This window comes from Gymnogyps californianus, chromosome 7 (genome assembly GCF_018139145.2).
Source record: "Gymnogyps californianus isolate 813 chromosome 7, ASM1813914v2, whole genome shotgun sequence".
NCBI lineage: Eukaryota > Metazoa > Chordata > Aves > Accipitriformes > Cathartidae > Gymnogyps > Gymnogyps californianus.
Genome location: NC_059477.1, coordinates 20208883 through 20280971, shown reverse-complemented (window position 1 = coordinate 20280971; position 72089 = coordinate 20208883). Strand labels below are relative to the sequence as shown.

Below are 72089 nucleotides of genomic sequence, written 5' to 3'. Positions count from 1 at the left end.
GCTGAAAAACAAAAAACAAATGATATTTTCTATTTCTCCCGGGAGACTTCTTTAAATTATCAAGGTAGAGGCACAGTAGGAAGCTCTTTAACATATGAGTTTTATCGGTCATACCTGCCTTTGGAGTGAAATTGTTGTCCTCAGCTGCCTTGATTTCAGCCACTCCTGGTGCTCCTTTTGCCACTTACCAACCATTCTTTCAGTGTATCAGCACAGGTCAGAAGATGAACACAGGCTTACATGCACTACTCCGGCCATTCCAGTTCAGAACCGGCTAAGCAAATGCAACATTTGTACTGCCAGGGCACTGGAAAAGGGTCTTTGTGTAAATGAAATGCAAGTCTTCAAGTTATGGCCTAGGGAAGACTTAAATAGTGCTGACACCTTTGAGTTACCCTCCATGTGTATCCTCAAACCATTGACTGAACTCCCAATGTCTTGTCCCAGCACGCACAGGATTGAGAGTTAACCCTGGAGCTGGCTGCCTGAGAAGACAGCTGTTTCAAGCTCCTAGTCAAGAGTTTGGAAGTGACTCTGACACAGCGATAGATCCTGAAAGCCAAAGGTTCACTCTTTCAGTTGAATGGATGAAAATCGCTTCTTGAAACCAGGACTACAGGTAACCTAAAACATTCATCTCTGTTAAAGAAAAAAAAGAGTAGTGTTCGCCCTTAAATGTGAGAGTGCATACAACAGCAACAAAAAAAGAGAAGGATTGTGTGTGAGATATTCTGGGATACACAGAGTTAATTGTTCAACAAGAAATTCTATCACTGTTCAGAGATGATCTACATAGTTCAGAGTATAATGTAATATGCTCCTCTTAAAGGAAGTTGTCAGTGTCTGATGGGTTTTTATTACAATTGCTCACTATAAAACGCACTATTTAATTACTAGCATGAAAGTGATTCTAGCATAAAGGAAGAAGGCGAAATGAGACCTCTCCACCTTTTCAACAGTTAATGCACTTGTGCACGTAAAAATACAATGCTTTTTCATATGTATTTTTAATGATGCATTGCATTTTCTTAGATCTATGGGATGTAATTTCTCTGTTGATGTCCTTAGATATGATGCAATGCCTAAAGCAATATATGACCACAATATATAATTTAAATAAATCTGAAATTCTTAAGATATTGGTCAAGAAGAGATTAGTGATTTTGTGCCCAACTTGACAGTCCATTAAATGGCACATGGCTAAGTGCTCAGCTTCTAAAAAAAACTATCTTTCCTAAGACATTTCATGTTGAACTTCTAAGATAAGACAACTATTTCCAAAATGTTGAATTAACACTTCTGCAATGCTGTGTATAATCTGGAACTTGACTTTTTTCTTAACCAGCCAACCAAATTGCAAAACATCCATTCTTGAAGATTATACAGATACTGTAATAAAGTAATTGTCAAAATAAACAAGCTAACATCAGAACATAATGACAGAAAACACAAATATTTTTAAGTGAGCCTCAGGTTTTCAACAAAGCAGAGCACAAGTCAGAGTTTCTGACAAACAGAGGTTTTTTGGTGTGCATCTTAGAAAATACAAACTGTAAGTGTACATGGCCATTCAATATTTATATGCACTATCAAAGAAACAACAGAACATAATGTGAATTTTCCTTACCCTGACTGAAAACTCTTGTACCAGGACAACCATATCCATTGGGAAAGCAGTATTATTTGGAAACAGGCCAGATCAGACAGATGGCAGAGAAAAGGGGATCAGTGAAATGTTCAGTGTTGGAAAGTTTCAGTAGCAATGTAACATTTTAAAGGACAAAGAAATTGGTTGGTCTCTTCGGCTTCTGATATTACTAAAAACAAAGAAAGATATGGCATAAACAAAACACATTTTTCTAAATTAAACCCAATAAATATAATCACCTGTGTTTCTGAGAAAAAGATCTGAAATATTAGTGAAACAAGGTATCAAAATGTATACATTCTCTTCATATATAATCCAAAATATTTTCCTGTGTTTTCCAAATGAGTATACACGTTATAAAAAAAAATTATGCCTCTTTTAGCTTCCTTAATTTTTAAGATAAGTTTTTGAAACTAGGGTAACTTGATTCTTATTATTTTTATGATCTGTATGACCATCTGTAACTTTCAACTTTTTAAATATGATAAAAACATGACAGATTCAGTTCAGGTATGTGGTCAATGGGCTACGCACTTCAAGTCACTGCTCTTTATTTGATGTAGTGCTGCTCACAAAAACCTGAGATAAACAGACACCATCTGTTTTCATGTCTCATGCACTGAGTTTATGGATACCCAGTGAAACCCTAAAGTAAAGATTTAACCAGATCTAATCAAGCTATCAAACAATGATTCAAGCAGAGCTGTTTCTGTTGCCAACAACACACAAAATGTTGATGTGGCTCCATCATCCAGCCACTTTGACTCCCCACCCGAGTGACTCCAGGAGATTGATAAATTTGGGAATGAAGCTCTGACTCATACAACTGCATCCATAGTGCTCAGGGAGGTAGGTGGCAGTTAATAATGCAACAATCATCTGCTGAGACATTGGGGGGAATCCTGGCGAACTACAGTGAAACCAGTTATCTTTTGCAGACCCTCTGAACTGTTCAGGGAAAATACTTTAGATAGCCACACTATCAGGGCTCCTGCAAACATTTTCATATTAAACCCAAGTCATGTATATGTATATATTCTCTGTATTGGCTCTTATCCAGCTCAAATACATGGGCAATATGGATCCCACTGTGCCAGTCATTATGCTATACAATTATTTTCATTTGTGCTGCCACAAATAAAGAATTAAACATAAAAGTGGTACCTCTGGTATGAAATCTAGCTTTTGTTGTTAAGATTATTTCCTTGCCCAGTGACATAAAAGTGATCAGTATGCCATTATGTGGATAAAACAATTAAAAAGTTTCTCAGAACTAACTCTGTCATCTTGGACAGCAAAATTACTGCCACAAGGAGCCACCAGCACATTTGTTTTCATTATAACCAAATGCACCATCCTCATCAAAATGATAATTTGACAGGGTTTTTTTTGTTCAACTCATGACAATTTATCCACGTCAGTGTTTATTATCTTACTGTCATGAAAGCTCCTATGCAGACTGCCAGTTCATTATCTATACATGAGTTTAAAGCAGTATTTTGCCTGATCAGAAAGGCCAAGCAACTTATCATTTTGCATTTGCCAAAATTATTTTGTAATAGGTCACTGGGGTTTTTTCTTAGAAAGCAATCTGTACTGAATCTTTTCTTAAAATATTAGATAGCCAATGCACCTACTGGATTAGTATAGTTTCACTGGAGTACAGTGCCATAGTTTCAATGGAATGTATCTTGGAACAAAAATTTTGGCTAGTTGTAATGAAAATAAGTATCAATTCTTAACCGTATTTTCTATTACACACTTTTATAAATTCTCAGATGTCGGTTCTTTTGTCCACTTACAGGAATATAAAGCTGGGAAAAAAGTGGGTTTATTATTAGCAAAACACCAAGATTCATAAATGCTGAGTCTCAGCACAAATCTGAACATTTTACATACTACTCTGGGAAAGTAAAACAGACACAGCAAAATATAACAAGGATATAGCCATGCAGAGAAATACAGACTATATTAGTGACCAGTGTTTCAGTTAAGAGAGAATTGGATTTCTGGCTGCAGCTTGTTCCTTCAAATTTTAAGATCTCCTGTCTTTAAAAAACCCTCTCATAATCTCTGTTGAACATTTTCCTAACTACCACCAACCCTCAGTATGTTCACCTTCATATGATGTTGGTATGTACTTTCCAAAGTTGTTTTCATCTTTTCTGCCTGAATTTTTTCTGAGGTACACCAGCCCCTGACTCAGTCAGTCAGCCTCAACAGTCAGCAACACTCTTCTCGATGCCCTGTTCTTTCTTGACTTGAGGTTTAACATTTTCTTTTGCTTCTAATATCTGCTTGCCTTTGCAGGGGCTCTATGGAGAAATCCCTGTGATTGTGCCCTCCAGCTTGCCAGCTCTCTGTCAAGTATTTTGTTTCCTTGTGCTCCCCTGTCTGCATCTGAAGTCTCTAATCTTACACCTACACTGCAACTTCTTTGGGCCTCTGTCCTTGGTTAATCTTCCCCCCGCCATCCCCAAACATTACTTCTTTTGACTTCAAACACAAATGCCTCTAGTGCGCACACACCAACACAAACTACCTCAGTTCCCCAACACCGGCATCTTTCCATACATACATTCTCATCCACTCTCTGACAGCTCCCTCTGGATCACTAGCTGATGATCAGTGTGTCTGAGAGCTGTTACTCTCTCCACCCTTCTCTCTCTCTAAGCTAACCTTGCACGAAGTCTTCTGTTATAGCCACGGTGGATAATACTGCCATCCTACCATCACTCAAACACATAATCCAGACATCAACTTCAACTTAAACTTCTCTATAGGTCCTCTCCTAATAGCTATGTACAACTGTTACAGAGCCTTGCTGCTTAGTGCATGAGGTAAAGCTTTCCCACCCATCCATATAGATAAAAGTCTTCTCCAAGCTCTCATTATCTCACATCTTGGTTATTCCAGTATTGTTTCTTCCAATCCTGCCAAATGCCACCTTGTTAGATTGTCAAATAAGAACCCATACACTTTCTCCTACACTGTCCTTCACACTTGGGAGGAGCTTTTCAGAAATACAGTGCAGGATCCTGTTATCCTCAAATCCTTCCTTCAAACTCTCTTCTACCGCCGTGCCAATTAAATGCTGAGAAAACTGCTGTGCTATGCTCCCAGCTCCGCACTGTCATTGGGTCCTTCTGCTTCCCTGTCTCCATGTCCACCTGCTGTCGTCTCTCATTTTACACCTACACTGCAAGGTCTTTGGGCCAGGGACAGCCTCTTGTGTTTGTACAGTGCCACCCAGAGCAAAGCCCACTTTATGACTAGGACTTCTGGAGAACATAGACCAGTACTGCAAACCATAGCAAAGCATCTCTGTGGTAAGAGCAGCTGTCTCTGTCAGCATAGCTTTCCTTACTGCAGAAGGGAGAGAAACCCCAGTAGACCTTCCTTCCCACACTTTGCTTGCAGCTTCTCTTAACAAAAGTGTCTGCTTGACTTGGAGGCAGTCTCTCCAAGGGACACATCAGTGTCTCGCACTTTGAAGCCTGTCTAGCCGTCAACCAGCCCTCTTTCCCTCATCAGAGAAAGAATAAGGTAAAGCTTTAAGAGATACAGCAAACAAAAACAGCATCAAAACAAGCAGGGGGCCAGATCCAGAACCTATTATATTTAAAGGAAATGCTAAATTTACTTTAACGGGCTTTGACAAAGGTCCACTGTTAAAGAAAAACAGGCTTTTACTGAAATTGGTCGAGTCATCACAGTAAGAGGCAGAGCTCTCTTCCAGTCCCACCACCGAGTTATTTAGCCATTCCCAGCCACCTGCTGGCAGTTCACACTCCCTCTCCGGGCTGCCTTCCTGTAAAACTAACATATTCCAGCTGTTCTGTGGTCCCAGGCCTTAACCCTTGCCTCCCCTTACTAAGTACTTATGGTCTTCCTCTGCGTCTTCCCTTTTCCCAGGCAACTTCGTGTCACGTTCTTTATGCAACTCTGTGATGAGGACCAAGAGAAAGGTGAACCGTTTAGATTGCAGAGTAAAACAAACAAACAAGACCCAAATTGGGATCTTCTTCCTTTGAATTCAAGCATGAGAATTCTGGAGGGGTGAAGAAGATAAAAATAATCTGTTCTGGATTTGAATATTTTGCAACCACTTGGTATTTTAATTCTACTGAGAACATAAAAATAAATGATAAACAGGTCTTTAGCATTGCCCTTTCAAATTTATATCTTAGGAAACAAAATTGGTCCTTGCCTGCAAGTTTTTTATATATATATACACTCTATATATACTTTTCATATATATATGGATTTACAATTCCTTATTCTAGTTCTATAGGAAAATTTCTGCCTTGGTATATTTATAACATTATATTATAGCAGATACAGCCTTAGTACTGTTGCCATGTGTTACTGGTCATCATGAGAACAAAGTCAAGGAAAAAACCCTGCAGTTTCTTTATGAAAAGACAAAAAAGTCTTGTTTTGATTTCACTAAACTAAACAAAAAAGTATTATGAGAATTTCATATGTGTCTTCTTGCCATCCACTTCTGTTCCCAGACACTGTGGTTTATACTGATAATCAGATACAGCACACAGAATGAGTACTTATTCCTCAGCTCCATCTGTGGTTCCCACCTATTAGGGGAAGGGTAAAAAGTTCTTGCTGACATTAATTCTTCAGGAAGATTGCTTTACTTTGCTGCTTTTCAAAATACATTTTCACATTCTCAGGCACTGCATGTGGCCAGCCATCATAACTATTTCATTTGGAAGGAACATCAAGTAGAATCTGTCAATAAGTCAAACGCAGGGAAATAACCGAGGTTCTAAAACGTGAATCTGGGAGATGGGGGGGAGAACACTTACACTTCTGAAAGAAACCTCTCAGCAATAAGAAGTCTACAATGACTGTACAGAGACCAAGATAACATGGTAGCATACATTTAAAACCCCCCCTCGCATTCCAGCTGTTCACATATGTTCACAATTTATATTCTGTATGTTCTGTCTGTTTTGTGACAGGACATACACAGTTCATATTACAAAGTCATTAGCTGATATACCTTATTGCAGGACTAACGTACTCTGTCAAATTCCTACACACGGAAGCACTTGGGGCTGAAAGTAAAATATCCATGAGTGATAACACTGACTTGCACCCTGTTGGAGGCATTTACCTATGGCAAGCCAACTGTTAAAAGGAGAAAGCTGATTCAGTGTTCTCTATAAAGACTTAAGACAATTTGAGAAACAGCCTCAGTTATTAGGAACAACAAGGTTTTGGTGATCATCAAACATACTAACAGGAGGCTAAAGCGCACCTGGGCCTACATCTGAACTTTCATGTAGTTGAGAGTCCTTATCAATAAAGAAAAAAGGATTGTAACAACATTTTTTACTATAGAGAAATAGAGCAACAAATAAAATTCATTCCAATTTTGAATTTTTTACTTGTATACAGTGATATATATCTACATTCTCAATCTTTAAAAATAGTTTTAAAATTATATATTACTTCTAAGGGCATCAGGAACCGCACAGCATGGGAAGCAATTAAAGCATTGTATATCCATAGGAAGTACTTCAACAGATAGATGTAGAAAAACAGGGATAAAATGGATTACCCTAAAGCATGCAGGAATTGGTTCAGAGATGTTTCAAAATTTTGCAATGGAATTCTGAAAGAAACAATGAGCAAATATGGGAAATCCAATGGAAACCACAAAAAAATCCTGTGGATGAGGACTCATCATCTTTACTGAGCCCATACCCAGAGGCTTTTCCCTGCCCCTAAGGAAACTAATCAATAAGATATGGAATCTAATTTGGATATTTATTTCTAGATCAAGTATAAATTCTTGTTCCTTTTACCTTTTGTAATTTGAGGTTTTTAGATCCTGCCTCTTAAGCTTTCTAAACTCAGAGTCCATTTGAAACTTTTCACTATGATATGAGTACCTTGTGAAAGAAGAGAGCTGGTAGTGTCTACCAACCTAGACTACAACTGACTTTCAAGAGAGCTAAGATGGCAGTCACATGGGTTTTAGTATATGCTTCATTTGAAGATGCTAAAATTATATGTCTGAAAAGTGGGAATTTGAGAAGTATTGATTTTAACCCTGAATAACAAATCTCTCCACTTTATTTTTCTATTTGACTCCTTATGGAGATATATAGGGAAACTGAAAACATGAATTTCCTACTCAAATGTCTTCTTTTTATGGAAATTGGTATGCTAGTAAAATAGCCTTCAATTGCCACACTCTTAAAATGGCTGCAGGAAGTCCAAGGTATGGGGACATAGGGCAAGAAGCATAACATTGTCTATCTTCTCTTTACTATTTTGAGTAACTGGTGCCCTTACTGTAAGCTAGGTTTATGGTGATGATTATATCCTTCTAACATACTGTACAACAATGAAGTTTAACAGAGATGCTTTAGCAAGCTCTTGCAAAGCAATGTATCAACTTCCAAAAGCAAAAGCTGACCAGTCTTTAAAAGCATAGTGATTGCTATTACAAGTTGCTAAGTAAGATGTTTAGAAGTATTTAAAAGACCTGATCTCCAAGCTAGCTGGCATTTTTCTGAAGATATTTTCTAATTTTTTTCTTACTGAGGTGGCTTCAAATGGTGATTTGGGCAGCTGGAACCTGGGGGCATATTTGCTTCATTACATACATTATTTTGTCAGCTGGAGCTGATTTTTTGTTAATATACAGATGGACACAGAAAACCTTCAAAGACCTTACAAATATATTTTATTTTAAATGTAAATACCACCTTGGTATCATTAATAGCCAAGCTAGATTGTTTCTCTTAGCATTCTACACTTTATATGCCAATAATCTCAGGGCTTTATTTTGCCCAATATAAATTTTCATTAAGCCTGAGGAGGGCTCTTTCTGTCTTTCCTGACTGATTCAGGTTTAATTGGCCTCTAAGGATAGTAAGCTGCTTGAGGGTTCTTTCAGAATCTGTGTTCCTCTGCTTCTTTGCCAAATATTTTTTTTATTTCATCTAGCAATTTGTTTCTATCAGCTTCTTTTCCCCATCTTCCCTGCCAGAGACAAAGCTGCTACATTTTTTCTCTCATTATATTTTAGAAGCATTCCCCCCCATCAGTGTTCTCAGAAGAAACACTGTTTTTCAGGTAGCTCCACCTTTTCTTTCAAAGTCTAGTCTGATATGGCCTAAAAAAAGGTTTAGTCAGAAGATTTTTGCTATTATTTGTCTCTACCCCAGTCTAACTGAATCTCCATAATAGATGTGTGGGCTGACCATGCCATTTAACCTCTTTCCAGCAAGGCCAAACTGAGTGCAAGGAAGTCAGAACATAACTGAATCTAAGATAGAGACAGCATGGAAAACAAAAAACAACCAACCAAAAACCCTCTTATATAAGGAATTCAAAATTATACAGAAAAGTACTTTCCTTTCAACTTTCTTTCTGTTTCTTAATAATCATATAGAATTCTTGGAGCTTTTTTTCCTTCTTCCTATCAGGGAAGACTAGGATTCTTATATGGCTTCCTTTAAACTGAATTAAGAGTTTTGCTATCATTGTGCATTTACCTGATTTTTCATTCTCTTCTGTGTGGGTACAGAAGCCTCCATCTCAGCAATATATTATTTCCATAAACAGTACTGAATCTATTATTTGCTTGCCATACCTCTAATTGTGCTTTCACAGTTTCAGAAATAGTCCCATTCTGCAACAGTAATTAGCAGATTTCTAAGCTGGTAGCTCACAGTTTGCTTTTTCGGGCTGCCTTTGTAGCCAGTACTCCTCTGTTCCTCTATGCAGCTTTATTTATTTGACAAATTTCCAGCCATAAAGTTTGTGGCAGTCAAAGCCATCTCTCTTTTCATAGATGATCACAACATTCAAATTAATGGCCATTTCATATGGCTGAGTACTCGGAGAGCCAAGCTAGCCAGAGATGGATTCTGATCTCTCACAGATGATACTTGGGTTTTCAGTAGTGTAAACTACAAATTTTGAACCATGACGTTCTCAAATATGCTCTCATGTTCATGCCATATTCTGATGTTCAAGAGCCTTTAAAAATGGGAGAGACAACTATTCCAGAATTTGGTGAAGTTCTGGATAGTAACAGCAGAAATTGTATCAAGAAGAATCTAGCAAAAGTCAATAATTTACTGTACAACATTTTTTATGTCTAAAAATTGCACAGAAAGGCTAAAAATGCATACTTTGTACTTTCTATAACAGGGAGAGGGGACAGAGGAAAGACTCCAGACAGATAAAAAGAATGGGCAAGAACTAATAGGGAGGGGATAGAGAAATAAAATGTTAAGACAGAGAGAAAACTGACAGCAGCAGTCTGCTTCTGACCCAAATGTGGCGGATGCTTCCCATTAAAGCAGCTGTCTCAAATTAACATCTTGAATTAAATTCTGTATCCACTGAACATCAAGGGGGACAAGATTCCATCACAATCTTTGAGATGAAACCAAATAACTGGATAGATGCTTAAGACTGCTGTTAGAATGCTTTCTGTAGTCTTTCTTGAAATGAAAAGAATGAGAGAGAAGAGCATGGAAGTAAATAGTTAAACAGTTTCATGCAAGTATTTATGCTTACCTGGCTGAAGAGAAGCAGGAAAGCATGTTCTCCTAGCTCAGATGCTTGCTTGTAACTAGTCTTGGACCCTTTCATTACCTTTGTCCTCCTCAGAACACGCAAAATTTTCATGCTCCAAGAAACAGGAATCTAAGATAACAAGCAATAATATTCCTTTGCCTTAATAAGTTTACATGTACAAAGGATATATATCGAAGGATACAAGATCTCTTTTATAAACAGTGAAGCCCCACATTACCCGATAAGCATCAAATACTGTACCTGTATCTCAGCCTGTTTTTGAAGTCTTTGGATTGCAGGACCACATTTCACTTGTCTGGTATGCACAAATCTTCTGCACACACTAAATTGACAGATCACAAACTGTACTGCCAAACAGAGAAACTAAACAAGAAAAGAATAGAAAACTTTTGGCCTCTGTGGTTTTTTCCAGTTACTGCTACTTCAACTGTTCCTTAGATTAAGCACAGGTTAAAATATACTCAAAGAGAAATGTAATTTTAAATTGCAGGGATCACTAATATGTACTGAACAGTGCACCTGAAAAACAAATCACATTTTGCGTGCACACACCAGTCTTTAATCTTTCAGTTCATAAACTGTTTATACTTGACATGTCAAATGTGGGGGGGGGTTGGTGTTGTTTTTTTTTTAACTTACATAACTTTATTAATGTTTTTAAAAATTTTGTTATAATCTTTTACAGCTGTTTACATGCTCTGGTCCTGAAATCTGCAATCTTCTTACAGTATCTGGTGCTGAACTTCAAAGCTAGCCTGTTTCTAAAGTATGAAAAAAGTCATGAACATTGGGAGAAAATTTATAGCCCTTACTCAAAATAGCAAAAGTGTTTCACTTGACTCATTTTTTGTAGCGTAACACTGAACCGAGCTTTACTGTGGCAATCCCTCACTTTTGTCATAAGAGTAGATGTGAGCCTTACCAAAACAAAAGCATAAAACTTGTTTGTAAGCAATAAATTATTTATGAATTTATATATTTAATTATATTTTTTATAAAAGTGAGAATGAGGGGGGGTTCCAATTGTATAGGCTTTATTGTATGAAATTATATAGATGGGATAATACAATCTTGCACGGATTTTAAAACCTATGTGATGACTGGACAAGAGACATTCACAAATAGATCTTTTACCTTACTTAACATTCACAGATGTAAAGGTCCCTCGCAGTGACATCAGGCCACAGTTAACTCTTTGCCCCCTTTTTACACGTTCAACATTCAAGAGCAGGGTCCTCAGTTTGTTTTTTCACACTGCCTCTCTCATAAGCAGGACAGAACAAAGTTTTGACCATTTCTACCCCAAAGCTTTCTGCCTCCCACAAATAAACAGACAGGAAACATCTGTTGCTCTTGCTTGAAGAGGCAGGAGGAGCAAAGGGGCTTCTAAGAAATTGGAGAGCTGCGGAAGAGGTGTGTGTTAAGTGAGGCTGAAAATGAAGGCAGTGAGAGGATTAACGCTGGGGAGTGACAGTTCACCTCCCTTACTCTGCTCCCGAAGTCAGAGCTCCTCCACGATTGCTCTGTATTCCCATTCACTGGTGTTTGGTATCATACACGTACCGAGAGGGAAAACTGTGAAATACGCCAGATCCTCCAATCCTCCCGCATTTGAAATATTTCTTGTAGCTATTCCTTCCTCTGAAGACTGTTAAGATTTCCAGGGAAGCTAGAAAACACCTCCTGCTCCAAATCTCAGATGAGCAAATACATAATTGGACATATAAAAAACTAATTAGCACAACTGAAAATGGTACTATTTTAATTCTTCAGGTAAATACTGATGGGGGGGGTGTCTTTTGTTTTTTAAGGAAATGTAAGAGAAGTCCCAAAATGACATAATTTTAAAAGGTGTGTTATTTACAGAAAAGACTTGAATAGCTCCTTTGGAAGCATTTCAAGCTGTTAAATAATTATGTATTTAGGACATACTACACTTAGTAAAAACATCTACAAATGTACATGGGACAATTACGACTAAACCCCGTTATCTCAGACGGCAGCTTTGGCACAAATAACCCCAGACAGAATTACGGATTTAAGCCAAGAACATAAGGCACTGGCCTGCGTATGATACCCCCTCACAGCCACAGTGACCCTCCTCACTTCTCACTGGCATGGCAGCAGGCTGATCAAAGGTCACTTAAAAACGAAGCCCAATGCCACATGCTCACACCCTTGGCCCACAGCCCTGCCAGACGCATGCCACCCTCAGCACCTGCTCGCCCTTTCCCTCGTCAGCCCCACATGCTGCTTGTGCCACCTGATAATGGTGAAGGGACAGGGGGGAGCTTGGGCCGTAGTGCCCGCCCTACTGCTAGGCCGTGGATCCCCCACTGCAAGCAGGACCTGGGCCAGCCCTTTGGACTGGTCTTCAAAATAAATAATGTTACTCAAATTGTGCTCTGTGTGTGTGTGTGCGCGCGTACCTGTGGAGGTGGAAGCAGTGGAGCCGTGGCTGGTGAGCCGCAGGGCTGTGGAGGTGCATGGAGGTCTGTGGGTCCTCTGCCTGGCATGAGCATCCCTGTGGGGCCTGGGCCTACGCCACCGTCACAGGCTGGCTACGGCCTTCTTATATGGCAAGAGAGCTGTGGAGACCGGCTCTAACCACAGCAAGCAAACAAAGCTTATGTGGCTGGGGAACTGAGGAATAACCTTTTTCTCAGACAATAAATAAAGCCAACATGCAAAAGAGCTGTGAAAGCGAAGAGGTAAACAAGCTTGATTTTGCCACAGGACCAAGCCCTTCTCTCATACTTAGTTTCCAATCCAGTTCCTAAACCCTGGTATTGCTGTATTTAGAATGAAAGGATGGGATTCAGCAAAGACACTGCTCAAGCAGCAGTCCACAGCTCAATCTTTAATGCATATCTATTTTTCTCCATCGTAAATCGCCTTCAATAATGCATATTACCAGATAGAAGATTTATTAGTCCTCAAGCAATAATGCATATCTATGGCAAACCTCAGTCTAGCATGTGCTCTCTTGCTGGGTTTATGGTATCTGGTGACCTGGCAGGAGAATTATGACAGGAAAGAGAGGTGCACAAAGCGGTAAGGAACCAGAAGGCAGTAACGACTGCTATGAAAGCATCATGAATGCCAGTAAGTTTTATGCAGCACTCAAATGTTGCCTCCTGGCCCCCTTTCCTCGCTTTATCGCATCTCGTCTGATCCATCTACAGCCCCTCTGAGCAGCTGTATTCACACCCATCTGGAACCTGGACCCCAGAAGGTTTCAGTGGGGAGACCAGGGATTAGGACCCATAAATTATATCAACTCTTACTGTTGTGTGTCTGCACAGCCTTCTGCAGCCCTGCTCCAGGTCACTTGTCTAATCCATCTGTTCCTACCCCTTTCCTGCCATCCTCACTTCGTTCTCATGTTCACAAGTCTTCCTACCAGCCCATAAGCTGTGCCACAAGAGCACTCTTTTATTAACTGCTTGTTCAGTGTCTGGTACTAACAAGCTCCTTGTTACCAGCTCACTACGTCAGCTCTTCTTACCCACTCCCCAGTGCTGCTCTTGAAAAATATGGCAGAGTGCTGCCCTGTATCTGCTCCAACCACACTTGAACATTAGATGTTTCTTTATGAAAGGCTGTAGCAGAGGTCCCAACAGGGATCCAAGGCTTACATAGTACGGGATACAGCCGTGCCAGATTAGCTTGTGCTCAACACCTCTGAAACAGGCAGAGTGTGACCAGAAATAGCAGGAGCTCAGAGAAGTGGAAGAGCTGGTGGAAGGTCCCAGAGCAGGTCGCAGCCAAGCTAACAATACAGGACAAGGCTTCATCCCTTTCAGAAGCCATCATTTTCACCACTAAACCTTCCAGCAGTACCATTTGTAGTACTAGAACCAGACTCTAATACCAGGGAAAAGAATGGTTCACAGAATACAAAAAAAAAAGTCTCCAAAATCCACAGCGAGCAGAAGCAATAGGATTTCTTTCCATTCAACTACCTTCCCTATGTACTGATAATGACTCATGCAGTGGCCTAGACAGAGAGGATAGAAATCAGGAATCAATTTAACCAGTAAGTGTAGATCAGTCCCATCAGAAACATCATCATGATGTCTCCACCATGGGGTGAACACATGCACAGAATCCCAGTGATTTTCCCTGCAAACCTCTACTATGGTGTCATTTCTTAATGCAGCAGCAATAGTTGCTTGCAACATAGTGGAGTAGACTGTTATTCTCCTAAGTGTTTGTGTGTCAAATCAAAACACAACGTGATGGTGGAAAAAAATCCAGTTAGGAAGCATCTGTGATGAAGTAGCCATTTGTGGGTTTTGTGCATAAATTATGAATAAAATTCTGTGAATACCTTGCATAGGGGAGTGAGTTCTATAGAAGGAGAAGGGAGAACTTCAGAATGTGGGTGGGTGGGTGGCCCAGCATATGTGAAGCCAGGGACTCCTTTGGATAACATAAGATTTCAGTGATATTTTGTCCATGCCTGGAAGCCAGCTCAACCATCTCTCTGATGGTTCTTTTCTTGTCAGGGGCCAAGAGGTCCTTAATTGAAAGGCCTTTCTGGAGAAAGGTGTGTTGGATTATATGATACCACTTATCAACTAATCATTGGTACTTGAAAATTACTTGCTACGGTGATCTAGCAGCCTATAATCCTTGCAAAGGTATTGTTCTTCAACTAGTTTTGTGAAAAATGCAAATATGTTTTAAGATACATAGAGAAGTAAATGTTGTTCTATCTGTAGACATGCCACTAGCACGCCCAAGATTTGAGCTTTCAGAGGGAACAGAAAAGCTGTGCACAAACAATAAATAGTTCCGAGTCTTGCTTTGGAACCTTTTCCTGGTGGTGTCCATCTCCTGTTGAGTTCAAAATCTGTGCAATTGGGCTTTTTGACTAAAGAGAAAGCATAGTAGGTGAGGGAAGGTTATTTCCTTGCAGATAATTTTCAAAGCATTCTTCTGCCAACTCAGCAATATAGGGCTTGAGAATGTGTACCAAGTTGTCTGGACAGGGGCTTGGTCAGTGTCAAGATGCAAAAGTGAGCTCTGGACTTACATAGAGACTCTGGTTTGAGTCAGAAATGGCTTTTCTTTTCTTACTTTCAAGATTACAGAAGGAAACATATGTAAAAACCCTTGTATAAAATGTTTCCTTTTGATATGATCTTTCAGAAACTAGAGCACAGAACAACCTGATGCAAATCACCAGTACCCCACTGGTGTGGAAAATGGATACGATTCCTGTCTACTAGAAACACTAAGGGTAGCGCAGGGTCTTTCTCTGCCGGGTGATCAGAGAAGAAGAGCTGTGTATTATTACTTTGCAGACTTTGTTTTATGTTTTCCTTAATTTCAAAATATGCAAACCTTAAACTTTCTTTGTATGGGCAATTTTAGGTCCCAATGACCACCAAACTATGGGACTTACTATACATAGTTTGTAGCTAGCTATGACTGTCAGAGATAGTGGAGACTTACCACTGAAGTGAAGGATAGGTTTTCACTGCCAGGAACATTTCTGGCTTCTGGGTGAAAATGAAGAATCTTCAAATAATGTACTACCTCTCCACACACACATATACAGAAAATCATATGTAAATCTTATATACAACACAGTACATCACGTATTGTGTACCTAAAAATTAAATTATGTACATATTTTATAAATAGTTATTTTCTAAGCACAAAGGCTGAGACACTGTGCAAAAAAGGCATGCAGCACAATTCTAAGCAAAGGGACAACTTGAATCTTTGGACTGCTGCAAAACCCCAAAATCACACTCAAGAGCTTTTTACTCTTACCTTTTTTTTTTTTTTTTTTCTTTTTTGCCTGTGGCCTTTTGGACATCTCGGGAATTGGGAAGGACCGACATACCCGGACAAGAGAGGTGGAAGGCTCCCACAGACCACTGTTTCACTGCCAGGAAGAGGTGTGGTCACAGGTTCTTCTGCTAAATTACTGATCCCATTTGGAGCAATACTTGAGACTGCATAAAGCACCTACACATCTGACTAAGATTCTAGCAGACGTCCTACAGATATGGATTAAAGGAAAGATGTACCAGAATACACTGAAGTAGCAATGAACAGCAATTCTGGAGCATCAACTGGAGGTGGCCTTTTTATAGAAAATATCATCTGCCAGATAAGATCTGAGTCAGCCACGTCAGCTTCTTCTGCCCTGTTCTACAATGCATGCTCCACACCTGTGGTGGTAATGGTGGTGGTAAAAAGCTGGAGGAAAGACAGCCACCTGCTCATTAGTTCTTTACTTAAAGGAACTAAGAAACACTTGACAGGTGACTTAGCTCTGTTCCCTCATTCCCTGACACCCAGAACAACTTGTTAGAGAACATATCAGAGCTTTCCTGAAGCCATTGGGAAGGCTTATCTTACTGATTCCAGCATCTCAAAATGCCTCAAACCAAAGCCTGATATTTCTTGTTCAGACAAGCCGAAAGAAGAGCTCTGTGGAGTCCCTTCCCAGAGGAAAATGTGAATCTTCAAACCAGAAATCCTGCTCCTCACAAGTGTTTCAGTGATTGTATCATTCTCCTCAGTCATATTGCCCCTTGGCCTAGTAAGTAGCAATGATTAAAACCTCTTGTTCTCTGCAAGAATCGGTAGTAGTTTGTAACTTGCAAGGATCAAACCATTAGTTCACTCAGGAAGGAGCCCAAGAATACTTAGATTATAGCAAGTGTATGTACATGCCTTGTACTTACTGAAAATAAGTACCCTGACTGCTGAAATTGATAACATGGGCTGCTCTCAAGCTCATGCTCTCTTGCAGAACCAGTTTTAAGGTCGTCTTAATTAGCGATTACATCAGACTGCAAGAGATACAAACCATCCAAGGATCTAAAGGCTACTGTACCAAGAAACTATACAAGCAAGGAAGCCTGACGTGAAGATAAATATGTAAAATCCTACAGATTGTACCAATAAGAAGCAAGAAGCCCACCAAGCAACCATCGTCAGGAACCCATGAAGAACTGATTCACAGATAAACACAGAAAGCCTTCTACAGAATGCACAATTTTGTCTTGGTATCATATGAGTTGCTAGAGTGACCACGAAAGCAAGCCATGAGGTAGCAACAATCCTAGATATACCAAAGATCTTATACTTGGGCTCGTGAGCCTTTGTCCTGGAGGTGAGCAGAGATCTTTCAAAAATCACTGTCACGCAACATGCGAACACACGCAGCAGCGCTCTCAAATAACACAAACGCTATGGCTGTGAGCCATTAGGGAGACAGCCGTTAGATTGCAGGCTTTCCATCAGACTTTTTCCTACACATTTCCAGAGTTATTTTCTTCCAAAACTTCTACCTTCTGAAGCTTAACAAAAAAATATCCTTTTAAAAAATGTGCCACCTAAACATTAATTAAAGTAACCACTTGATGTACTGAACATTAAAGTTCTGAGAAGTAAAGCAATCTCATCTTCAGCAATGAGGCATCAAAACACCTTCATCCACAGATGCACATCAGTGAAAGTGTCGTTCCATAAAACTTTTGAAAAGCAGTTTCATTAAGAAAGTAGCCCTCTTCTCTCTCAAAATAATGCACTAATATAGCTACCAATGGCTAGAGAGAGGAGAAACAGAACCTAAGTATTAGAAATGGAAGTGATTTATACTAACATGCTCTGTGAACTAAAACAGCTTTTGGAAACCAAGTCCATTCACCTGTCTACAGGAAGTAGATTCAGAGTATGTTAAAATATTGACAACATCCATGGAACGTTGCAAGTCTAAGCAGAACTGTCTTCTCTCCCAAGCTGCTGCTCTTGTGACTTCCCAACCAATTTCACTCTCTTATTAAACAGAAGATTAAGCTGATCGTGAATCAACTCCCTTTTCTCTGTACTTGTCAATTCCTGTTGCTCTGAATCTCAAAAGATTTGCATTAAATTTTTTTTCCATTAAACTGCAAATGCAGAAAATCTTCCCTTCATGACTTTTTCCAGTTCTCTCTTTTCTAGGCTGAACTCTACCTGGTTTATCCTAAATTATCCTGGTCTGTCCTCTGGCCATTTGATACTTCAAGACTTTAGATTCCACAAACATGTGCTTTTCACTTTCATTATAGCATCGTATACAACCATCACTCTCTTTAATCTCACAATTCCCACTGGTCTTTCTTACTCCATCTAAAGCATCCCTTTTAGCCACAATTCCCTATCAAGACTGTCTGTATTGTGGCATGTAAGTGTCAGGGGACTTAAATGCAACTTTATCTTCATATTCTGTAGGATAGGGCCTATGCTTCCTTCATGCCCTGCTCAGCATAAGGTCAAAAAAGTTACCACTACACCAACATAGTATATAGCACATGCATGTCCATGCACATACAGATGGGGGTTTTTTTGAGAGCGAGGATGTGGTGTATTACATCTCCTTGCCCATAAAGAAAGGAAACACCATTTCTACTTCCCACCATCTAGTGCAAAATAATAAAACATCTCAGGCTATGTGCTGGTTTTGGCTAGGACAGAGTTCATTTTCTTCAGAGTAGCTGGTATGGGGCTATGTTTTGGATTTGTGCTGAAAACAGCGTTGATAATACAGAGATGTTTTTGTTATTGCTGAGTAGCGCTTACACAGAGTCTCAAGGCCTTTTCTGCGTCTCACCCCACCCCACCAGCGAGTGGGCTGGGGGTGCACAAGAAGCTGGGAGGGGACACAGCCGGGACAGCTGACCCCAACTGACCAAAGGGATGTTCCATACCATATAACATCATGCTCAGTATATAAAGCTGGAGGAAGAAGAAGGAAGAGGGAGACGTTCAGAGTGATGGCGTTTGTCTTCCCAAGTAACCGTTACGCGTGATGGAGCCCTGCTTTCCTGGAGATGGCTGAACACCTGCCTGCCGATGGGAAGTGGTGAATGAATTCCTTGTTTTGCTTTGCTTGCGTGCATGGCTTTTGCTTTCCCTATTAAACTGTCTTGATCTCAACCCACGAGTTTTCTCACTTTTACTCTTCTGATTCTCACCCTCATCCCACCGGCGGGGGGGACTGAGCGAGCAGCTGTGTGGTGCTTAGTTCCTGGCTGGGGTTAAACCACGACAGGCTATCAAGATGTATTATGAAATTACACCTTGTTAGTTAACAAGAAGTACAGTAAACTCAAGTCAAAAGAAAAAAAAAAATAGTGTTTTATTAACTACCACACTGTTATAATACACTTTAAACGTACAATAAGGTAGCCTTTAAGTTTGAGGTGGTTTTAAGAATAACAAATGAACAGATTTCCAAATGTTTGTAAATAGGTGAACTGCAGTAATTATTGTTGTACATTTTTTGAAAATGGTATAGCACTTACAGACTGGCTATATAACTTCATTTTGTACATTTTTCTATAATTGAAAATATAAACAGTAATTAAAAAATAAAAAGAAAATTCAGCATAATAAAAAACATAAATGTTTATCAGTTAAATGTACTGGATACATACAATTTTTAAGGGAAGAAGCAAAAAAAGGAAAGATGGCTGATATTTAAATGCAGATTGACTAACCAAAAACTAAACAACAAACAAATAAAAACCTCATAAAACCCCTAGTTCACTATGACTATATCCATATGTTTGGGAGTACTGTCAATATGGAAGTGATTTTTCTGTTGTATTTGCATATGTTATATTTTACTGGTAATTTACATGATGGCTTTTAAGGCCCTGGCAGACAGATGATTTTTGGAAAAAGATTTGATAAAAATGCTGAGACGCAATACACCTTATTTTTGGTCCTCCAATGTTCAAAAGAAGGGATATACCTCACTATAACATTTGCCTTACCACCCAAATGCCTCAACCTATACATATTTTATTTTTTTTTTAACATTTTAAGCTTTTTAAACATTGGTTATATTGCCCACCTTGGTTATTGAAAGAATATTAACAAGACATCATTTTGGCAAATTAAATCTTAAACATGGCTTTTCAATAGGATTTAAAAGGTGACTATCCCTAGAGTTCCATGTTAAAATGTAGTTTTCAAAATCTTACAAGAGTAATGCTTAAAATATTGTACATAGTTAACCTAATTAAAATAATTAGCTTCAAAATGACAAGTTGATGAGCTAAGTAAAGCCTACACTATGTAACATTTGCTTGGAAACTTGATTTGTCAGTTATGCATAATAAAAATTCCAGTCATCAAGAAAATTACAAAATTTCTTTTATCATAACATGATTTCTTTTCACCCATCAACTTCTTTTATCTTACAATAGATAAATACCAACATGTTCTCATTTTTTTACACTAAACCACACAGGATTGATGCATTTGGTTAGACTACCATTTCCATTGTTAAATTCTTTTTTTTTTTTTAATATAACTTGGTAAAATTTCATCTCTTCTAGATTCCAAAAGTACCTACAAAACCCATGCAATTTTACCATTTTAATATACTATGGAATATCATACAAAGTAAGGCATTTCAGTGTCATGTATAACCAAGTTACTGTCAATCCAAAAATTTTTGCACATCAATAAAAAGATATCTAAGAACTTAGGAACAATATTCTCCTCACTACTGTATAAAAATAACCACAATTAATAGGTATCTTGTGTAATATTTACTCCATTGTCTCGTTTCCCGAAACTGTGACAAGCTGTAAAGGTATTTCAGTGTTGGTAAGAATATCCTGATTGCTGGTGCCAGATGTATTAACAGTTCCTATTCCTGAAACAGAACCTTGTTGAATATTTGCAAGGATAAGTGTTGTTCCTCCTGCAGTAATCAAAGTATCATCAGGTGTTGCTTCTACTGATGCCAGCACTGTACTGCTAGAGTGAATACCTTTTTTATTCTGATGTGTTTTAATGTGTTTGGCAAGGTGGTCACTTCTCATAAAGCGTTTTGAACATTCTGGACAGACAAACTTCTTCTCACCTGTCACAGAAGATAAGAAAAAAAATATGTTTTCAAGAACATTAAAAATATCACACGTACACCAAAAACTGGGATAACTTACTGCCTTTAAGAGTCAGAATTCTAACAACATCTATACTGAAGAAAAAAGCGATCCAACATGATAAACTTGTGTGTTAAATTTCTAGACACCCATACAAATCCTTTGAAAGAATTGATTTATTTTTCTGTGTCTCACTGAGTTGGGGGAGATCTTTCAGGCAAGCTAAAGAATATTGCCATCTCATATCCTCAGGCTGCTAAGTTTCACTGCAATTATTACCAATAAATAACTTTTAAGAGGAGAACAAAACCTGCCAGATGATGGACAGGGAAGACTGTATGAGCTCCTGCAGAATCATACTTGAGACTGACAGATGAGATTATAGGGTAATTCAGGTTTGAAGGGACCTCTGGAGGTCTCCAGTCTGACCTCTCTCTAATCAGGGTCAGCTATCAGGTCAGACCTGGTTGCTCAGGAATTTATCCAGTTTGGTCTTGAAAACTTTTAAGGATGGAGACTGCAGAAACTCTCTGGGCATTCTGTTCCAGTGCCTGCCTGTCCTCACAATGAAAAAGTTTTTATTTATATCTGGTCTGAACCTCTCTTGTTTCAACTTATGTCTGTTGTCTCTCATCCTCCCACCAATGCACCACTTTGTCTTCTTAATGGTGGCCCTGCAGGTACTAAAAGGTTGCTATTAAGCTCCCCCCTGCCCTTACTGTTCTCTTTGTGCAGATGAATAAGCTCAGCTCCTACAGCCTCTCCTCCTAACGTAAATGCTCCAGCTTCCTGATCATCTTGGTCACCCTTTAGTGAACTCAATCCTGTTGATCAATGTCTTTCTTATATTGGGGGCTGAAAACTAGATGCAATATTCTAGATGCAGTCTAACCAGTGCTGAGAAGAAGGGGATAATCACTTCCCTAGAACTAGCGTCTCTGCTTCTGTTGATACAGCCCTGGCCATCTTTGCTGCTGGCTCTTGCTCATGTTCTGGTTGTCTATCAAGACTCCAAGGTACAGTAGAGCTGCTTCCCAACTAGTCAGTGCTTAGCCTGTGTTGCTGCAAGGCTTAATTCCATCCCAGGTGCAGTACTTTGAGTTTATTCTTGCTGAATTTCATAAGGTTCCTGTCAGCCCATTCCTTCAGCCTCAGTTCCTCTAAATAGCAGCCTTGCCCTCAAATGCATTGACCGGTCACCACAGTTTGGTGTCATCTGCAACCCTAAGAAGAGCACACTCTGTTGCCTCCTCCAGGTCAGTGATAAAGATGTTAAAACAGGTCAAAGGATAGATCCCCAGAGTTCTCTACTTTTTATTGGTATGCAGGTACACTAGGAGCCATTAACTATACCCTCTGAGCTGGATCATTCAACTGGCCTCTTTTTTTTAAACCCATCTGGCTGTCCATCCAGACAGATCGTAACATCCCAGCTTGAGTTCAAGCATCCAACATGTCTAACAAAAGCACACCATTAGGTACAAAACACGAAATATTTTTCATAGACATTGCAAAGACAGTTTTCTAAGCGATGTAAATGCTGATAAGCACATAAATTATCTATTGTCACTGGGTTTTTCAAATAGTCTAATTTTAGGTAAGCATCCTGTAGAATGTAACTATGGGTTCAGTTTGTAGGAAAATAGGTAATACAGACAATAGATTTGAAACAAACTGCTCCTTGAAAAGGTGGAAGATCTAGACCAATTTCTTTTCTTTGTATTAGACAAAAGGAGAAATGTGAACCTGGAGTCCCTAACGGGTGGTCTAACCATGAAACCAGAAGACATAGAATGATGCACCATCACATGCTCTTCCTTGATTTTGTGAATGACATCTAATCTCTTGGACATCTAGCCCTCTATTTTTATTTTTCTTTTTTAAAATGAGAGAAAATTATTGAAGTTTTAAGCTGGAACAACAGTTCTAATCTGGTTCAAACAAATGAAATGCATTGCTGAACCTGAATCAAAGTATTCTCATCAAGCTATATTAAATATTAGCTTAAATGTCAGTTCTGAATCAAAAAAGGTAGCTGTTTTTCCTTCTCAGACCTACCAAAGAAACCAAAGTGTGTATATAGCTCTAAGTATTACCTGATTTTAGAAAAGTCACACTACATTAAAATCAATCCAATACAAAGATCTGTTTTCCTCTTAAAAGTTATTTATCCAAGCCCTCTCCATGACACATCTTTAGCTAAATGCACCAGAATCAAAGACTGAAAACCTGTGTGCGTTCTTCGGTGTCGCTGAAGCTCATCGCTGCGAGTGAACCTTTTGCCACAGAACATCCAAGTACAAACAAATGGACGCTCTCCAGAATGCCAGCGGAGATGAGCTCTCAAATGCGAAGTTTTCCCGTATACTTTGCCACACCCTGGTATGTGACAAATGTGTTGCTTCTTTTTTCCCAAGTTGGAGCCTCTGTTAAAAAAAAGAGAAGTTATTCATTCTCATACATTCATCCTAAATACTGGTCATACATAAGTAGGGTTACATATACCAATGGATCTGCAAACAAACCTGAGCAGCTTCCCAGTTTTGTTTCAAATACAGAGTCCAGTACGCTCCATAAGAAGCTGGAACTAAATTCTAGAATGCTATCCTGATTCTGCAACAAACTATAAATTCAACAGCATGTGAAATTTAAATGATAGAAGTGTAATCTTTAGCAAGCATACATGTATATGAAGTTGGAAATACAGTCATTACAGCAGTTTGTACTACTTTGATGCTGAAGTGCCCATATTTTAAATTTCTCCCAGTTTCAGTTTTTACCATACCAAAGACAGTTTTGGCAAAGAAAAACACAAATGACTGCAATTGCCAAAACGGAAACTGGAGATTTTGGCAACTGGGAAGAGAACAGATGGGACTTTTGGCATCTTGGGGAAACCTGAGAAGCAGTCTGGGATTGGAGGACAAGCATACTAACCTGAATATTTCCACTAAAAGGAGTGGCAGTGAAACAGCTGATCTTGCTGACATTTAAATTAATTCCTTGGTATTTCAGAAAGAAAATCCATCAAAATGAACACATAATTCACAGATAGTATAATCCAGACTACTGAGCTTGATGCCTATTTTAAGATGCTGCCTCACTGAAATGGCAGGTGACTGATTCAGGGGAAGCACCTAACACAAAAGCCTAACTTTTTTTTTTTTTTTTTTAAATAAAATCACCAGAGAGAGATAAGAGCCTCTGAAGACCCAGAGAAAGAGATCAATCTGGCCAGTGCAGGGCATCATGATTGATTTTAGCCAATTTAAGTGTTTGCTGCTGCTGAAAGGGGCACTCCAGGGAATAGATCTGGCTGACAACGCAGCTATATGAATGGTAAATGCTGGTACAAGGGAGGAGATTGGAAAATGCAGCCAAGCATCAGGCCACCTTATTCATCTTGGGCACTCCATCCTCCATGACTGATTATACAATTTTCAGTTGCATCCCCTGGGCAATTTTTTTCCTTAAATTGGGTGCTCAACTTCTGCTTAACCGTCCAGTGGCTGAAGGATTTGCCAAGCAACTATTAGACCTAGATTCTCATCCCTGCATTCAGAACAATTCTGGTTTACATCTAATGAGGGTTCAGGCTAAAATGCATATACGCTTTAAGGAGCTAGCACTTGGAGCAAGCATTTCTGAACAGGCACAGAAATTAACTCACTCTAAAAACTCACAGCATCTAAAGGGAATTCCATCCTAAACACATATGCACCTAAAACATTCCAGACGGTCCAGAAAAGAAGACAAAATCCAATTAAGTCCTAGAAATGTTTCTAAGAAGTCTCAATATAGAGCAATCTTCATAGTGCTTCATTAGTCATTTTGTCTCAGAAGAAAAAACTACCACTTTTACATACTAATTATTTGTCCTGACAATGTAGGTTTTGACTTCAGAACAAATTCAACAGCAGTAGAAGTAGAGAGTCCAGAAGGCTTTTGACCATGCTGTGGTAGCAGTAGACTCATATGAGCCTACGGATATGGTGACAGAAGAGATTCTGCTTATCTAATTTTTTTGGTTTTATTGCCACCCCTCAATCCGTAGCCTCACAGAAAGTTCACCTGCCTGTTTTATCCAGCTTGTTTATAAACTTCATGCAAAAGTTCTCTGACATCTTAAGATCTTATATTTTTTATTTAATTTTCCTTTTTCAAATGTCCCAAAAGAAGATCACTTCTTTGAACCAGCACAAACACTGCCTTTATTTACATCTCCCACCTCAGCTGAAACGTCCATTTTTGGTAACTTTTGCTACATCTAAACTGTTAGGTTTTCACTCCTCCATGGCATTCCCTCAAGCCAAGATTAAAACGCAAAATTAACTGTAATGCCAGGCATTTAACTTTGTACTATGCCACCTACACAAAAGCTCAATATTCATAAGTTTTGAACATTCAGCCAATCTCAAAGGCATTTAGCAAAACGTCTTTAGATTGCCCCCTTTCTTTTCTAGTTTCTCAGCCTCTGCAGATGGCTAGGCCACCACACAAAACTCACTGTACCTGCAACAGTTCCAGTGACATTCATCTATCAGCCCAAAACACCTAGCTCCACGGACTCCAAGGAAGAAATTTTCTGTATTCCTCCTTTTGCCTTACTGCAACCAGTTCCACAGTTCTGACGCTCTACATTCACCTTCATCTAATGATTCAGTTCTAGACAGCTCTTCTTCAGGTCCTCTTGTTGGTGGCTCAAGGCATCCAGCAATTGCGGTGCAAGGCAAAGGAACACCCATGGCTCTTCTCCATTATACAGTCTTGGTAACTGAAAGAATTCTCCACAGGATCCTGCTATCCTGTGTCTTTAATTGTCTGTTCAACTCCATGTAATCCTAAGAAGTGCTCAGCCTGTGCTTATTATAACAAAATGTATTTCTGCATTTGAGAATATATTTCTGTATATAGAATATTTTTTTTGTATTTGGTATTTCATCCTCACACCTTCTCTAAATATACCACAGTCTTCCCCTCCACAGTAATCAGTACAAATATTTTGTAACTTTGCATGATACAGTACATAAATGTGACACAAGTGACATGAAGTCACATCAAAATTCCCTTAGAATAATTTTAAGATTCCTAAGTCAATCATTTGAAGTTGCTTAATTGCACCTTTAGTCTAGACTGAAGGAAACCAAGGTTCAACTCATGGTCAGCTTACTGTGCGTAGGTGGCGTGGCATATGTAATTCTAAGTACCTCACCTAATTGGTGACAGAATTCCTTAGCGGACTCCAAAGGTCAAAGTGAGGGGAAAGTTAGAGATTCATAGAATGAAATCCACAAGACTACTGTGAATGAGTAACTAAGTGTATTTATTCTACACAGCTTCATATAGGCATCTGCATGTTTGCTTCATGTGTGCTCTAAACTGACTGGATATGAGCCAAATTCTATCTGGACACTTTGCAGCTGTGACAGTCTGGCACTATGCCCTAACACATCATGCTAAGAGGCCTTTCTTGTTGCACTGGCCAATAACCATCATCACTGAGTAAAAGGGTATGACTCAGGCCTACTCCTTGACTGGAGTCTTCAAATCAATTAATATTTAAGTATTTTCATAGTACATTTTAGCTTTATAAAGATTGGAAACCACGTTTCTCAGTAACCATACAGAATGCAACGGTTTCAGCAGGAGACACCTTCATCCACTGAGAAACTGGACTTTCAGTCCAGCAGTACTTCCAGGAGGAACATCAAGTATTTCAAGGGTAAAACATACACTTATTAGTTATTTTAAGAATGTGTATTTTAGAGTTACGTACCTGAAGTGGTACTCAGAAGCACTGTTCCTCTATAGATCCAGACAGTAGTAGTTACATCTCAATGTAATTCCGGATGTAATTGAGAGGAGGTTGAAATCTCCAGTTGTAACTGAGAGGAGGGTGAACTTTCCACCTAACTTCAGACACCCAAACTAGAAGCCTAATACAGTCTGTTTGGGATCAGAGTCATCTTCCGAGGTACATCTCTCTCTCTCCGCCCCCCCGACTTGCTTATCCTCCATTTACTATATAAACTTAAGGCTGTAAGGTTTTAATTTACATATCTAATAGATCATCCTCTTCCTTTCCTACCTTCCCCCCTGCCAAGTAAGGTAAAGATAGTAGTGGCTTCCTACTTCACAGGACTGGTACAAATAGAAATCCTTTGAAGACTGCAATGTAGTCTAATTCTGTACCAAGAGTCAAAAAAACTCAACAAAAGCCAACAACAAAAACCAGAAAGAACCCCTCAACTCCCCTTTGCATCCAGAAAACAGAAAAGACAAGAAATGCCAAAACTAAGGTTACACAAAAGATAAAATTATGATGAAGTCTGCTTATGTGAAGCCATGTACTACCTTTTCCTACCCCATTCAGTGCATAGCAGGGACAGTAGTCATTGAGTGAAATGCTATTCAGCTTTTTCATACTGATTTAATGCACTTTTCTTGTCTTATTAGTTACATATTATTTAAGTACCATCTTAAATACAGAATTACTCATTTTCCCAGAGTTTTTTTTCCTCATCATGGGCACTCACAACACTCACGGCATCGAAGCAATTCACAAACATTAATGAATTTATCATCTTGCAATACTCCTGTGTTGTGAACTTGAACTAGTACAATCATTTCATACATCCAAATATGAGGCAGAAAGAGATTAAGGCCAAAATTGTCAAACACCCATCAGCTTGAGGCATCAAGTTCAATATAGCAGAAGTGTATTTTCTTAGAGTACTGTAGATGTTCACAATTCAGCTCAATCGACTTCTTTACAGGAATGAACTCAGTACTTCTGCAGTGGAAAAGGTGGGGTGGATAGACAAATACCTCCAAAACTTCAGAGCCCTGTTGCTGCAGTCCCGTATCTCATTCCCTAAATGCCTTCCAATTTCTGCAATAAGTGAAGCAGGTGCCAATCATTACACAGCCCTGATTCACTCCCTGTACATTATCCCTCCCATCCACTGAATGGCACTGGGGTCATACGAAAAAATACAGTATGCAGTCATGTAATTAGAAACCAAATGATAATGCATATGCATAAGGGATTAAATTAAAGTTGCCCAGGGTATCTTAACTTCAGCATTTGTCAACTTCCAAGTTTTCAATTTTGCAACCTTAACATCATTTTAAGAATCGTGAATGCTACCTGAAGGAATTTATAAAAGCAAATGTCCTATTATCTGAAACTCCACGAGTCATCAGCAGAGTTGAAAGACAAATCAAAACTCAGAATTACAGCACTAGAGATAAGTAACTGTAGCAGCTATGGAACATGATCAACATGTATCAGAGGGAGAAGGAAAATATTCCTCCAAGTGGGCTTACTCCTTTTTGCTGGACGCTGAAGGAATTCTACATTCCGGTGGGGAAGTTGCTCTAGCAACTGTAGGCACTTTCACTCTTTTTCTGCTTCCCCACTATTGTCTCCTTCATTATCCTGTTTCTATTCCAGTTCTAATTCTTCTCACATCCTGACTTCCTGTCCTACTTTGTACATTTGATGTGTCCAGTCCTTCCTTTACAGTGGATTTCAGATTCTCACCTATCTAAACTCTGTCCTAGCTCTTATCTCAACTCCTTCCCAAACTCCCATATCTGAGTTTCAGTCAGACTACACCCTTCTCCAGACTTCATCAAAACCATCTCTCAAAAAGATTCTCTCTTGGGCTTCGACTTTAAAATTTGGTGTTATAGCAACTCCACTTAGGAGGAAGAGGATTTTAAAGTAAAGATGTCTCTAAATTAAAGCCACTGTAGTTTGGAATAGAGCACGAGGAAGATGGAACATGTGAAATCTCTACGTTTCCTAAGAGTATGGCCAGTGCAAATCACATTTTCAGAGTTTTCTCCCCGACTGAAGCAAATCTCAACCCAGGGCATACTTTGGGCAGATCTTCATGGCAGAGCCAAGGTTCACCAAGAACTTAGAAATGTCTGTGCCAGGTTTCAGTGAACTACACATAGGAATTTAACAAGAAGCTGATGGACAAAGATGCTGTATAACCTTAACTGCAGATATTATTACTAGCTTCATTTGTGATGTAAACGTATGAAGTGTTTTTGTCTTAAACACTTAATATTTCCTCAGCATGGCTGCCTAAGATATTACCCCTCCATGCTTGCAAAGAAGGTATCTAAAATATACAGCAAAAACCCAGAAGAAACTTGACAATAGACATATTCAGTCAGTACTATTAGAACTCTTAGAGCCATAGGACACTGACAGGTTCTTTAAAGAGAACTCAGTAATTTACACTATAGTTCTCACATAAATAAAGACTTCCATTTTAGAGAAGAAACTATTATCAAAATGGAAAAATTTTAGTGTACTGGAAATAAGCCCCTGCACAACTGTATCAAGCACAAACACACCTAAATATTTTCACTTGTAAAAGGCAGCCTATTATCCCCACCTCCTCTCTTATATCCATAATCGAGACATTTAAAAAAAAGTGTTTTGGAATAGAATAAAATCTTTATAATAACAAAAAGCTGAAGAATACTTTCATGAGATACAGAATAATAAAACATGGCTTCCTATGCAGCCCTGAAGTTTTATACGAATTGGAACTTAGTACCTCTTTGTTAGCCAAATCTCCACTAACTTTGACTGAAAACAATCAGCCAATTCAAAATCTGGTATTTAGAGTTATTATACAAACCTTGTTTTTCTTAGGAAACCAGTGAATAAGAAAACCAGGATAACTGTATTTTTATAACACTCTAAAGCAATCAAACTGTGGAAAAAAAATCCTCAATCAGTGAGGAAATGCAGGAACACAGGATTTAATCAAGTCCTTGACATATGATAGGAAGCCAATCACGGATGTGCATATTCCAAAATATTTCATTTTCATATTATTTAGGGCAATGTTCTATCCCCCTCACTTGTACTAGGTGGCATCTAACTCCAGATTTTTCCAATTAATCTCAATGGAGTAACTCAGAGAGGATGGAATAATCTGCCTGTCCATCTGCAAACCCAGAAATAAAGGTGGCAGTCCTTTATTGCATAAGCTCTTTTGCATAAGCCACTAGCTTCCTCTCACTGCAGACAACTGCTGTTAACTAAGGTTCCTTTTTTCCTCACTCATTATTTGTTTTCATCATTATATGCATTATATGACACTGAACATAACATACCTTCCACCACCTTCTTTGCAGTTGGGACATGTGCAAGCTACTCGTCGCAGTCTTTTTCCCTCTTGATGTGGTTGGTCCCCTTCCTCATCTACCACCTGTACTCTCAAATGTGTTAGATCATTGGTATTCAGTGTAGAATCACCACTGAGCTGCCACTCTTCTGGATCAGGCTCCTCTTCTTTAATCCTAATATCTGAGGAAAAGAACACAGATCCATAAGTAGCCCATTAAATAGAAGGAAACCATAATGATCAAATCTTTTTACTGTTGAGAGCACTATGTCAGTCAAAAGTCAACATCCTTTAGTGCATACTGACATTGCTTCTGTGCCCTTGTAACCTGTAATGTATTTAAAAAGTTTATCTTACTATACATTTCAAAGTTGAAGACAAGCTGTAACGAAGTATTGAAGTTTAAGTTTGAACTGTTCTTGGTAGGGAGTGCTGTCACCAGGAGGATATTGCTTGCTTGAAACTTGGGAAAAACTGAGGAACCAGAGGTTGCACAGAGGTTGAAAAAATGTAAACGCATGTTTCAAATGATCCTGAGTAGCCATTTATGTTTCCACAGGATTTCTAAATTAGTGTGACATGTAGTAGAAACAGCCTTTCTCGATGATCTTCAGAAGTTTTCAGCATGCACAGTGATATATAAAGTAATATGAGAAATCAATTAAATAAAAGGTTTTGACCTAAGAATGACCAAGATATCTAAGGAAAACAAAAAAAATTCATGCCTTTGTTCCATTTTCCCCTTCCCACTTCAAATTTATGCCTTTTCCACTATACATAGAGAAGAAAACATTTAGGGAAGAATGTTATCCAGCATTAGAGAGAGGTAAGCAACACATGAACCACTTTAACATTTTGATGAGCTAGCAGTCAAAATAGGTCTTTGCAGTTTTATGGATGCAAAAAAGCCTCTTAAGTTATCCTCATAGGATGGACATTTGCAAGTATGTGTACCCTCTCCCTACAGAGCATTCATTCAATCTAATCCAAGAACTAATTACAGCATCACTGTACACTGTGAAACAACAACTATTTTAACAAATTTACATTTTAATAGGAACATTTTTCCCCTCAGACACTATTCTGGATTCCCAATGAGCTGAAAGTCTGTAAGTCTGGATTTCAAAAAAGACAGTATCTATGTGTCACTTTAGAAAGCTGAACCCCAGCCCCTTCTTTGGTTCAGCAGAGTAGTTTACTTTGTATTTTTTTCAGTGAAAATGATTAGCCATTAGCACAAACTAATAAGCAAACCATCAATTTTTTTTTTTTCTTTTGTTGAAGCATCAAACTAAAAGCTGTGTGTCTTTCTGGATGTATTTAAGAGACTGCTTTCTCTGCAGAACAAACTCAGTTATCATGTAGATTTTTATCCTTAACTCAAACCCCTCTCAAACACTGAAACCTTAACTGAGCACTGTGGGCACTCCAAATTCTTTCTGGGAGTCAGTGTATCAGCCATCATCTGTATAATGAAAACAAAGCTGCATAGATTGCACGATAAAACGTAAGAAAAACTGTGCTGGGTGAAATCATAAACAGCATCCTGTCCCAGTAGAGATCAGGAAAGAAATTAATGATAAAACATGTAAAGAGTAATAGTTACCTGGTCTACCTTCTGAATCATCTCCAGCATTCATCTGTTTAGAGACAAAGGATGTAGCTACACACAAAAATTTGCTTGGTGCTAATAAAGTCTCAGCCCAGTCTTTCCCAACACCACAGTTTGCCTTCCTTTTACTTGCACATGTATAACAATTTGCAGGACTGTGCTGTAAACTACATCACTGATGTAACTAAAGTTAAAATAATTCTCTAGGAAACCACTGCATTGGGAAGAGAATTCCAGGTCAGAAACATGGAAGTCTAGACTATTTATCTGGTTTGGCTGCAAAAGTCAATGCTAGAAATTAAGTTTGCATGAATATGACAGGCTCTGAGCTGTGGGAATCCAGGAGCTAGCACACTCACTTCTGCTGACTCTTTACACGTGTGGTAACATCCAGCAGAACTACTGTGGTAAGCTTGTCCAAAGTCACCTGCACACTGAGCTTCACTAAGCTCACATAAAAAGTTCACAATTTCAGACAGCAACATAACAAGTATCTTTCATGTGAAGACCTAGAAAACCTCTGTGGTGACTTCTAGTCTTCTGCATTAGCCACCAAACTATCTTTCCTACCAAATTAAGTCATTTTCTGAGACTCACCTATGAAATAATTTTATTATCCATAATAATTTGTATATACATGTTATATACAAAATTCATTTTACATAAGCAAAGATTAAAACACTATACAACACACAAAGAGTTTATAGAATTGATCTTTCAAATTGGATACTATTAAGTATACTAATTCACTTACAGCAACTTTAGAAAAAGGCAAAAGCCTGATTTACTTTTATGCAACAGGGCACATAATGGGAATTTAAATACAGCAAAGTGGCAAGGCTGCCAGCACAGGCCAATTCAAGCCTCCAAGCAGTTCTTTAGGACTGGATATGTTATGCACCATACTCAAAATTCTTTTACCAATCAAATGTTCCACAAAACATACATTGTATAAATTCTGTTTTTATTTAAAACAAGAATTAAAGTAATGTTAATAAAACACTATATTAAGAAGGTAATTTCATTATGATCTTACTAACATTAGACACTGGCATATAGTGAGTTTGTAAAGTCAGTAGCGAAATCCAGTTAGCACTGCATATACATACTTCAAAAGAGATACCAACATGTCCTAGCAAAGATGAATGGATCAAATTAGGGTATGGATCTGTGCTCTAAAGACCCAACTCCACTACTGAAGTCAAACATTCCATATAACGTGATTTCTCCTGTTATACTGACACCTCAAAGTCACACCCTAATAACAGAGATACACCTAACAACAGAAACATGTCCAGAATGTCTATTACTGCACGCCAGTATCCAGGACTTTCTGCCTTCAATTCATACAATGTTTGTTCCACTCTGCAAACTTCCATCATGAGTTCCTTCCACTTTTTTCATCAGTATCTCTCTATTCCCAGTCCTTCCCAATCACCACCATTACTGAAGCAGCACAAAGGCTCATAATAGTTTTATAATGGTAGAGGCATAAATGAGAAAATTATTTGGACAAAAAAAAAGAGGGACAGACAAAACACTCCTAAGAGTTGAGGATACTGGAGAAAATAACAGTTTGCATAGGCATACAATAGTTTATAGTATTATTTTAAAAAATGCAAAACTGAAATGAAGTCAAAGTAGTACTGTGTTTGTAATTTTGTGCTATGTTTCCTGGTTATCTTGGTAAGGCAGAAAGTGTAGCTATTGCTTTTGGTATTCCCCAGAAGGACCATCTTCTACTCCAGGCACACAGAAAAGTACAATGTAAACTGGCAATTTACAGACAGGCCTTTTTAAATACTTAACTATGTAGATCATACTTTAAATAAAACAAAATTAAAAGAAATATCAAAAGATGAAGTGTTTATCTAGCCTCTCCAGGATGTAGTATAGCCGAGAGTGGATTGCATCAAATCCCGTAGTGAATCTGATTGCCTTAACAAGGTCCTTAGAACCAATGAGTCTGTTGCCCTCCAAGTAGGTTTTACATTATTGCAAGAGATGAGGGAAAATTCCATCACTATTTTTGGAGGGAGGAGGGGTTGCCACTGTAATTTAGACAACAGTAAGAAAATGAAGGAGTAGAAGGGGCAAACCATGGAGAAGAGCAAAAGATAAGAGTCTTCTCCAATGCAATGGAACTGGAGATTATGTAAATTCATATAGATAGCAATGACTCCGCATTTCTCCCTCGGACATGCTCTGTTCTAATTCAGTCTCAACTGACAGAATACTAGGTTTTACACATACTCTGCAAAAAATTGGGCCTAAAAAAAAATTTACATAATCCCTAAAGTCATGACAAACTGGTGCAAACGCTGCTAAATTTGAAGCAACTTTTGTTTTCTACCAATTAAACACAGGCTAAATGAAGGCTCCATTTTCTTTACTACTATTTTATTTCCATGCTTTCAAATTTCTATATGCCCTTACTTCTTAATTAAGTTCAAGACCTAGTACTAGGTAAGTATGAAGGGGAAATTCAGACAAAGATACTGTTTCAAACTGCCTACATATTCTGAAAACCATGTATTCTGTTCAAGTTCTTCTCGGTATCTGGTAAACTAGATTTGTTTTAGGTCTTGCTTTCCTCTAAAGGATGGAAATTGGGATCTTGGTGTACAATTTTGTTCCAAAGGCAGTATTTCATAGTCCTGTAGACAGCCCAGAGCTGGCTACAACATGGAGCAAGTTTAAGTGTATTTGGCAAATAAAAACAATAACTAAGAGATTTGTTTAAAGCACTTCAGAGAAGAATAACTAAACTGACAGGAAGAAACTATGCAGATGTAAATGCAGCTTAAACTATTCTTGAGTATATTTCAACTATAATCTAGTGTGGAGAGAATTACTGCTGCCCACTGATACAGTCAGGTCATTTACCTATTTCACCATTTATCAGATTCAGTTAAGCTTCACGTTCTGTCTTCATCTGTTTCAACTAGGACTTTAAGAAAACGCTGTTTTCTTCATCTATGAGAAAAGTTATTAGTTTACCGAACAGCCATAGAAACGGGGATAAACTGAGAAAGGAGGAGGATGCAGTGCAAAAACTTCATTTGAGGACTACACCACTGCTTGATATATCTGCCTCTGCAGAATGCCACATAAAGGCACTCTCAGCATTACCTGTAACTGTCTCCAAACTGTGGGCTTCTAGTTTAGTTGCTTTTCCTAGATGCTGAAAGCCACCCTGCCTTTTTACTTAGCTAAGCTTTACAAGTTCCTGATCTGAAAAGCGGAAATATGGTCTTTCAACTGAAAACAGATTTGCAGCAGCACTGCTCATACCTTCACACCAATTTCCTCACAGCATCACAAATTGACTGTCTGCAGTTTCAACGTCTTATAATCAGTCATGCCCATTCATTTATTTTTCCAAATAGATGCTTCCCTTCCCACTCCTCCCAAGAAAACAGATGTGAATTCCCATCTCCTTTGCATCCTCTCGTATTAGTTTTGTCTTCAGTTTTCTCTACAGTGCAACGCACATTGCCTCAGCATCTTGACTCATCTAGCCTTCATCTCTGGATGCGAGGAAACTTTAATAAAGATGGTCCACTTTCTTAGACACTGTCCTTGTTCATTCCCATCTACACTAAACTTCCTAAACTAAACTATCTAAATTAAACTCTCCCTACTAGTTGGCCAGCTGTGCAAGTCTTTCAGACAGGAACTCAACAAGGTTAATGATTTCTACTCTGATTTGCCCCTCAAAACTTAAGTGTGAATTTAGGCATTTTTATTATGTAATAAATTACAAGGCAAGAGAAGATACACTACAGAATGTCATCTTGAAATACCTGTGAACCTCAACTCAGAAGACCATCATCTAGTTTCAATAAATCAGATTTTAAGTTTCTGAGCAAAACGACTGTTGTGTACAAGTCTAAGAGCAGGACCTCACAGTACTGAATATTTAAGCAGTATCAGCAAAATGATTAAAAATAGAGCTATAGACTTTTTTCTTGCAAGAAATGCCACATACTGTATTTCCAAGTGATCCTATGCATTATTCTAAGCCAATTATTTAAAAATTTGAATCACGAAAGTACTTTAGCCAGTGCTACCACAACACATATTATGCATCAAAGAACAGTTACTTACCCTACAGTAACTGCAGTTCTTTGAGATGCGTTGTCTACAGATTCTCAAGATTTTGGATTCTTACAGACAGTAATGCTTGCTGCAGCATGCCCTTATTTTTTCCTTTTTTCCCATAGTTGAAAATATAAGAGAGGATAACTAGAAAGGGGGAAGAAGAGTTGATCATGCTCGATATAGAAGCCAGGAACTGCAGAAATAGGTGAGGAAAGCAGGAGGACACAGACAATTCTGTGACCAGTGGGGTTAAGTATTCCTACATAAAAGAGTATTAGACTGCTGGTAGGGTCAAACAACAGAATTGTCAGCAGTAATTCAGTTCCGTTCAATAAGTGCTTCTGTTCTGTATTTAGGTAAAAGCGAAATAACGGTCCTATCACTAGATGAGAATGAAAAGCTTCCCACTGACAGTAAGTCAGGAAGATGTAAAAAATGTAAAAACAGCTACTGAAATAAACACTTAATAAATCAACAAATTAGGATAATTTTCATTCAATAATTTAAGAGAAGGCTGAAGAGCTCTCTGAAGTTTTAATGCTGCAAGCCTTTGAGCATGCGAATGCTCCAGTGGGTTAGAAAAAAGCTAGCACTGTGATAATACTGAAAAAGGGTAAACAAAGACTCAAAGAAGTAGGGAAAGAATTAATGCCACTCAAAATGGGATTATAGGAAAAATTAGATTCAAAAGTAACTTTTTTTTAAATCAATGATGACACCATTGTTGATATAATATACTTGAGAGTTCTGCACAGCAAGTGACTTCCTAGGATCCAGTAAAACATTTTGATTAAGAAAAATGAAGTACAAAACATACACGGAATACAGGGATTAAAAGACGCATGAAATTTAAATGCTGATTGAGAACTATCATTTCTGTGTGATAAATAACGAGGATGTCACTGACAATGTGTATTTTTTCCCCCTTTCGTCCTTAAAAATTAATACCTTTTGAAAAAATGTGTCTTCTACAAGCAGTGAAAGACAACCCATCTACAGCCCAGCCTTATCTTCAAGAGGGCAATCACAACTAGGATCCTGGTGAGCATTCCCGGCATTATGGAAAGACTGCCGTTGTCCTTGGTAGGAACTTCAGATACTTTTTATGAGCCAGATGCACTGACCAGTTAGCTTGAGAGATCAGAACCAAAGTGTATAATCCTGCCAGGAGGTTCAAAAGGCAAGAAAACTGCACAGAACCTGAAACAATGGACCTAAAGAGCTGAGACTGCAAAAAGAGAGAAGATGAGTTGCCAGCCTTCTTTTTAAGTTGAAGCAGTACTGGAAATAAAATCCCTTGCTTCTATCACTTCATGGATACTTGCCATACTTCCCCACAGGTGTAAGAGAGTTTTGCTTTTGCTTCAGGAGTATCTTGTAAAAAGGCTATTTGAAAAATGAAAAAGGAATGAGTACCTAAAACTGGGTAATATATTCTTTTGTGAACATCCTGAGGATATCTGAGCCTAAGATAACTCAGGCTAACCTCCTTAACCTTGAGAATCTAAGACGCATCACCAGACACTCAGCATACATGACAGAATATTCACTTAAGAGTAACATACATACAACAAAGTTTCACCTCATGACCATGGGCTGTAGGAAAATGAATTAGACTCTAAGCTGTTTTGGAACATAGATCAGAAAAGCACATGAAGTACAGACACAGAGGAAGGATGCGACAATTCAATCTTTTCAAGTATTCGAAGAAAAAATGCAATTCTCTTCCACAGCGGTAGATACTGCATTTAAAAAAATAATCAGACTAAAGTTATGCAAACTTTCTTACACTTAAAGTGAGATAATTTACCATATGCTGTTATAAGCAAGATTGTGAAACACATAGAAGCATGATCGTCTAATTCTTCCACAATTTATTAATTTCCCTTGAAAATGATAAGAAAATAAGGAATGTAATTTAAGCATGCTGAAAGCAAACTATTTACACAAGATTGGTACATAAATAGCTCTAATTCCTGCTCTAACTTAAATTTGTCAGAGTTTCCAATTTAATTTTTCATATCAAAAATAAAACAGTGGGGGAATTGTTTTTAACTCTTGATTTTACAACATGCAAACTAAACTCCTCAAATGTAAATGGGATAGCCCAAAACAGATGTTGTCTGATGAAAATATTTACTTAACATCATTGCTTCAGTTTACTTCATGGGTTTGATAAGACTTTTTTTAATAATCAGATTCAATTTCATAGCAACACCATGCCCTTCTCTCAAAAGCTTGGTATAAAGAATACCTTAGAAGGAAAAACTGCATAACTGAAAGTAAAATTAATAAGGTTAAAAACTGGAATTTAGAAAGAAAGAGAAAAAACTAAGTTGTGTAATACTGAAAACCAGCCAAAACTTTTTATAAAGTTCTAGATGCCAGAAGAAAGCTATGCTTTAAGTAGCATTCTGCAATACTTCACCAGAAGCATTGAAACAACCATCCCCACAAGTAAAACTGTAAATACTCCATTTTTAATTTTGTTTGTTTGGTGGTTTAGACTGTTTTACCTAACAGATGTTAGACCAAAGCCTCACAAGATACCAGCAGATGAAAGATAAGTTGTCACTTGGGCAACTATTTACATTGAAAATTGCCAGCCAATTTTTTGGCCAAATTTAGAATAGCTAAATTACGTCAGCATGATAAAGACTTCAGGTTCTGGCAGGAATGGAATGAAGTCCTCACCACAAATAGCTAACCACTCCCACTCTCTATCAACTGGTACAAGTTGATCAACAGGCATGACTGTAAGCTTCAATGGCAGCAGGCAGATGAGTCCGTTAAGTAGCTGTGTATACTCCTGCAGAGGAGGAGCTGGGAAGAAAGATGTAGAAATGAAGACCTCAGTTTTGCAGTGGCACTTTGAGTCAACTCTTGAAAGAAATCCCTTTGACTTTATTCCAACTGTAGACCAAGCTGCAAAACTGTAGAGTTTTTTATTTTTAAATAAATGAATCTTGCAGATGAGTGTGTCTGGGTTGATAAGCAGCAAAGTCCCTTCTCAAGCCAATGCTACTTTCTTTCAGGTCACTTGCTAGTTTCTTCAGATGCTACTGGAATAGTCAAAAGTAGTATAAAAAAAAATGCATCCAGCATCTTATAAAAAGCTAAGCAACTTAGATAAGACCTGGTAAAATTGCCATTTTTCAGGAAATAACCAATCCAAAACTGTGATTCAGTACATTAATAAATTAGCTGAGACTATTACAATTAGATTTTGATTAACACTGTTAAGTCTCCTTTGTCTGGACAATAGCTTTAAGGGAAAAAAAAAAATCCAGTAACTACAAAATTATTTCAAATTGACAAAACTTACAGGATCAGAAACATGAAAACCAAGTTGGTACATTTCAGTACCCTGTATTTTTCCAAAGGGAATGCAACTTTATATGAAATGATTGAAGAAGAAATCTATAAACACGCTAATAAAAATAAATACCTTTCTTGAACAGGTAAATTGCTAAAGAGTAATGTGAACTATGCATGTAATGGCTCTTTTTGTTACACACAATGCAGTATTTTATTACAAACTGCCAACAGACTGCTAGAGAGCTTTCTCAGGTTTAACTTCCTCTCACGACCAGAAGACTGAAGCCAAAACCCAAGTGAGAAAGATATCTCTTTGCCAGTGTTTAACACATAGATACTACTTGATATAGCTTTTTGTTTTGAAAAGCAACGCTGAAGAAAGTTTCAGCTATGACTAACCAATACCCTTCCCTTCTCCAATGCAAGGCAACATGAAGCACAATGAGGAGGAATATAAGCTCTAATAAACATTCTAACATAAAACAAGCTCAGCCAAGACTTTTCAGAACAAATTCAATGCAATGGAAGTCTCTGCGTATGTACGCCTGGTAAAGCGGACATTTTGGTAGAAGCATAATTACCGGACATTTTTCAAAGAAAACTGTACATTTACTGGACAAAGCTATTAGCTTTGTATTAGGGTTGCGATGACTTTCCATTATGTAAACAAAATGTAGGACCTAGGTAAAGACATTTTTTTCCTCTCACACACTCATGAGAACAGTAAAGATGTCCTCTGCTGCTCACCTGGGAAGTGAGGCTTGGAAGAACACCTCTCACACAATGGGCCGTAGCTACCAAAACCTAAAACCTAATCCACGGTTTTCACAGCTACACCGCTAACAGAGCAATCTATGTTATCTGGACTTCAGATAATTACCAACCATCTCTGACCCAAGGCTAGGAATATGTTCTTTTTATTTTTGCCTCAGGTAGAAAAGTTTTGCTAAATGAAAACAGAAAATACAGCCCAACAGTATTTGTTATGGAAGGAAGGGCATTATCTGGGCTGAGGGGAGAAAATACAGGGAAACCCTTCTTATCTTGCTTCAAAGCTTGTTGGTAGTTTGCAGAAAAGAGGAATCAAGTAGCCTCTCACCCTTTAGCTTTAACTTTTCTCATTCTACTGTCCCTTCCACATACCTTCTTCTTTCACTTTAAAACTAAACTGTTTTTCCTCATTTGCAGATCAGAAGAGCAATATATTTTTGACTAAAAAAAAAATTTTTGTAATTTCATTATTTGCTTTTAATTGCATATTTATTCTTCAACCTGAAGAAAGGGTGCCATACCATATTGTAAGGGGTTATAAATAAGAAGGGCAGGAACATCACTGAAAAAGATTCTCTCAAACAACTTCAATATAGACAAAATACCAGATGCATATGGAAAAGACACTGAAGGTCAATCAAGATAATTCAGTCTGATTCTGTTAGAAGCAGTTTCACATTGATTGTTACTTTGGAAAAGTGAGTTTCTTGTAACATAAAGGAGGGACCAATTAAATTCTCCCCAAATTTAGGGGATGGCAGTTTTAATACCTTCCAGTCCCTTTACTGTTCCTAGACAAGTAGGAAAAATGTCACTATAAATCTCCACCCTATCTTTAATATAACCAGGTGTTTATAGCTATTCACTTCAGGCAATAGTTTCTGCTATTCATCTACTGCTTCTGCCTATTTAATCGTATTTCATATATCCCATTTACACTTTTCCCTTCCCAATTGAAATTCCTCACAGGAAAATACAGTTAAGGAATGCTAGATGGAATGAACTCCCTTGCATTTTATTATGAACCACCATTAAAACACTCTCAAGGACCGTCAACAGACAAACTAATACACACAGCAGGCTCAACTTCTTTTTCATGTCTCTCTTCTTTTGGTTCTTCTCTCCTTTTCCTTTCTATCTTTCTTCTCAAGTTTCTGCTATGTTACTCCACAAGCAATAACATTAGCTACATGATCCTATACCAAATATAAATCTCAGAAATAAAGAAGTTCTCATCCTCCTTCTATTTCATATTAGTCACAGTGCCCTTTTTCCAAGAGTTAGATTCTGACATCCGAGTTTAGCTGTATTATCATGCACAATACATGCTTTTTATTACTGATGTCTGTTCCCCACATCCTCATAAGTAACAAGGTGTGATGGAGACAAACCAAGACTTTCTGTGGTCACTGGAAACAGAAAATTTAAGAATCAAGATTACCCAGCAGAACAAATGCTGTGAGCAGCACACTCATCTGTTTGGTGCTGTTGCATACAAGCCAATGAAGAGCAGGCTTATCTAGGTCTGGGTAACTTTGCCTTGAGAAGTCCATAATATAAGTCCATGATAAGTCACTTCCAAAACAAAATGAACTAAAAAGACATCCCTGCTTATTATTTTAGATTCCAAAGGGAAAGCACACTTCCTGACATAGAATATACCAATATCAATAACTATATAAGTATTATAATCAGTAGGCTTTTGAAACAAACCCAGTTCAGCAGCTCCTCCAGGCATTTTTCACTTAACATTGCATTCTTCTCACATGCTTAAATAGGCATACAATACAAAACATTTATGTTTGACTTAAACATTTATGCTTTGGTATATTAATGAACCAGAGCCTTGGATCACATGATTATAGTAAAACAGCGATTCCCAAGCTACTTTGTATAACAGTTCCCTCCCAAATTACCTCTACTGCTCACTCTGCCCCTCATAACTAGCCTGGGCACAAGCCCACAATGATGAGATTAAATGGCTTCTGGTACAGCAAAATGTCTTGAACCTGAATCATCTCTTATTCTTTCTTTTAGGTAGCTACGCCCTGAAATTTGGAATGCACTGTATCCGATTTACCAAAAATAAACAGGCATGTTTATTTTTTCTCACATTAAGAAACACCTATTTTAAGAAAATAGCCTTTCTTCTCTGCTTACAGAGGTAAAACAAACTGTGAAGTTTATCATTAACAACCATACATTCTGAAACATAATGCAAATAAGTAGTACCGGAAATCTACATATGTTCTTAAGCACAGCCTCCATTTTGATATTTACATGCTTGTTTCACTTCTGCTTACATGAGTTTTGCACATCGTAGTTACACTGATATAAAATCAGTAGGAAATGAATTTAACAAAACAGCGAATGAATAACAGCACCTCAGGGGGTCTGAAAATTTTCAGGGGAAAAAAAATTGTATCAACAGAAATATTTGGATTTTCCATGAAAACTTCACCTATTCAGGACTGGGAAGAATGGGGTATGCTAATGATACTGCTGCCTTAGAAGAGTGGTAGCTGATAGTCAGATTTCCCCCTTCTCAATTTAGTATGCACATCTTCTGCGTGGTAAGACTTATAAGCACCAATAAACATTGTATTAGAAGTGCTGTTAACTAATATGACCAGTTGGGAGTTACAAGAGCTTATACTAAAAGAAGTGAGGTGGGACTGTGTTCTACCATTAGAGTGGTTTCTAATGGAACAGTAGTTTCAAATAAAATCTATCATCACTATGTTTAACCTACTGTATTTTGTAGGCTTCTGCAGCAAGACAATAATGTTACAATTATCAACAGTTAAACCAACCACATGCAATAATAAAAAACAATTTTCTGCAAAAAGAGTAAAATAAATACCTGCAGGACTGCCAGCATTTTCTCCTTGATGCAGCTGAATACCAGCAGAATCTATAGAGTTTACTGTAACTGTCTGTAGATTTGGCAACTGAGCAGTGCTTAGACTAACTGGAGTTGACGTCAATGCCCCACCTGCTGCAACTTGACCAAGAGTGAGAGTCTGCACAGGGGTTAGAGTTATTTGTTGACCAGGTGCATTCTGAATTTGCAAGTTCTGCAAGTTTTGAACTCCTTGCACTTGAAATGTCTGCCAGGTTATCTGCCCAGAAGGGGTCACTGTTTGTGCCTGAATTAAAAAAGTTCCAGGATTCAGCTGCAGTTGAAGATTTTGAAGAGCCTGCTGAGATATACTTTGACTTGCTTGCACACCGTGGATTGTCTGTTGCGCAATACCTTGTACAATCTGGGCTTGACTGGTTGGCTGCTGAGACTCTTGAAGCTGTATGTGTTGTACAATTGGCTGTGCTGTGGAGACCTGAATATTCTGAGCCTGTGTGTCATCAGAGACTGATGTCTGGATGTAATTTCCCTGAAGATCAGAACTATGAACTTGACCACTAGTTGTGGTCAAGTTGTTTGCATTTTGTTCCAATATACTTGAACTGTCTATGGTAACGGGCAATTGTGATGAAGAGGATGTTGGCACAAATAAGTCATTATCAGTGGCGGTTTCTGTAATTTCAGGAGAAACTTGCTCACCAGTCCTTTCAGAAGTATCTGAACTATCCATGGCCTGTCCAGTATTTATCAAGTGCCCATCTGCATTAATGCCTGCTGTCATGGTTTGAGAACCACTGCCAAGTCCCAGAGAATCTAGATCAACACTATTGATGGGTACAAAAGTAATATTTCCTGGCAGTCCAAGAGGGACGTTAGCAACTACTTGTGCTTGGCCAGGGAAAGACGAACCACCAATTGCAACTCCCTGAACCTGGACTTGACCAGACTGCGATAAGATATTCTGAATATTAGCTGAAGGGGTTCCAGAGGCAATGATGGTTTGATTAGAGCCAGGAATGATCTGAATTTGACCAGTTTCTTGATTTATACTGCTATTATCAGAAGAGGCTGCAAAGCCAAGTTGAACCTGCTGACCATCCGCTGTCTGGATCTGGGGTATTACTTGGTATTGTACGTTAGACACTGTACCATTCGACGAATCTGATCCTGGTGCAACAGAAAAGATTTGTTGATTTTGCAAACTCTGAATAGGAAGGACATACTGCCCACTTGAAGTTACTGTGGCAGCACCTGGAATCTGTACTATATTACCAGCTTCATCCTTTATAGTGGCAGGAGCTGCGGACAAGACCTCCCATCTATTTGGAGTTCCTGTTAATTGCACAGAAGCCAAATCCCCTGTCTGAATAAAAAGAAAAAAGAAAAGACAAAATTAAAACAAGAGACGTACAGACTATATGCTAGAACAGTCATGCAATTCAACACTATAGATTGATACACTACTGGAAAACATGCAGTGCAGCCCATATGAACAACAGCAACTGGATTAGAACTATGAAATACAGATTTTGTAAGTGAGGTAATGCCTAAGTCAGGGTAACCAACCTGTGGGTTGTGAGCTGCATGTTGCTCGCGAGCAGGTCAAATGCAGCTCCTGTGCCATGGCTACGTCAGGTGACCAGCAGCAGGGTTATTCTGGTGTGGGGGCTGCTGGGAAATCCAAATCCCTGGCTGTGGGAAGAAGGGAGCTGGCAGGGGCTGCTGGAGCTGTCATCACCAGGTTACCCTGGGACTCAGCTACGCTCTTTACCTAGCCCGGCACCTATCACACAGAAGTGGAGGAATCGCCATGAAGCCAGTGTCGCCTGTATCTCCTGGAGCTCCACTGCCTTCTGACTCTGTGTTATATATGGTATAGATGTGCATGTTGTGACTCTCAGCAGTACGGAGAGTGTTAAGAAGTGACTTAGTCACATGGTTGGAAAGACTGGATAGCCTCAGTTTAAGTTACACATAATACAAAGTCCTAGTATTTATAAGCGTGTATGAGTTACTGCTTCACTAGGGAAGAAGGCCTCTAAACTAAGGACTTTTACACTGAAATCACAGTTGGATTAGTCATATGTATCGGGGGGGGGGGGGGGGGGGGGGGGGGGGGGGGGGGGGGGGGGGGGGGGCGGGAATCTATCTTCGTTAAGTTGGAACAATAGAAAAGGTCAACGTTTCAGAACAGACCCCCAGATGGTTAAAGATTAAAGAACCTAAGGACTGATGGAGTATGCTTGTGTTTCTTATTCAGTAAAGAAAAGGTAAATTGCACTTACCTTTCTTTACCAAAGCAAGCTTTTTCAGAATAGAGTATTAAGAATTAGATTTAACATCCTCCAATGCTTAGCACAGATTTGTGTAGTCAACCAACTTGGTACTGTAAATAACCATCAATCTAAAAAAGATGTAGTGAAGTTTCTCCTTATCTGTTTTACAGCACTACAGTAAACCAATGGAATAACTTAATATTTAGCAACAAGTAAGTAACTTGTCTTACAACTCAGTCAGCTCTGTGAAAAAAATTTTGTCTCTTTGGCAGAGCCCACAGGACATAGAAAGAAAAGCTCTAGTTTGTCCTTCTGCACTGATCCTGTGATCGCTCCCGGTAGGGAAGTTACCGGAGCATATCGCAGCTTCCTTCTGATGCTGCACTCTGACTTCCTTTAGAATAAAACCTGGATATGCAAAATACAGGACACAGCTTATTCTTCTCTAACATGGCATTGAGACTTAGCCAGCCTGAATGAATCCTGTGGCATGCATCCGAGTGAGTTTAGTCCACAGCGTAGGCTAGGACTTTGCTAGTTTCACTTTCTTACCCTATTCTGAGCTGCGACACTAAAATGTTTCCATGTACAAGAAAAATAATCTATTTAAGTCTGAGTACTTATTAAAAAAATAGTTTTACTGTGCTTGGCAAGCTTCATTTTCAATAAGGAAACACACATCTTGGTTCTAAATTCCTCTCAAGAGCTGTACAAATAATAATTGCAAATAAAAAAAGAATGCTAGCCTTCTTTTGCCCTCAAAGATATATATAATCTTTCAGGTAGTTTATTAGTAAATAGATACAGCATCACCAGAACAAAAATAATTTTATGGCCTTAATGCTTCAAGGATCAGAAAGAGAAAAAGGAGTAATGGTAATTCCATTTTATTATTTTCTTTTCCTCTTATACTGATTAGCCTTTCATTTAAAGAATATATTTAAATCCTTTAGTCTTTCAAGCTTATAATTTATGAGATTAGAAAAAAATTATGCAATATTCCATATCACACCATCTTATCTAGAAAAAGGCAAAAAATTCCATTTTCCTCTGCTACCACATTAGCTTTATATTCTTGTGTTTAATATTGTTTACACATAGGTACCGGTTGCTGAAATGCTGCTAAGAAAGTTCATAACTACTCAATTCACTAGTATATAAATACTTATTAACTGAAGGTTTTATAAAGTATCAGAAGACCCATAAAAGCCATAGGTAAACATCGGTCAGAAAATAACAAAACAAAAATATGATTGTTACATGTTTAATGTGTGCCATTATAAAACAAATGCATAACATAATGTGCTGATAGTATCTGTTAGAACAAGAGAGAAAGAAAAAGTAATGGGAACCATTACAAGTCTGATACAATTTCTCACTGATTTAAGACTATGTACAAGCAAATGTTGAATGTTTAGGCTATAACTGCACTGACCTAATATGCAATAGTACGTCTATGTCTACTCATACGCGACACATATGAGTATCCTCCACAGAAATAGTTCAAAGGGAACCTGTCTCCATGATATGGAAATGACCTACGTTATTCTTCTCCTCCCCAAACATATGTTGATTTCCGTATCGCCATTCAACGGCCTTTGCCCTTTTCATGTTGGGCATGCATCTCTCCTCACCTTTTAATGATCTAGTGAAATCTTCCCTCAAATCCTGCTCTGTAAGGGTGTTAGCTCAGTAGAGCCACTCTTAGTAGATGCACTTGTCAGTCCATGGAGAATTTCAGGGTAGCCATGCACGTGGATATGAAGCTATTGCTACACATAGTACATGAAATGCCTGTTATTCACATGTTGCTCTTACAGCTGGCTATATCAGACACTACCAGATGAATCATGAGGAGGGAGGGGCAAAAAGAGGTGAGGCTTTCAAGAGGCTATCTGGCAGCTATCAAAATTACTAGTATTAAAGCATGAAAAAAACCTGTATGGTAAAGAGTATTTGAGGATGATCTCTAACCTCAATTGGTCATCAACCTGTCATAACAAGCTTGACTGTTATACCCTTTCTCAAAGTCTGCTGAGCTAGCAGGACATTTCTTGGACTCCTTTTCCTACTAAAAAGAGTAGTAACTTTTCACTGCATCCTCAAGCAATTAAGCATTTTTGTAGTAACTCAAAGTTCTACCACTGATGTATGAGGAGCAACATCGACAGCCCACTCGCTTACTGATCTTTACAGCGCAGTCCTAACAGACCAGAGTTTGTTTGCTGTCTCTCAGCCATCCGTGAAAAATACTTAGAGGGTAGAGATAAAGCAACAGTTCTTTTCCTTATCAGCTGATACTCAGACAGCAGTTATTTGGAAGCTGCTCCTTTAAGAGAAGGCTGGATGGTTGCAATCCAAAGGCTCTGTGTCAAGAGGAAGGGACAAAGATCTGAGGAAAGTTCAGCATTAGCACTACTCAGCCAAAGAGGAGAGAACAGGAAGCAACGGGGAGTTCACTGGAAGCAGTATCAGGAAACAAGAGAAAGAGACAGGAACAGAGCAAAGAGAGTAGCTGGCACAAGGCACGGGAAGAATTAAAATCAAATGATACGTCCACCTGAAGAAAGGTCAAGTACCACCAAAGAGTGGAAGCAACAACCGCTGTTCAGCCTGTCTTTTGATTCTTTGACAAGCCTTGTATAATTGTAAAATAAAGAGATCTCTGTGAGCCGAAATTCTCATCCCTGAAGAATGAGGGGTCATGATAAATAAAAATCTAATAATTGTCCTGTTCAATTTGTTTAGAGAAAATTAAAGCAACATTAAGTCAAATGTGGAAGGAGATAAGAGAAACACATACAGAAGATAAACTACCTTTAAAAAGTGATCTAAACCATGTTGAGGGATGGGACTTGGGTTGAAAAAAATAAAACATCCTTCACCAAAGTAAAATCGGAAAGGGGAGAAACATCCCTGTAAGAACTGATATATGTTGTAGACACCTGCATTTCAACATGTCAAATGTGATCAACTGGACACATACCATTAGCCATCAGTATTTTATTGCTAAAGAACTACCAAACGTTTATCTGTGCCGGTCTATTGTGGACTGCTTTTTGCTGCACTTTTCAGGAAGTCACTTTTGCCCCATTTAGTCCTGGAGCAAAAGCATCAGCAAAACGAGCAGAGGTGGACAGATAATGAGTCACGAGCTCCTAAACATTTAAAAATCACATACCTAATGAAGAAGATTGGCCACTGCCTCATCCAAATTGTTGTTTTATGAAAGAGTTAGGGCTCTAATGCATGAGTTTAATACCATGTGTTTACCAAGCTACAGTAAACTATCTGTGCATTCTTAGGTCATTACAAATATAAGATAAAATGCACTTGCTTCAACTCTTTCATTAAGGTATGAGCTAATACATTCTATCGTGTATTTGCCATAAGTTAAAAACACGTTCAACATCAGTCACTGTGGTTCAGCTGACACAAAGCTGCTTGTTAAGGCAAATTAATTCTGTTGCATGTTTCAGCCCTCTGCCAATGAAGCCACTCAATTCAGAGACATACATTTGCCCAAAATTTGTCAAAAGTTTAGAGAATCGAAGAATGTTTCAGGGAAAAAGTATTATGTGCGGTAGCTTAAAATGTTATTTTAAAAGACAATTCCAGTCTGGTGAAATATATCTAACATTTAATTGTGTCTCATTTAAGGAACATCTATATCTTTTTGCTTGAGATGGACAACTGGACCCAAATAGCTTGGTTTTAATCAGCAGAAGTTCAGAACCTGTCTAAATTAGGACAATACAACATCCCTGACATAAGTAGAAACAAGAAAGCTGCAGTATTCAGGAATGAGACATGGCAACAAGGAGGCATTTTTAACTAGATTGTATGTAACTTCATTTGTTTATTAATTATTAATCTATATATGTGTATTAATCTCTATATTAAACTGCATGCCAAACTAGAATTTTGCATAGAAGTTTGTGTGAAATGGTTCATTTTCCTCATGCCTTCAACTCAGGTGCTGAAGGCTCTACCAAATCATCAAGAAGGGCAAGAAAGAGGGCCTGGGGCCAATCAGCCTCAACTTGATCTTTGGGAAGGCAATGGAGCAAATAACCTTGAAAATAACCTGGGGGGGGGAAATAAGGTGATCAGAAGTAGTCAGCCTAGACTTAGGAAGGGGAAATGATGCTTAACTAACCTGACAACCTTCTATGATGAGATGACTGGCTTGGTAGATGGGGTTAGGCAGGGGATATTACTTATCGCTACTTTAGTCAGTCTTTTGACTCTGTCCCCCATAACATAAGAAAAAACTTTTTTTTTTTTTTTTAACCATAAGGGTGATCAAACAGTGGAACAGGCTGTCCAGAGAGGTTGTGGAGTCTTCATCCTTGGAGATATTCAAAACCCACTGGTCACAGTCCTGAGCAACCTGCTCTCATTGACCATGCTTCGAGCAAGGGGGTTGGACCAGACAATCTCCAGAGATCCTTACCAGCCTCAACTGTTCGATGAAATCTTACACTTCTTACTAATGTTTAAATATCAGAGACAGAACTTTTTGTTTTATGCTGTCTTCAAATATGGAAATGTTTTAAAACATATATTTTCTTACTTTCTCTAAAACTGTAAAGAGAAATAAAACAAAATTTTTTAAGAACATCCTTAAAGCACCTGTAAAAGAACTTCTACTCTTGGTTCTGATCCGGCACTAGGAAGACATAATTGGAATGTGAAAATCAAAGAACATTTTAAAAGGTGAGCTTCTGGCTTGCAGCAGGGGAAACACTGTTAGGCACTATGTTCTACCTGAAACTTCTCTGTTTTGCAAAGGTATAAAACAGAGAGAAGCAAGACAATCCCAGGCAGACTCTTCTATGGTGGCTGAACACATTCTGGTGCATCTCTTCACGCCAAAAAACTTAGCATCAGGAAGCTATATTATCACCCATAAAGAAGAAAATGGATGTCAGAATAACTTTGAGCTTCCTCAAAACCATCACATAGGCCAGACAACTGAGAAGTATGGATAACTCTGACACATGGCATTCATCCATATTTTTGCCTAGTGGAAAACATGAAATATAAAATGCCTTCGTATTTCTCTATCCTATCAGCACTATTACTATTTCCACCTAAACTTAGGTTAAGCTAGTTGCATCTCAGATGGTTAATGTTCTGAGGCATAAACAAACTGGAATTCCAGATTTTCATGAAGTTCTGCGAAGCACTGACACTCAATTCTAAAGCTCAAGATACGCCAAAGCAGTCTTATAACACTCCAACCTTTATTTGTAAGACACACACAAATGCTTTGTCTACAGCAAAGAAACAATACTCATCTTCCCCACATTGCTAATTATTAACCTCTCCGAATGTTTTCCACATATTGTTGGTAAGCAACAACACAAATAAATCACTCCCCCCGCTTTTTTTCTTTTTTTAAAGGCTAAAGAATCAGGGCAGCCTGCAGCGCACTAGGTGCAACTACATACCACAATTGGGGCAGTCATCTCTGACAGCTCCCATTCTTTGGCGGCTGTCAGAGCCAACGGTTTTCTCAGCCAGCCTGCCATTTTTCTCAATTCACCTGCCTTCCAGTCCTCCCACCCCGCACTCCCATCAATCTTGCACTGTATCCTCACCTATCCCAGTCATGCCCAGCACAACCATAAGAATGGCCCTTGGGAGCATGATAGTTCCAGAGAGCGTCTTTAGCTTTGTGTTGCAATAAAGTAAGAGAACATAAACAACTGGTTATCATCTCAACTTTGTAGCTTCTTAAACAATCATCTGATCATGTGACAACCATACAACTGACCATCAAGACTATGTTGGACCTAAATTTTAGAATCTGTTTCCTCTTTTGTTTTCTCCCCTATGCACGACTCTGCCACCTTCTGCTTTGCTTCTCCTTTTCACCTAATGCTAAAATCTTTGCAGATGTTTAAACTGGAATGAAACTAGAGTATTTGTAACCAAATGAAAAAGAATCCCAGATATGAAAGTTTAAAGTAGAATTATTAGTCAATGATAAACAGTGAAAAAGCAAGACCCAAACTAAAACTTCTCAGACTTTAAATTCCCAAGAGAGGGAAAGACATCCAGAGAGGTCAAAACATATGAGCTGTCATCCTAGGTCAGGCAGTAGCACATACCATCCCAGCAAGGCTTTCACACATACCAGCAGGCAGCAATATTTGAGGGGAAGTTTCCGTGGCAAGCATTTGAACCAACCATGGATGCAGCAGCATGGCAACCAAGGAAAAGATTCTCAGGTAAGCAAGCCACAAACTCAAGGCCATCTACATTAAAACCAAACACCAGCAGGCAAAACACAAAGCACTGGTGTCGGATGATCGTAGGCAGAATAAATCACAGTGTCAAAGCCTAAGCTGAAAGACTGCAATCTCCATCAACACACAAAGACGAGATCAGCAGTAATGCCTGCTAGTATTTTGTCATCCAAAAGCAAATATAGCTCTAACCAGAATCCTGGGCCGAGCTGAAAACCTTGTGGACTAGGGACAGCCTGCCCAGTTCATTGACAGGATGGAAGGGAGAACAGGGTTGAGTTTAGTTCTGTCAACTGTCTTCTTCACTTGCTTTCCACATCAAGCAGTTGCCACTTTCATTAGTCTTTTTATTTCCACGCTAATCCTTTCAGTGGCATAAAAGTGGCGTCCACTCAAACACCAGGCTTGGATTCAGATACCAACATAGAATCATAGAATACTTTCAGCTGGAAAGGACCTCTGAAGGTCATCTGGTCCAACCCCTGGGCTTAAAACAGGGCCAACTAGATCGCAGCAAACACAATCACATTTGCTCCAGCTCTTCCCCAAATCCCAGACATGCAATATTCCCTGCATTCCTATGGGAGTTTTGTTGTTGCTGTTCCTTTTAAATCATACTGCTGGTCTCTTGGGGAGCAGCTGCAGCATGCCATTTCAGCCAGGAAAGCAGTGTGCAATAACTGGCTAGCCTAGTATACTGGCTCCAGCCCTGCCAGTTCCTACCAAGTGAATGTCAGTAAAGCATTAACAAAATAACCCCCAAAACACAGCACTGCTATCCTTATACATGCAAGCTCTTCAAATGCTTCTAAAAGGAAATGCCTATTTTAACTTCTACTATCCATTTGTATGGCTTGAGAGTTCTACCAGACACTCAGCAGTCAGAACTGCAGTCCAAGTATAGAAGATACTGGGAAAGGGCTGCCTCCCCATCGCTACATTGCGCACCATCACCCATATACAGACATCAAACTGATTCATCTATACTCCTGGGAAAGGGATGAGCATCACAAACCCCAGGAAGACAATATGTCTGTGTCCATGCATATAGACTTCATTTTCCATATAAGTTACGAGGTACCTACAATTTAACCCTTTTTAGCTCCTCCCTCCTTCTTCCACCCCCCAATAAGATACACTCAGGGGACCAGACAAAGAGTCTTTATTGCACTAAATCCCTTTTGGCATTCTGTTTTTCACAAGGAATATATTTCAGGGACTTTAGTCCCTCCCCTCCCTTTATTAAGGTCATCTTAATTAACTCCAGTGTCTAGTTCAGCTACTGTAGGTATCTCCTCCAATTTATATTTAGTTTCCACCCAAAATATTCTGAATCATTCAAGAGCTATGTTGTAGGAGTGTAAAAATTACCAGAATGCTATAACCTAACCCACAGCAGATATGTAGGAGGGGCCTATCTGCATGTATGAAAAGTAGTGAGTTTATATTCATATTTAGTTTTAACTAAGATTTTGGCTTCTCTTGAATTGCTTCCGCCTTGCCCTGAAAAGCCCCTTATACATAAACATACCAACAGATGAATTTAACAGGAATAAAGAAGTACTATTTCAAAACCGCTTTGCCCATTTTGAACTATCAGGAACCATTTGTCCTGTACTAGCACTCTAGTACCCCATCAGACCTAGCATTGCTCATGCTAAGCAATCAACCCATCCTCAAGATGCACAATTCCAGCTTTAAAATGAGAACAACCTTAAAGTGGATATAGGAAAACAAGCTATCATTTAAGCATCATTCATTTCTCAATACATATGTTTATGCAAGAGACAGATCCAACATTTCACTTCTCAGCACCGAATGCATCTGGCATTATGAAACAAATCTTAGAGGTATCAGGCACTTAACATCTAGAAAGATTTTTAAAAACGTACTACTTAAGAAAATAAACAGGTTCAGCAGAAAGGACACTTGAAAGGGGGTCAGAATCTTAATATAATTTCGAGCTCTGTCATTAGTCTACAACCTGCTGCGTGACCTCAGACAACTATTTTGCTTCAGCCTCCCTTTACGTAAAGTAAGCTGAAATGTACAGATGAAAAGTATTTTAAAGTTTAGCACTCGAGTATTTAGTAAACTTAACATTATCATTAACATTTTGACATTTGTTAAAAGCTTGCCAAAGCCACTCGTCCACCAGTACAGTGCTTTGCAGTTTTTCTTCCTATTTGCAGGATCCTAAAAACATACAAGGCTGTTGTACAGCAAGTTTAAAAAACAAGACTTGCTTTAAGAGAAAAAAAAGAAAAAGAGCCTTTTTTTGCTTGTTTTAAAACTTTTTTGGTTAAAAAAAAAAATTAGAGGTAATATATGTGATTTCCCAAGGACTAAGGCCAAAAAAGACTTCATCACGTCATTTTAAAAGATATTTTGGAACTCCCTTTTAATATACTGATATATTTAGTTACCAGTTATTTAGCAATGCACCATCTCTTTCAACTTTATGAGCATATGTCAACAAGAGAGTTTAGCTAGACCAATTAAGGAACATGCGAGTCTCCATTAGGCTTTTGTTATGGAGATTGTTAAACTAGATTCAACAAAAATACATTTCTAGTCTGCAAGATCCATCTCATCACACAAGGTCCCAAGGTCATCAAGGCTCCTTTCAGAGCTGACAGCGCATGAGAGATAAGGACAGAAATTCGGTTTGCAATACGAGGGACTGCATGATAACTGCACCTAGAAAAAACAGCGTCGATACAGGAAGCAGCTTTCCACCACCGCGTTCGCTTCTAAACAGCCATTTTACTTCTAACTACATCCTTCCCTACAGCCAGCCTTCATTTTGTGTTCCTGCCTGGGTGCGCGGTTCCAGGCTGACAGCTAAGGAGAGGATACCGGGGGTGCGCTCAGGTGGAGGTGAGATGCCTCCCAGCCTCGCCGGGTGCCGAGCGAGCCGCTCCGGTGCCAGGGCCGGGGGAGGGAGGTTTCCCGCCTCCCCCCGTTTTTGAAAGTAAATGAAGGCGCCGCTCCCAATGGCGGGGGAGGGGGGAGCTAGGCTCCCTCCTCCTCCCGGGAGCCCGGCTCCTCCTGGAGAGGCAGGGGAGCCCGGGGACCCCTCTCCTGGCAGGTCGGCCCTGCTATCGTCCCTCCCCCCGGGCGGGCAGTGCCGTGTGTCCCGTCCCTCCCCCCGGGCGGGCGGGCTGGCTGGCTGTGCTGTCTCTCCCCCCGGCAGGCCGTGCGAGAGCGGCGGGGCGGGCACTCACCGCTCCGGCAGAGTGAGAGGCAGCGGCGGCGGCGGCGGCCTCATCCTCCTCCGGCGACGGCGGGCCGATCTTGCTGCAGGTGGCCGCCAGCAGAGCGAGCGGTGACGGCTGAGCGTCCTACCCACAAGGGGCGGGTTCAGGGAGAGAAAGTGGGTGGCGGTTAGTGCGGGACAGCGACCGGGCTCCTCGCAGACGCGCACACAGGAAGCGGCGGCGGCGGCACCGGCTCCCGCACCCGCTCACAACGTGTCACCCGGGGGAGGGGGGGAAGGGGCCCGGCCGGGCCTGCGCTTACCTGGGGGGCGGCCGCCCCGGCGGAGGCCGAGGCGGCGCCGTTGCCGTGCTGGAGATACTCGCTGTGGCTGCTGCTGTCCACGTCTAAGGCAGCCATTTCCTCTTGTTTCACGGGCTTCTCGGGAGCTGCGGGCACAGCGGGGAGGGGGAGGGGAGAGTCACTGACGGGAGCGATCACCCCCCTCCCTCTCCCTCCCTCCCTCCCCCCCCTAACCCCAGCGCTCCCCCCGCCCTCCCGCACGGAGCCCTCCTCCTCCTCCTCCTCCTCCTCCCCGTGCTGCTGCCCCTGCCCCTCTTCTCCCTCCTCCCCCTGCTCCTCCTGCTGCTGCTCTCAGTGCCGCTCTCGCCTCGCTCGCACACGGACGCTCCGGGGCCGGAGCGGGGAAGCGCAGGGCCGGAGCAGGAGCAGGGAGCCCCGCGGGGCGGCTCGGTCGGTGCGTACGTACCGGTCATGGTGTGAGTGCGAGCGGCCGGCTGGCTGGCTGGCTGGGCGGGAGGCAGGCAGGCAGGCAGGCTGGCTGGCTCGCACACAGGCCCTGCTGGCTGGGGCTAGGCGGCTGCCGCCGGGGACATGCTTATTGTGCTCACGGGCTGAAGCGGCGGCGGCGGCCCGAGCCTACTCCGGGGTTTTTTTTCCTATTTTGATTGACGGTGCGGGAAAGCCGAAAGGTGGGGCTTGCAGCGGGAGAGGGGGCCCGGCCGACACCGCCGCCCGCCCGCCCGCCTGCCAGCCCGGAACTCCCGCCTACGCCCGGGCGCGCGCGCTCATTGGCTGCGCCTCGCCGCCGCCGCCGCTCGCACTGGCCGCCCGGCCTGCCAGTCACCCGCCAGGGGCGGGGGGGGCGCCCCATGCCGAGGCGGCTTCCTGTTTGCCAGGGCTTGTGCGAGGAACAATGAGCGGGACCCGCCGAGAGCCCGCGGCCTGCTCCGGCCCGGGCCCGCGCGGCCCCCGTGCCGCGGGGAGGCGGCCCCGCCGCCGCGCTCTCCCGCCGCCGCGCCGGGGGGGGGACGCGGCCCGCGGGGCCTGGCCGCCCGCCCGCGCCGCAGGGGTCAGCGCAGAGGCACAGCTGCGCGGCGGCGGCGGCGGCGCTCTCCCCCTCCCCGTTCCCCCCCGCCGCGCAGGCGGCGCGGTGCGCGTGTGCCCGGGAGGCGCCGGGCTGGGGCCGCGCTCGTTTGAAATCTCCCCGGCGGGGGTGTCACTCACGGCTGGCGACAGCCGCGGCTCCGGGGCGGCGGCCGAGCTGCGCCCTGCCGGCAGCCAGCGCCCCCGCCGCCGCGCTTTGTCCCTGCCGGCGCTAAGATGTCGGCGCGCCGTCCCCAGGGGAGCCGGCCGCCCGGGCAGGCCCTGCCTGGCGGCGGCCCCGCGCCGCCGCCCGGTGCCGGAGCCCGCAGGGCAGGCCGCCCCCTCCTGCGGGACGGGGGAATCCGGCTCAGCGCCGGCCTCTGGCCGGTGGCATCGCGGCCCCGGCAGCCACACCTCAATGGCCGACCCGGCGGGCCGTTGCATAAGCTTTCTGGCCGTCGCGGGCTCGCACCTGGCTGACCCGGGCGGGCTGAATCTAAAAAGCTCCTTTACCTCTTCTGTAAAATAAAACCCGTCGAGGATAAGGCCGCGAGTAAGATTTTAACGCGTCACATCCTTCCAGCAGGAGTGTCGATGGTAACAACGTGCTCTGCTCTGAGCTAGGGAGCCAAGCCTTAGCGCAAATCGAGCGTTTGTGCCGGCAGATTTTATTTTAGTCATGTTAAGGGGAATTAGTAAGATTTCCCTCAGCGTCAGTTCGCTGCTCTGTCCCTCGTGTTATGCAACACAAAGGAAGCTGGGAGCTCGGATTGCTAAACTAAGGCAGGAAATATGTTTAAAGCATTATATAAGTATATGATGAGATAGAAATGGTTATTAGTGGGGCCTGTTTCTCTGTTACACCATGTAGCTTGTGAAGGGTTTGTGTAAAGGGGAACAACTTTAGCTTGGCCTTTCCTCGCGTCCAAATGCACGTGCAGGGTGATAGGACAGTGCATAGGCTGAGGCAGTGATTTTGACCTTTAGTTTGTGAACTCCCCTGATGAATGAATTTTTCTTAGTTACCTTTCGTGTGGTGTTCCAGGAAGTCTGTGAATGAGGCTGAAAAGCATTGGACTGAAGAACTCAAACCTACTTTCCGGTTACAATATTTAATGTAATTATCACTGAGAATTACCTAGGAGATACAGTGAGCATAGTCTCATATGTCCATAGTTGTGCTGAGTATTTGAAGTCACAGGCTACCCAGATAAACCCATGGAGATGTTAGTAACTAGGAAACCCAGAAATATGGTAAGGATTTTCAACAGCCTCTCTGAGCAGAGAATAAACAGTGCTTTTTAATCAGTCCAGCACTATGACCTTGCAGTAACTGCCCAGGCTTAGCCTAGAAACTATTACAGAACACGAAAAAACACACTGAGAAAATGTGAATTTAATATCAGGAAATTGTGATGGAGGAAGACTGCAGTGTCTTCCCTGTCAGTGGAAGATTGCTCTTACTGTGTGATGTGTAGTCTTATTTTAAGCCCATTTGCTTTTGCCGGTATGTTGAGAGTGCCTTCAGGTGACTTTTAATAGTAAGTTGTAAATTAATCCCAAAGCTGTTTGTCACAATTCATTTTTTCCAGGGTAGTTTAAAAAAAAAAAAAACCCCACTTCTGATTTCAAAATGTCTATATTTGCTTACATGGTCTCTTGTGATTGTTGGCAAGTTAAATAACATAGCCATAAAGGAGAGGAAGCTTTTTTTGCAATTCATGTTTTTTATTTTAATAACAGAACACTCTGAGAAGCAAAAGTTGTAACTAGGAACAGAAGTCACGTTTATTTTGACATAATATAATAATGTCAGAAATAATTTTTAGCCAGTAAAAGCTAAAATGCACAACCTTTAAAAATGAGTCAGTATATACACATAAGCAAATTTTAGGAGAAAATGAAAATGCAAGATTACATGATCCACAATACTACTGTAATATCTAAAAAAAAGTCTTCTACAGCTGGTATAAAATCTGCAATTTGTTCTGCAATATCAGAAGTTGTTAGTGAAATGTATGATAGCGTGTCATCCTGGAGCCAGAACTATTACAAATGACTTTGGACTTCCGATAACCTAGGAAGTGGTTCATTTAAAGATTGATGTGTAAGAGAAATAATTCCTGTTCATATGCTGGGAAGGTGGGAATTATATTAGAAAACTGGCCCTTGCTAATTAGCAGGGTATTGCCAAACATTATCAGTGGCATTTTGCTTTAGGAAGATTATGTTGTCTAGGACTTAAACTAAATATGCAAGTTGGTCTTTCTTCTACAATTGGATGTATGTTGAGAGCTCTGTGACTTCAGTGAGATGTCAATAGAGTAGTTTACCTGTATGGATCTGATTGCAGGCTTGGGATGTAACTGCAGTGCTTTAACATGGAAGGATTGAAATATCAATAATGGGATTGGGTTTATATATTAAAGAGTCTTTCAGTGCAGTAAAACTCGGATGTATATAGGCTTCACAACACTAGTTGAGGACCAACTGTTTCTAGTCAAGTACCTAAAATTAGAGGGACACTGTGAGGGTAATATTAAATGTAGATAAAAAACAAGCAAAACATAATAGAATATTAATAGACTATTAAAAAATAAGATAAATTACAAGAAAGTTGCAAAAAAGGTATGCTGTTATGAAAAAGAGGTGTAAAGGAGAGACTTAGTCAGAAATGTTAAACAGAAACTGATTGGTAATAAAAATAAAGTGGTTACTTACCTTCCCAGTGGAGATGAAGAACACATGAGAAACAAAAAAAATTCAAGGAAAAAAGGAAATGAGAAAAGACATTATTTGTAGCTTTTTGCTTATCAATATGTTAGCATCAAGACGTTCACTAGAAAAATCCTGGATATATTGGGGAGATCACTGTATCCGTACTGGATGGAAGTTCTGTTAGGTGGTGGTCTTCCTGCTGAGTTAGCATTGTGCTGATATCCCCACAGAGGTTGAGCTCCATGCCCAATTAGAGGAGCCATTGTTTCCTCTTTCTTGAGATTACCCACCAGATGTACTGTATCAGTATGTGATCTAAATAAACTAACCATGACCAGTTTATTATTAAAGAGCCTTGCCTCTTTAAGCCCTTGCCTCCTGCTTCTAGGCTGCCTGTGGTAAACTGCAGGTCCTGGGATGAATTCTCAGTCCATTTGCTGAGAATGGTGTGTTGTCATTTGAGCTCCGCAGATACAGAGAAAGCCACACTGGTCTTTACGTAATGAGAATACCTCCACCAGATACCAAAATGCAGCTGTTTCAGAACTGAGATGCAGCCTTTGCGGTAAGTAGCAGTAGAGTTCAGGAGAGGAAGTGATGCCTACCAGCTTCTGATGAAACTTCAGGGAAGGTTTTGAAAGATCGAATAAGATGCAGATTGGAAAGAACGCTAAAACTTAACATCTGCCGGTTGTAAGCTCAATGCTGCATTTGGCCACTGTAATTTATATTTCATTGGTTTAAGTCTTGGAGCTCAGTCTCTGTGAGGGTATCCGTTCAATACAAATCCAGAAGGAAGTGCATCACCTAACACAACTTCCATCCAGTACAGTGCCTGCTATACTAGAAATGTCTTTCCTGTCTGTAAACTCCTTTGAAGCTTATGAGTTATGACATATTATTTCTGTCTTTAGTAGTCCCTTCTATTGGTGACCCTGCATTTATTTAAAGGAACGTATTATTTAAGGGTCGTTGGTATGTGGTCCAGTTCAGTTTTCACATCCGTGTTACTCCGTTCCTTTGTAAAGTGGTGTTTTTGCCATGCTGAAGCCTAGAATGCAACTGGACAAGATGGGCAGGAATGCGTTCTGCTGTGGTGTGTCCTGTACCACTGGGAAAGCTGAGACTCGTGTCGCTTTAGTTTGAAAGGCTGGGTTTAAACTGACATTGAAGAATCAGTAGGGATTTGATTCAACAAGCTACTTTAAAATGCAGCCTTTACTGAGGGGACAACAAGCATAATTATCTGTAAATCTCATGCCTGAAAAAGTAACTAGGACACAAAACCCAACAATTCAGAGGAGGTATCCTTTTGAATTTGAGGTACCTTCTTTTACTTTAGTCATCTGTTTAAAATTTCAGTAGAATCTGGAGGGCCATATGTTTTGGTTTCTAAGTGCTAAACATTTACTTGGTACTACAAAAATCAAGATAATTACAAGGTTCTGAATCAGACCTATTAAACTTACTAGAATTCAACTTCATTCTGAATTTCAGCCTTCCTTTCCAATTTGTTTAAGTCTTAGCAAACAGGAAAAAGAATCTAGCTACTAGTCCTAGGCATCACACTCTTAATTTCTGCATCACGTATGGGCCTATTTGCTTAAGAATATTGGGAGATCTTTACATAGGGCCGCAGGCAGGACTGACAGGAGGTTGACTTGTGAGGTTTCTTGAGTCAGCACGTAGTAGTTGGAGGTAGTTGCATGACTTGAATTCATCCCTTTAGAAATCAACAGAGAAATGAGTCCTTGCCTGGTGTAAAATCAGTGAGGCAGCAGCAGTAGTCAGAGAAAGGTGTTGGCTGGCATTGTCTCGTCATCCCCCAGAAAGCACCTCCCTATTCTGAGATGAGTGGCTATAAGAGCACAAATTTTGCAAGGCGGGAGCAGGCTTGAGCAGTAGGTGTGGTCTGACCAGAAGAAGCTGGGCCAACCTGATAGCTCATTGACCTTGCCATAATTTAATCAACTTACTTACACAACTGCCAGAAAACAAACACTGCAAAAATACTGCTCCCCACATCGCAAGCTAAATTGAGTCAAACTAGACACAGTGGGGGACAGGGCTCCATGGGTGGGAGCAGATGAGGAGAGGTAAGACTTCCTTCAGCAGCAGCAAGTAGATTAATTCAGGGTGTCAAGCTTGCTAGACTGCACAAGAACATGCTTTTGGCTATGTTTGTGTAAAGCGCCTGTCAGTAGCCCGGGATTTCTAGCCTCTAGAGGAGCACAAACAGTGCTCGAGAGCATCTGAAATACAAAGGCATTTGTATAGTCTGCTGCACACATGTGATAGTATCCAAGTGTAACCATATAAAAGACAAATAATATTTATTAAAAGTGAAATGGGATTTTAGAAGAGCAATTTTTCTGTTTTAAATGGGAAAGCATTCTAAAAATACTAGTTTCTGCCTGAAACAACTCCATTAAAGAGAGGTCAAAGAGAAATCCGTGGTACCTGGATCCAGCTGTTAGCAGGGGAGACATTTGATTCCACTGATCTGCTCACGTCCAGTGGAAGCTGTTGATGGGATAAAGAAAGGCCTAGCAAACTAATGGACAGCATAGGATTCACAGCAGGAACACGCCAGCTCCAGACACTTTCTGCACTTGACTGGAGGTCTGAGACACGCAACCTAGCCACAGTAAGAGGAAGAACCTGTGAATAAGTAGCCTAACAACCCAGTCTGCACACAAATCTAAAGGCTGTGACTCTTCACCAACACAGATGACAGATCTTCGAAGAATGGGGCCAACAGAAAATCTGTCCAAGGTCTACACATGCCAATGTGTGAGGACAGTCCTCTGGAACATTGTTTCTAGCCTAGTCATTGTATTTATGAATTTTTTTAGGCAATTAGGACAAAATAAGTCATGTTCCCTTTTAGTCAGAAATTCTTCCTCGTTTGTTACAGCTGCAACTCTCCCTGGGTGATATATTTTTGTATATTTTGCAAATTGTCAAATTCCATGGGGACATCTAATATTTGACTGGTAAGCAGGCTCTGTCCTTAATAACAGGTTAGAGAAAACTAACTCTGCTGTTTTTTCTTTCTCGTGTTAAACTATGTGACTAAGACAGGAGAATTTCAGTGTACTCGCACGAGGGGTTTTTTTCCCATTAATTGTATTGTCTTGGTTTTAGTTGTGTATACAAATAAATAAAGAGTATATTAGTTATATCTTCTCTGTAAAATTTGGGTGGTTTTTATTCAATTGGCAGCATATTCCATCGAAGTAAGAACTTTTTTCATCAACAAAATTTGTTTCGTACAAAGAGGAAACAAATTAATCTAATCTCTCTCCCATTTGGAGAGAGGTGGCAGGAAGAAGCGGATAGGTACATAGCTGAAAACTTGCCCTTTAGCAGGTAAATCACTGTAGACAGCTCTTTCATTTCACCTCACTTAAATGAGAAATACATATCTCTTTTTTCAAGCTTCCTAAAAGTTACTGCCTTTGGGCCCCCATCATTACCCTGTTTGTTTATGCTTAATTCCTACCCTTCAAGGTCATCACAACAGATACAATTTAATTCTAGAAATAATTGAAAAAAAATCATAGATCCTTTAGGTAAGGTTAGAAAAATTGTTCAGAGGAAGTAGTCCATAACCATGACTTGCACAATCAGTAATATGGCATCTAAGGATCCTTCTCCGTAGCCCATCACAAAGTTGGAAAGGAAATAAATAGGTACATAGATAAATTCACCTGAAAGAAAAAAAAGTGTCTTGTTACGTACTTCTTGTCTAGCGTAACTCCGTCTTTCTCCCAATTTGGCATTTCACTGATAGAAAAGTAGGCCATTGTGGAAATGAAAGAGACTGGCAAATTATATACATGCACATATGTTTACTGAAAAATCGAAAACTTAATAGCAGGAGTTACGTATTCTGAAAGGAAATATTTTTAGAGGGATGAAGTGACTTATTTTTAGGAATCTTGGTCTGAATTCCCGTTCCCAGAGCAAGAGCAAGCGGGACTCTGGCTCCCCCTAGGAGAAGGCAGCCTGGGGCTACAGTCCGCATCCCCTGCGCTCTCCGGCAAGTCTCGGTTCCAGCGGCCTAAAGGCCGCAGGGTTAAGGTGGTCTGAACAGTGAGGGATCGAGTCAATGTCCATTTCAGGAGATTCGTAAACCTGGATGACAGCTCTAAATTCTTACATATCTTTAGGTGAGGGAGGTTTTTTGTTTCTTAAAAAAAAAAAAAAATCCTTGACAAGATCTTTGAAAGAGGAGTTGTGGGCAGCGACTTCCAGAAGAGGGCTGGGGGCCGTGTATGGCAGGAGGACCTTCCCCAGGAGGTGTCTGATGCAGGAATGACCTGACCTTGCAGCGGTTTTCAGCATTTTGTTTTGGCTGGCACTAGGGGACTGCATGCAGCCCATGCCATCTCTAGACTGGCTGGCTTGGATGCCCCCGAGGTGCCTGATCCACTCTCACTCCCCTGTGAGGAACCCCAGTTGTTGAATAGAGTTCTGGCATGTCCACAGCGGCATATAAAGCCGTTGTGGTTTTTCCTACAAGCATGATTTCATTAAAGTAGACAAAAACATTAAGAGCAACAGAACAAATTAGGTTTGTGCCTTTCTACTTACTAACTTTGAAAGAGGAGATGGAAAGTTCTAGGGTTCATTTCAGGTTTTTCTGTGTCTACGTTGCAGAGAAGTCAAAATTTAAAATTTGGACAAGACCATGGTAACAGATGCATTCACCTTACCTTCCTGCAATACCACAGACAAGTGGAAGTGCATCACAAATACCAAGGAAGAGAAAGCTGAGTGAGATTTGAAATTCCAGTTCTGGTCACAGAAAAAACTGTTTTCAGGGGAAAAAAAGATACTAATTAAAATTTATCTAAGAAATACCTCAGTAAAAGAATCATCACTATTTCAGCTTAAGTCTGAGAGGCACATTTGAGGCTTGAAAATGACAGTAATTAACACACTGATGGTGCTGACATAAAACACCAATAGAAGTTTTTTAACTGCTAGTTAACCTGTGGCTTCTATAGACATCTTCAAAAAATGCACATCTTCATCACCTTTTTTGCAGCTCACTAGTAATCACATAGTTCACACTACTTCTCAGACCATGCTGCAGATCACTCTTGGTCATTTTGACCTGTTTTCATTTCAGAATTACTGCACAGCCTTCCCAATCTAATGACATTTGCAAACATCTGCACTTGCTGCAGGTGTCCTTCCTATTTCTAAAAATTAATTAACGAAAGTTAATTATTTTTTAATGTATTGTTTCTCTCTCTTGTGTCAATTAATATCTGAATTATTGAAGTGGATCATTGCTATTAGTTTGTTTTCACAAAGTTGGAAAACTCAGAAACTCCACTATCATCTTAATTACTTACAAATGAAGGGTAAAATGCCTTCCTTTCTGTGGCAGAACTCCAAAAGATGTAATGGAGACAGGATCTCACGGCAAGCCTATGTTCCCTATGCATTCCTCCAGTCTCAGCAGGATCACTCAGGCACTGGAGGCGAAGCATGCATGCCGTGCATAAGCACGAGTATGCAGTTCCAGGACAAGGATCCCACTACATCTTTTACTTTACAATAGTAGTGCCAGATTTTCAGCAACACATGTTATGTTTAAACAGAGTGGTAACTGAATATTCTGTCTGCTGCATAGAAAAATAAAATTAGTTCATCCTCCTTTTCCTCTCCCAAAGAAAAAGCATTACAATACTTTTTTTCCTAGCCTGGATTCCTACAGAAATTAAAAGGGTTTTGAGATCATTATCTCTTCATATGTATAAAATATCTCTGTGTGTGCGCACGTGTGTGCACACATACGTGCATGTACATACTTGCACGTTGTGCAAGAGAGAGGGAACAAGAACAAACAGTAGCCAATTTTAACCATATCTGACAGAGCAATAAAAGGCTAAAAACGTTACATTCCTATACATTTCATAAAAAGAGGCTGCTAAGTAGAAGAAGAGAGACCCACTGCAGCTTGAGTTAAACCCTTGTTAAACACCAAGAAAGCTGCAAAGATGTAAGATGTTATGAATACCCACCCACAGGAAAAGCTGCAGTCAGAGATTCCAGCTACGTAGACCTAGGAGAATCCAAACGAGATCGCCCAAGGGAAACCAAGCCCCATCAGATGTGTAGCTCACGGGACTACTGGTTTGTGCTGGATTTCTAATCCGTCGCTGTCCAGCTCTGAAGATGACATACTCAATTGTTGCCCTTTGACTTTGGGGAAGAAAAGATGCTTTTTTTCATACAGATTTCTCAAACCTCATGAGCTGAAACCCGAGATGAAAGGAAGGACCAGAATTTGTTCTTAAAGACCCTATGGGATATTCTCACCAGAGTCTCCATGTGCAGCACACTAGACAAAGAGAAAACAGTGTCTTCAGGTTCTCAGACCCTGGAGACTGGAGAAAAACTTCATGCCCTGGCAGCGTGGACTTTGGTCTTGTTTAAGTTAGCAAGAGCCAGTGCTGTTATAAAGCCTTTCATCCCACTTTGTAACCTGCCACATCACTGATGTCCAAGGATCTAGCCGTTCTCAAAAGTTTGGTGAGGGACACACATCTTAGGTCTATTGACTTTCCTGATTTTTCTGTAATACAGGTGTGGTGTCCATGCAGAAGACACAGCTGGAGGAAGGAGTAAATCAGGCTTCTTGGCACTGTTGTCCCTTGCCAGTGCAGTGCAGGGTCCCCGGCTGTGCTGGTCTGCTGGAGACACGCATGCCACGCGTCTTTGGCATCTTGCTTGGATGCCAAAGGAAAACTGAAAGCCAGAGAGGGTCCAAACCGGGTGCTGCATAATGTACCAATAAACACACTGTCTTCAAGACACTTAAGCACTACAGTGCTTGTCTTGGTCACATTTCCTCCCTGTTCATAGCTGGGGTGCATTTGACAAGGTTTGTTTACTTCACCCCAGGGCTGCATGTTCACCACCTATCAGTCACACATCCAGGGACAAACTCTGGTACTCCAACATTCACAATCCCTTCTGGATGAGTGCCTGCCTTTTTATGTCCTAGTCACACTAACTCATCTTTCATCTATACCTCTCTTCTGCACTGTACACTTCAGACCCTCCTTTGCTAGGCACGTTCACATCTCTAAAAATATAATCCAGGAACTTTTTATTCTTCTTCATGTTGTGTAGCAAGGAAACTTGGCGCTCAAGCTCAGCAATCTTGCTCGTAGGTGCTGAGGCAATCAATGCACCTAGGCTGCCTCGGATGCCTGTAGCCATATCTAGCAGTGCTCTGATTCACAGTCCTTCATACTCCACACAAAGGAAGGAGAGATAATGAAAGAATTCAGCAGCCAAATCCTGCTATTCCCCTCTTCTTCCCAAAAAGGTTAACTCCAAGAAAAACAGAAGTGTCCATTCTTGTCACAGGGTGACAAAGGGATGCGTGTAGCATTATTATTATTCTTGCTGCTAAACGTGTGTGAGATTAGCCTGGGATATTTTTAATGAACTTTTTATTTTTTTTAATCTTTTGTTGCTAAGAAAATAATAATGACCTGGCACGGCAATAAGAATCTCCAAGGCTTGGAGCAATAAAATCAAGTTACAGTCTTCTAAACTAGCTACATTTTGCAATTTTATGGGAAAATAAATACCCATTCTCTTCAGTACGTTATACCTGTCAGTCCCTGTTTTTCCTACACTAATCTAAAATAAGTTAAACAAGTAGCCTGTGCTCTGTCATTCATTACTTAAGGATATAGAGAGGAAGTTAGAACACCGTGTTTGTCGAATAAGTAAATATTTAACAAATTGACTTTCATTTTAACAGTCTAAGGCAACAGTATCATGGCAGTACTCTTATCTTTTTTTATCTGACACTCAAGTTAGGCCTTGGAGCCATTTTATTTCCTGGATGAATGATAATTCCTGTAGTAGGATAATTCAACATAAACATCTGCAATAAAACAGGTCAATTAAATCTGCAAGTTAATTCTAGGCCAGAGGGAGAGAGCTGCCTTATTCTTATTTACTGTTCCCTAAGGAGTTAAGGCCCCAGGGCAGTAGGACTCTGCATGGACTAGCAGTTAAACACACACTTGATTTCTGAGTTTCTGGGCCCCAGACCCCCCCAGTTCTGTAATTCATGATAATGCTCCTAGTTAGAAGTGCTGTAGTCAGAAAATGTTTTCTTATTCCCATGATTTTCGGGCAATGAAGGAGGCAGACTGGGAAGCAGGTTTCTAAAGGCCACAGGAAAAAAAAAAAAACCCAACAATTTCAGGGGTTTCCAAATGATCTGTGAAACTTTGTAATCTGCCTCTGGGCTTTCCATGGGGAGAAGAAACTTATTGGTCCAAGTGAGCATAAAGAGCCCCAATTTGGCTTCTGTAAAAAGTGTGAGTTAGATATTACTTTTGTCAAATAGAAATCAATGGGAATTAAAGTATGTTAATGATTTCCCACGGGGGCAGAGAGGCAGCCACTTGCGCATCAAAAATGAGTGGTAGCCAACACGACAGTGAGCTAATGCTCCTTTCTCCCATTTCCTCATCAGTTTGTCTACTGTTTGTCCACATTTGATACGCAGGTCATCAGTATGATGATTATAAGCAGAGAAAAGACTTCACAGAGAACATAACCTGCTGTATCCTGAGCGAAAAGGCCTCAACCTGCCCAGTATCTCGTGTTTAATTCAACTCCCTGTTCCGGTCTGTACCAGACTGTTTGGGATGTATTAACAGAGTCAGAACTCCCAACTAGTGACTATGCAAAGTATTTTCATTGCTGCAGCTAATCTACAAAGACAAATATTTTCATGTTTACACTGTGAGAAACAAAATATCCTTATCTCCCAATAGAAAACATTTGCTTTTTGTTGGGTACCAACACTGTTCAACTCCAAAACTGCTTGAAATCCTGGCTTGTTGCTTATCTAATTCAGCGGTGCCCATTATAGAAGGAAATCAGAGAACTCCCTCTGATACTGCTCTACCTCCCTGTCTGAGGACTCAGTCCATTGAGGATGTTCTCCTCATAAAATCTCTGTTGATCATGGAAGAGATTATCCCCGTTTCACAGACATGAGTGAGATGTGCAGGAGTATAGAGAGCCTTGCCAGAGGTCACACATGAAGTCTCATGGCAGAACCAAGAAATAAGCTCCCATTTTTTTAATCCCAATCTATCTTCCCTTTCACCATCTTTCCACCTCAAAGAAGAAAAATGGAGCAACGTTCTTCCTTGTCCTCTGTTTTGAGTAAGAGCCTAATTATTTGACTACTGCTCCATTCTGTTCTTTGGAAAACGTTTTTCGTTCCTGTTGTAGATTTTCCACATAACACATGCCTTCACAATTTGCAAATTGCTGCCACAGCATCAGTGAATGTCCCTGGGAAGCAGCAGGCCAGCTACGGACGCAGCTCCCAAGCAGCACCAGCCCAGGTTCTGCCTGTACCATGCATCTGTAGTTATGCAGAAGGAAGACAACTCAAGGCGTTAACGGTGGGAGTGGCTCTGAATTCAGCAGGAACTCGGTGGCTTCTTGGGTGCTTCAGCATCTGAGTGGGAAATCCTGCAAAGCTGACACAGATCCTGCCGCCGCCTGGCCCGGGCTTCCACTTTGGACCATTTCACGCATGCTTGTGCGTAGGAAGCATGTCATTACAGCCCCTGGGTGTTCTGGCCAACTTGAGCTTTTCAGCCTGGATGTTAATAGAAGCCATTCCCAGCATTTTATCAATTAGTGCTATTGCCAAGATACTGGCTGAAGATTAGTTATATGTGGTTTCCCACTTTTTTTTTTTTAAGGTTGTGCTGTACTTAAGAAAAAAAAAAAAACCACCAAAACCAATTTTTCCAAGTCCACCTGTGCAGTATTAGTAACCGTTTCCTTGTGGGACAGTGCTCCTCTCTCAATCATCTCTGTACGGTTTTCAAGCCTTGCCACCCGCCCATCTGAGTTGTTAATTCTCTCTGACATTTCCCTGTATCTTTCTTCCAGAGAAGAAAGGGGCCATTGAAGAATATCGTGCAGAGTCTCAAGCAGTTCCCGAATTGATCCCTCAAGGCTCAGGCTGGTGAGAGGGCAGCATGGCTTAGAGGCAGAGCCCGGCAGAATTTGTTGAGGAACCTTTGAGCCAGCAGCATGCCGCTTGAAAAGCCTTTCTCCTTCAGACACGTTCGTGCCTCGAATCATTACCAAATATAGAATGTATTCTTTGAAAGATACTACTTTCCCCACATGAGGTATCTAAAACTGTTGGAAAAAGCAAAGCTGAAAAATACAATGATACCCCTTGCCATATATGAGACATGATTAAATCAAAATGCCCCCACAGCCTGACCTGGTGGCCATATGAACCTTCGGTTTAGTCACCCGGGTAGGCATACGAGATAAAACCGGACTCCTCAGGGGCACGAAGGTATTCACACACGCACACGGCCACGGGCTGGGCTCCTTGCATGCTGCCGGCTATGTGACAGACTACACTGGCATGCCTGCAGTCAAGCAGCCTGTTTGCATATAGGAAGGGGCATTCATCAGGATCATTGTTAGTAACAGGAAAATATTAAAAGTAACCAAAACAAAGACATAACATTCCCTTGTCCAGACACACCGTGGGTCTCTCAGTTGCTGTTCTCGCTGTTGTCATATCTGGCCATCACAGAAATGCTCTGTCCCAATATTTTGCCTCTGTCACGTAGCAAATAGCATTACCAGCTCCCGTCTGACCAGGGCACCCAGTGCCCCCTTGGCCCCTTGCCTGTCTGCCCTGTTGCTCTCTGGCTGCTCTTGCAACGCCGAGCATTGCAGGGCGGTGGGTAAGGCAGTGGTGCATGCCTTAGGCACATGCACTCGCCCAAGAAGCCCAGAAAAAGCCCGGAGCAGCACATTTGTTTTTACATTTGAAGTGAAATCATGATATAAAAAAACAATTCGCATGGTTTACATGACATATCCTTCCATCAGGAAAGGTAGTTCCCAGGAAAAGGTTAAGGGTGAGTAGGAGAAGGATAAAGTTGTTCCTACTACTACTTTTTAATCCCCTTCTTGCTGTATAAGTTTCCTTTTTCCATTCCAGGAAGCAGGCTCGCATTTTAGTGGCAGTTCTTGATCTGAAAAACATTCTAGTTTATTTCACACACAGAAGAAAAAAACGTTTCTGATTCAGTGCTTACACTGGATAGTTGTTTTAGTCCCAAAAACTGTCAAAAAAGGAGGGATAACTCTCCCTCCCTTTGTTTCTTTTCCACTTCTACACAGTCTCTGGTCTACTTCCCCTGTGGCTGATCTCATCTCCATGTTTTTCTCACATATCTTGTGAGATTACTCACTCCATCCATCACCTGTGCATTTGACACACATTTATTTTCCAAAGGCATTTGCTTCCATGCTGAAGTCCCGAGTGAGCTCTGTTATGCAGCACAAACCAGCTGTGTATCAGGTGCCCAAAGCCCCGGTCACCTACCTTGTGTGCCGGCCCTGCTTAGACTTCTCTCTTTTCAGGTTTGTCCTCAATGTCCTTCCCTACTCTTCCAGTATGGATACAGCTTCTCCTTCTTCTAGCTCTTCTTCCAGTTGTGCACAGTCTCCTCCAGGAGAGGAGCCAGGTGTTTTGGGCTGATCCAGGCTTCGCTGTGGGGGCCCAAACCCTTCAGAGCTGGTGGTCCCAGCTGGGCTCCTTTGCTCCTTCCCACCAGTGCTGCCCTGAATCACGTTAAGGCACAACATTCACCAGGAAACAGCGACCCTTGAACAAATACCCTCTGCTGTTGCAACACAAGGTGTGAAAAGCAAGATCGCAAATACCGCTGTGATCAGGTATTCTGTATTTTGATGCACATTTGCTTGAACATTCAGAGGTCCCAGCTCATCTCAACAGCTCTCTGACTTGCAGACAACATTTGCCTTGGTGTTTCTTTCCCTCGCGTGTAAAGACTAACCATATATAAGCTACTATTTAGGCCAAAACTGAAGGCTATACAAGCAAATGGACTTCATCTGCTGTGTAATGTTTAACCACGGTATGAATTAAGCCCTAAGAAAAAGGCAGCGGTTCACTGGGAGTAGCACACTTAGAAACAGATGAGGAGAGTCATAATAACAAGATGCAACATATATACCAGAAAAGCCCGTGCTCTGGGTTGTGTGCATCTGTTGCAAAATAGCACTTAAATGCTGCAGCGCTAGGTGGTTATGCTTCTTGGTTGAATGAAGGAAAAAAATGGAGGGGAGGAGGGAAAGCAAACTGTCACTGCTCCTCGGGTCAGAGCCCTGACAGTCTGCCCGCTCTGTTGCTCTGCCTGAGCACCTGAGCATTATCACGCTTGCACTTCTGAGACACGAATACAAATACATACCTTAGATGCTGGCCAGCTGATCGCTTCCACCTTGCAACATTTTGCGTATTCATTTTAGTATCCTTCTATTATAAGGCTGATGAATACAATCCGGACATTGAGGAAGCGGGAAGACACAGTGTTGTTCCGCGCTGACACAGCGTTCCTAGAAGGTAAATCTAGTTAAGGCAAGTCTTACCCCCCTGCAGGAACTGAAAAAAGCCCCACAAACTCCTAGTTTACATGTTTGATCCACCAGCTTTACACATGGAGCACAGCATGTCTCCCATGGAATTTCGCTGAGGGCTATTTTTGCCTCGTGCTGCCAGTGAGACCCCAGGAGATGGAGTGTGCGTCTGTTACAGCTGCAGGACAATGGCTGGGGGTCAAGAAAATCAGAGGCAGAAGGGGCATCAAAACTATTTTCTGACTCATCACAAAAAGCAACAGAGGAAAAAAAAAATCTTTAAAATCCTCTCAAGATGTTTTAATATTAAACATTAAGTTATACAGATGTGATCCTTGCAAGTCGCTCCCAAATAAACAAGAACTTTGCAAGCAGCTATTAGAATACTACAAGGTTTGTAGTAACACTGTTAAAACCCCCCAAACATTTACAGTCTTCCCTTCTAACCCAGGGGTGGGCCAAAATGCAAAAATAATTCTGGTAACAAGAAGACTTACAGACAAAATGGTCTTGCAACATTTCCCAAGCTCTGAATAGTGGAAATGCATTGGGATCCAGCTTGTTCACGTACACCATTTGAGCAGCAAACATCAGGTTTAAATATCAGGTCTCACCATAGGAGAGACGCTCTACAGCTCCTGCTGGCCATCCGGCAGCGGGCATCTCCCAGCTTGGTCTCAAAGAACTTAAAAGCAGCAAATGAAACAACATACCACACTATCTAGACTCTTATGAATGAACTGTTTCTAGCTGATGACTGTTTCTAGCTGCTGTAAGTTGTAGTCT

The 72089-nt window shown here is 40.5% G+C and overlaps 1 protein-coding gene across 1 annotated transcript; it reads right to left on the bottom strand.

The window, feature by feature from the left end:
- Positions 1 to 19363: 19363 nt before the first annotated feature.
- SP3 (Sp3 transcription factor) lies at positions 19364 to 55754 on the bottom strand. The gene is made up of 7 exons (XM_050899993.1): positions 55474 to 55754; positions 55029 to 55153; positions 54734 to 54850; positions 42974 to 44336; positions 30295 to 30487; positions 23377 to 23573; positions 19364 to 21125 (listed from the first exon to the last, which is right to left on the bottom strand). The coding sequence occupies exons 1-7, from the start codon at positions 55478 to 55480 to the stop codon at positions 20809 to 20811; spliced, it is 2319 nt and encodes a 772-aa protein (XP_050755950.1). The 5' UTR covers positions 55481 to 55754; the 3' UTR covers positions 19364 to 20808.
- Between the last annotated feature and the right edge of the window lie 16335 nt (positions 55755 to 72089).

Bases quoted from the DNA above. Each gene is read 5' to 3' on its own strand.
- SP3 (XM_050899993.1), bottom strand. The intron at 54,851-55,028 runs GTAAGCGCAGGC...CCTTGTGGGTAG, and splicing joins CCGGGGCGGCCGCCCCCCAG to GACGCTCAGCCGTCACCGCT. The intron at 23,574-30,294 runs GTATGTTATGTT...TTTTTTTAACAG, and splicing joins TGCAAAGAAGGTGGTGGAAG to AGGCTCCAACTTGGGAAAAA.